The 69,997-nt window shown below is 47.3% G+C and overlaps 2 protein-coding genes across 5 annotated transcripts; both read left to right on the top strand.

Annotated features, from left to right (window-relative positions):
• The first annotated feature begins 10,376 nt into the window (after positions 1–10,376).
• LOC117011333 (zonadhesin-like) lies at positions 10,377–34,015 on the top strand. The gene is made up of 16 exons (XM_033086686.1): positions 10,377–10,466; positions 10,555–10,890; positions 11,571–11,684; positions 16,502–16,737; positions 20,444–20,587; positions 22,915–23,071; positions 24,277–24,566; positions 25,353–25,454; positions 26,089–26,653; positions 27,034–27,562; positions 28,833–29,164; positions 31,678–31,775; positions 32,886–33,084; positions 33,711–33,716; positions 33,796–33,937; positions 33,981–34,015. Exons 9-16 carry the CDS (start codon positions 26,225–26,227, stop codon positions 34,013–34,015), a joined length of 1,770 nt encoding a protein of 589 aa, XP_032942577.1. The 5' UTR covers positions 10,377–10,466; positions 10,555–10,890; positions 11,571–11,684; positions 16,502–16,737; positions 20,444–20,587; positions 22,915–23,071; positions 24,277–24,566; positions 25,353–25,454; positions 26,089–26,224.
• Positions 31,732–44,411, top strand: LOC117011334 (sushi, nidogen and EGF-like domain-containing protein 1). Of its 4 annotated transcripts, XM_033086687.1 has the most exons (8): positions 31,732–31,921; positions 32,492–33,084; positions 33,711–34,201; positions 34,685–34,884; positions 35,842–36,223; positions 36,740–36,990; positions 39,308–39,408; positions 39,780–39,871. In XM_033086687.1, the coding sequence occupies exons 3-7, from the start codon at positions 34,015–34,017 to the stop codon at positions 39,362–39,364; spliced, it is 1,077 nt and encodes a 358-aa protein (XP_032942578.1). In that variant the 5' UTR covers positions 31,732–31,921; positions 32,492–33,084; positions 33,711–34,014; the 3' UTR covers positions 39,365–39,408; positions 39,780–39,871. The 4 variants fall into 4 exon arrangements, with proteins under 4 accessions (XP_032942578.1, XP_032942579.1, XP_032942580.1 ...); XM_033086688.1 differs by lacking the exons at positions 39,308–39,408; positions 39,780–39,871 and adding an exon at positions 37,839–37,940 and having other exon boundaries at positions 32,492–34,201; XM_033086689.2 differs by lacking the exons at positions 31,732–31,921; positions 32,492–33,084; positions 33,711–34,201; positions 34,685–34,884; positions 35,842–36,223 and adding exons at positions 40,407–40,694; positions 40,798–40,935; positions 41,360–44,411 and having other exon boundaries at positions 36,893–36,990; positions 39,780–39,910.
• Positions 44,412–69,997: the final 25,586 nt, after the last annotated feature.

The raw sequence follows: 69,997 nt of genomic DNA, 5'->3' as shown, positions 1-69,997 counted from the left end.
TTTCTTTTGCCATTTCAGAATCCTCACTTAAGGAAAAAGGAGGTATCAGGATCTGCTGGACATGCCCAGATTCCCTCCCTAAACCCTGCAGCAGCTTCCAGGAGAGAACATGGCATGTCTGAGTGAAAATACTTCATTTTTCATAAATATGAGAAATGCTGCTTTTATCTCTAAACCCGCTAAGTCTCGCCTGCCACACCCCATATCACTTCAGAACAGGGGATTTATAAGCCTTAAAATCCTTGAGAAAAATAACATTCAGAGTTTCATTTTATTTTGGTGCAATCAAGACTCTGGTCTTGTGGGATTTGGAGATGGTCAGCAGATGGGAGGGAGTAGCCCAGCAAAGGGAAATTATGAGTAAGGGAAAGGCAAAATCTGCACATGTTGAAGTCTTGAGAGCGAAGTACCTGTCTTGCAGATGCTTGCCGTGTTGCAAGGGAGCCTAAATAACTAGCATCATCATCATCTCTTTATTTATAAAAGATGAAACACTGACCTCCTGCACAAGACAAAATATGGAAAGTAAACCAACATTTTAAAGCAGCAAATCCATGTTCCAGGGAATTCTGTGTTCCTGACACAGGAGTAAATCTGCAATTTATTCTTAAATTCACTTTCTGGTTCAAACCAAACCCACCCAATCTCCCGTTTGAGTTCACCTGACACCAGCTAGAGCTTTGGAAATGTTTCTTGCTCTGCTGATGCCTCCTTTGGTCCCAAGTCCCTTTTGCTGCTCTTGTCCCTCCTCTGTGAGCAGCTCCCCAGGAAAGGAGGTGCTGCAGGTGCCAGAGCAGAGATTCCCCTGCAGCCCTGGAGAAGACCAGAGTGAGGCAGGTGTTGCCTCTGTGCCCCAAGTGCCTCCACCTGAGGGACTCACCCCATGGAAAGGGACCTGGAACAGTTCCTGAGGGACTCATATCTCTCCCAGGAGCTTTTCCATCAGGTTTTCTCTTCCTGTCTCTCCCTGAAGCCTGAGTGATGGAGCAGTCTGGGGGGGCACCTGGGGTCAGCCAAAGTCACCCACCCCCAACCTCCCCCTCTTTCAGAATCCCAGGCTGGTTTGGCTTGGAAGGGACTTCAAAGGTGATCTCAATCCACCCCCTGCCATGGACAGGGACACCTTCCACTATCCCAGGTTTCTCCAAGACCTGTCCAACCTGGCCATGGACACTTGCAGGGATGGAGCAGGTGCAGCTTTTGTGGACAACCTGTGCCAGGGTCTCACCACCCTCACTGGGAGGAATTTCTTCGCAATATCCCATCTCACTCTGCTCTTTGGCAGGTGAAAACCCTCACCATCCATCCTGTCCCCAGACAAAGGCCCTCCCCAGCTCTCCTGGAGGCCTCTTTCTATGCATAATTTAAATCTCCTATATTTATACCTACATACATCTCAGCCCAAAAAGTGGCTCAGGCAGTCCATGAGTAGTTGTGGCCACCTGGGGTAGCCCTTTTTGGGGTGTAGGGGAGTGCTGGGGATTTGGGCAGACCTATGAGTTATTTTAGAGGGCCTCAGGAGGTTTTAGAAGGAGGTTTGGGAAGGTCCTGAGGGTTTACAGGTGGTTTATTGGGGGGTGGGGTGGGGCTATGGAGCATTTTGAGGGGAGTCTAAGGGTATTTGGGATCTACAGGGGAGTCTGTGGGGGTCTCTGTGGTTTTGAGAGGACTACAGGATGTATACTCCTTGTTCCTAAAGTCCTCTCAACCTCTTCTTCACCCAACAGGAATCGATCTCCACCCGTCAGGGAAGCTCACTACAGACTCTGTTCCCAATTCCAGTGAAATTTTTGATATGTGCAACACGCAGGAACGTTTTTCCTGCCCTTTCCCTGGCTCCAAGAGGGACCAGGTGAGCGGCACGAAGAAGTGGGGAGGCTTGTCCATCCCCCACATCAGCAACTGCAGATTTAAATTTTAATTAAATGCTGAACTGTCGCTGATACTGCGATAGGGTCAGGGTCTTTCTCTACACCGTCGTCATCTCGCCAGCTCCCAGAAGACACTTCAGGGGAGCAGTCAGGGGGTGCTTGCGGGATTACGAAAAGGTCTGGAGGGGCACTTAGGGGTCGGGGAGGCAGTTGGAGAGCATTTGGAGGTCGGAGGGAACATATAGGGCGACTTTTTGGAGCAAGTACGGGACGGGGGCGGACGGACTTAGGGATCTTGAAGGGCACATGAGGGCGAGGAGAGGGAAATTGGGAGTACTTATGGGGACCCGGGGGGCACTTACGGCTCAGGGAAGCCCTTTGGGAGCAGCCAGGACGGAACTTACTGGGTAGCGCCGGCTCCGGCCGCGCCCTCAGCGGCCGCGGGGCATGATAGGAACTGTAGTCCCGGCCCTAAAGGCGTTCTACGGGGCCCCGCGGCATTTCGGGAGTTGTAGTCCAGGAAGTGAGTAAACTGGCGCGAGCCGCGGTCAATTGGAGGCGGGAGGGCCTGACGGATTTCTGGGGACTCAGGAGGTGTTTCTGAGGCGCCCCACGATCCCCCACAGCGCTCTCAGGGGCGGGGAGACGCCAGAACACCCCGGCGCCACGTCGGCCGTGAAGGTGAAGAAGACAGGTGAGCCCCGGCCCCACGGGTTTGGGGATTCCCCGCCCCGATACGCCCAATAACTCCCCAGACGTCCCTATAGACTTCCTAGTCCCCACAGAACCCCCATCCCTGTCCTGGGCCCCAAAACATCCCACAGACCCCCCTTAAAGACCCCCCAAAACCCAAGGGTCCCTGCAAACCCCTTCCTGGACGCCCAACATCTTCCACAGACCTCCCCCAACATCCCTAGAGTGCCCTCCCAAATCGCACGGATTTCTTCTGGACCCCCTATAGACACCCAGCCCCACCAAACCACTCCCGATTTCCAGCGGTCCCCGTACACTCCCAAAGTGCTTCTGCAGCCTCAGAGCCCTTCCAAACACCCCAGAGACCCTCACGGACCCCCTAGAGACACCCGGCACCCCAGCAGCACCCTGTTTTGAGCCCCCAGAACCCCCCAAATGCTCTTGGGGCCGTATCGGGAGAGAAGAGATTGGGGGCAATCCCAAAGATAGGGCAAGTAAAGGAGGAGACTCTGGGGGTCTCCCCAGCTGCCTGGTGGAATTTTTGGGTGTCACTGCTGTATTGGCTCCCACCCTTGGTTGGGGACACCCAGGTGGGCATTTCAGGAGGGTCTCGATGGCCCTGGGGAGAGAAGGGAGATCACAGGGGGGATTAGAGAGACCTGGGGGAGGCGCAGTGGCACACCCTTGAAAATTGGGTGTGGGTGTGTCATACCGAAGGTGTCTCGTTATGGCCCGGCAGTGGCATTGCAGCATCCAGAGGAGGGGGTCCCCCAAAAGGCCCTGGGAGGGGGACTGCATGTCACAGGGGGCGGCAGTCCCACAAGTGTTCTCCCAGCCCCACGAGGGACTTCCATAGCCAGAAGTGCCTCCCCAACCCACAAGTGCCCCTTCAGCCCCTGAAGTGATCTCTGACCCACAACTGGCCCTTTTCCCCGCCCACAAATGACCAGTCCTGGCCCATAAGTGACCCCTCTGACCCACAAATGCCCCCCATGCCCCCCCCCCCCCCATGACCCACAAGGACTCCTCTGGTTCCTTACCCAGTGGCTGCTGCAATGGCGCCCCCTGTAGGGCATCATGAGCAGCGCTCCTGAGTGGCTGTGGGGCCTTGCAGGGGTCACGTGACCTCAAGGCCGCTGCTCCCCGGTGCAGGGGCTCAGGATGCACCTCCCTTGCAGGCTGCAGGGCATCCTGGGAGTCATGTGACTTCTGATATGGCGCACATGGAGGCAGTCATGTGACCTCCAAAATGGCTCATGCCGCAAAGGCTCATGGGACTCTTGTTTCCCACAGGGTGGCATTCTCTGGTGTGCAGATGCACAGCATCGTCTGCTGATTTGCCACCGGACCTCGTAGGAGTCACATGACTGTGAGTATCGTGCCCCCTGCAGGGTATCCAGTGAGCTGCTCCTCACTGGCCAGAGGGCCTTGTGGGAGTCATATGACATCCAACATGGCTCCTGCCACAAGGAGAACGCTTGGGGTGAAGATGCCCCCTGGTGCTTACAGAAGCGTTTCCTGATTTGCCGTGGGGCCTCAGAGGGCTCACGTGACCCCCAGGGTACTGCCCCATGCAGGACCCCGGGGGTTCACATAACCTCCCCCGTGGCACTCTCTGCAGGGCACTCTGGGGAGCAGCAGAGCCCAGCAGGACGCTGCCCGCCAGGGGCATGTCCAGGGCTGTCTTCTCCCCTTGGCACCGCCTCGAGCGCCATTGGACGAGGGGGTCATCGAGGATGGAGCTGCAGGAGGCGGAGCCAAGCAGAGACTTCGCCCTCTCAGGCCTGAGCAGGGCCTGGCTATTCTTCCTCCAAATTTCAGATTTTTTGGCCTCATCGTGGCCAGAATTTGGTGTTCCCCGCCCCCCGCTCCTGTTTTGGGGCCAAATAGAGCATTTGGGAGGGCTTGTGTACGGCAAGCTGAGTGAATGGTGTTCCTGCCTATTGAGCCCTATTTTGATCCAAATTTGAGGAATATTGTTTAGAAAAATACGCATTTTGATGAAAACTGGAGTGGGGGTGGTGGGAAAAATTACAGTAATTTCACGAATACAAGCCGCAGCAATTTGACAAAAATTTTGGTGGCAACCCGGAAGTGCGGCAAAAAGTCGGGGGCGGCTAATCTGTGAATAATTTTCTGACATTTACAACCCCAGACGTGCCAGCCAGGGTGCCGAGCCAAGCACCTGCCAGTAAAAGCCGGCATTCTGCGATTGTTACAGTGTTACTGTGTTGCCCTGGCTCCCTGCAGGCAGCACGGGGGGCAGGGAGAGAGGCGGGAGAGCTCTCTTCTTCCCTCCTCTGCCGCAGCCCAGGGGAGGACAGGTGTGGGGCGCGCCGTCATTGCCACGGCCCGGGGAGGCGACGGGGGGGGGGCGCCGCCATTGCCGCGGCCTGGGGAGCCGACGGGGGCCCTGCGCCGCCATTGCCGCGGCCTGGGGAGCCGACGAGGGCCCTGTGTCGCCATTGCCGCGGCCTGGGGAGGATGGGGGGGGGGCGCCGCCATTGCCGCGGCTTGGGGAGCCTACGGGAGCCCCGCGCAGCCATTGCCGCGGCCCGGGGAGCGGGGGGGAAGTGCGCGCCGCCATTGCTGCGGCCCGGGGGGGGGGAAGTGCACACCGCCATTGCTGCGGCTCGGGAGCCGACGGGAGCCCCGCGCAGCCATTGCTGTGGCCCGGGGAGGCGGGTGGAAGTGTGCACCGCCATTACCGCGTCTCGGGGAGCCGACGGGAGCCCCGCGCAGCCATTGCCGCGGCTCAGGGAGGAGGCGGGGTGCTTTGTCCGCGCCCCGCTGCCGGCGTCACGGCGCGGGAAAGCTCCGTCCCCGCCCGCCGCCGCTGCCGTAGGAGCGGGGGAAGCTTCGTCCCTGCCTGCCACCGCGGGGCAGCGCCGACCCGGGGTGACCGAGCCCAGTGGCAGCAGCGGCCGGCCCCGAGCGGCAGCACCGGGCTGGGCCACTTGGCCCCGTCAGCAGCCCCTAGCGGGCCGAGCCTGCACAGCCTTAGCTCAACCAGTAAACCCCGCCCTCCCGCGGTTCTGTTACTAATTGCACGCGGGTCCTCGCTGCGAACGACAGAGCGGCTTATACTCAGGTGCGGCTTATTTGTGGACAAAAACCGAAATATTTGCCAACACCCAGAGATGCGGCTTATACTCAGTGCGGCTTGTATTCGTGAATTTACTGTAATCCTTTCCATAAAGTTGTAGTGTGGATTTAGTGGAAGTGGGGTATGGAATTGGCATGAAGGGGAAGGTTGGTGGGAGGGCTGCGTCAGCATTTTAACCCCATTTTGACATGAATCTGGGTGATTTTGGTTAAAATTCATCTGGGTTTGGAGTGAATCTGATATAAATGGAGACAGATGTGGCCTCAAGCAGCGGGTGGGGTAGAATGAGGGGAGGGATGGTTGCCTCAGCTGTTTAATTCCGGTTGTGAACCAAAGGAGGGGGGGTTTGAGGGGAAAAATATTTTTTACCCAAAATGGACGATTTTGGGAAAAAAACCCATTTTGACACAAATTTGTGGAATTTTGGGCAGAATTCTTAGTGTTTGGAATTCCTAGTGTTTGGGGTGTGATTTGGGGGCAGTGGGGGTCAAAATAAACACCAAGAGGTTTCCATGGGGTAATAAAAGGCATTTTGGGGTAACAAATGGCATTGCTGGGGTAATTTGGGACTTATTTGAGGGTTCTGGAGACACCTCAGAGCTCATATATTTGTATATAAAATAACAATTTTTAGTGTTTTTCGGTGTTTTTCACAGGGATGGCACAAGATGGGATCTGGTGGCTCCTCCTTCCCTTTTGCAGCAAGCAAACCGCTTGCAAACCGTTTTCCACATAAAATCCCCAAATTTCTGGATGTTATACTTATTTCCAGGCTTTTAAGCACAGAAAATGAAATCCTGAATCTATGGGTTTGTTTTTGCCTGAAAATTCCCCTGTTCCCTCCTTTTGCATTTTCTCCAACAACCTCAGCTGCAGATTTATTATTTGTAACCAAAATACACTTTTAAAAATATATATATTTTAAATGCAAAAGTCTTTAGAATATTTTTTTTCATTAATGCCTCATTTATTTTCATGGAAAATTTCCCTTTCTCTTCACTTTTTACAGGGAAAAAAAAAGAGTAGTTTATCCTGATTATTTCGGTTTACTTTTTGGTTGTGGGGTTTGTTTTTTTGAGCTAAATCATTATCCGTTTTAGTGTTTTTTTCCAGGAAAAAACGCCAAAGAACCTAATGTTACTTAATGTACAACTGACTGTAATTGTATTTTTTCCAGAGAAAAAAGATTTATGTTTAAAAGATTTTTTTAAATGAAAAAAACTATTTTTGTTTGCTCCTCTTAAATAAAGCAGTTGGTTCTTAAGGGAAAAAACCTCTTCTATTCCTTATTTTCCTGACTGTTTACTAAGTTTCATTAAAGCTTCTTATCAATCAAATTTTTAAATAGTATTTTAAAGAAAAAGACTTCTTGTTCCTTTTTTTTAAATTTTATTTTTAGAATTTAATCATTAAGAGAAAAAACCCGCTCTTGAACTCTGTTATAGGTTTCAGATATTTTTATATAAAGGAAAAACTTCATTCACTTTGTTTCAATTTTTAAAAATTTCAATTGCTCATTTCTCTGGTGATTTTTCTTCAAAATCCCCCTCTTTAAAAAAAAAAACCTACACTATTTTTATGTATTATTTCAGAAAGTTACCTTTAATTGTATTGTTTTATCCACAGTCAAACCTCATTATTCTCCGTTTTTCCTCCAAAACACTCAAATTCCATTTTTTTCAGGAAAATCACCAGAATTATCTTTTTTATTCAACATCCCCAATTCCATATCTTTTAATTAAAAAAAATCCTTCTCACAGACTTTTATATATAGACTGAATTATATAGACTGAATTTTAATCAATATTTATCTCATTTTCATGGGTTTTTTCCCCCCGACAATCTCAGAAATTCCCTTTTGTTTTTCCTTTTTTACTTAGGAGAAGATACCCACTCTTAATTAATAATATACATACACTGCCGTAGTTATACATGAATGTTTAATATAATCTGTAGTCTAATTATATAAAAAATACAATCCAAAACCATGACGTATTCTGCTCTAATTATGTTGCTCTTATCATTATTCTTAGTTGGCATTTTTTAGTAAAAATTTCTGTGAAAATTCAGTATAAAATTATTTAAAATTTTATATGGATGTATAAAAGATGTGAAACACATAAACATATAAAAACATGTCCTATATTTTATATTAATTAATTTGTGTATTTATTAATATACTATGTATTGCATTTATATATAACTATATCTAGCTATTGGGAGGTAATTATAAAAGATAGAATAGATATAAATTGCTATAATGTCTAAATATAATTACATACAATTCTGGATTATTTTACAAGGTAATATGGCATAAGATTGTATTATATTACATGAATGACATTATGTTATTGTCTTATAATGTTTTATAACTGTATGCAATTATGAGTATTGTATTTTATAACAGGATTCTATATTGTTGTATTTTGTGTTATAATGTAATATCCACTGTTAGAACTGTTATATTAACTACATATAAAGATAGATGTATTGCTATATAGTATAATATACTGCTATAATAGTTCTATTCTGGTCTTTAATATATTTTCTACCATTGTAGTTTTACTCCTTATTCATTATTTTTGCTTGATTTTTGCAATTATTTCCCCCAAACCATTTATATGAAAACAAGAAAGAAAACTATTTAAAATCATTATCTGTATGATTTTATAGAGAAAATATAAATTATCTACTGTTGTCTATAATTATAGAAACAACGTGTAGATTTATTTTCTAGTATGATTAATACTGAAATAAACTGAATAACCATAGCAGTTATTATATAACTTTAATTATTTTTAATTTTTATGGATTTGGATTAATCCTTGCTGATATTTCTATTCAAATTAGGTACAAAATGATAGAAAATATACTGCTACATATTTAAATATAAGTATTCTGTATTACAGTGTTATAATTATTAAAATTGTATAGTAATAACATAGAAAATGATGCAACTAAGTTTTATACTGGATAACAAGTGTAATGATACAATAATAGGCTAAAAAAGTAACTGACATGTTTTCACTGATATGTGAGTCCTATATTATTCATATTTTATCTGTGCCAATAAGTAGTAATATACTAAAGTATATTACATAATACTATTAATATATCGATAACACAGGATATAATAATGTAAATAGTAATATTGTTGTTATTAAGGAGTAGTATTTTATAAAGATAGTATTAGTTAATAATACAATGTTATTTAATAATATTAATACATTTATATATTTTAATAATTTGTTGCTAGAACATATAAATAAGAGTTTATTATTTATATATTATTACTTACAGTTTTATTCAAATGTTGTTTATCAACCTAATAAACTGTAAATATAATTTCTATTATGATTATATATAAAAACAGACTATAAATTGGGTACTGCAGTAATATATTTAATGTAATTTCAGTACAATTCCTAGTATAAAATAGGAAAATTGATATATAAGCACATATAAAATTGATATAAAAATGTCAATATAGAAATATAAAGGTCCCCTTTATATAACCCCCTTGGTTAATTTAAGAATTAACCAAGGTCCCCTTTTTCCCCATATTCCCAGTGTTCTCCAGTGCCACCTACCGAGGCCGGGAGTTCCTGGTCGTGTTCCCACAGAACGACAACGAGTTCCCCAGCGCGTACCTGCAGCTGCTGCTCACCTCCTATGGCCCTGCTGACACCCAGGTGTCGGTGGCGCTCCATGGCAGCTCCATCACCCAGAATGCCCCCCTGAGGCCAGATGTCACTATGCTCCTGCTCCTCCCCACTAGCCTGGAACTCACTGGAAGCTGCACTTCCAATAAAACCTTGGTGGTTCAGGCCAGTGCTGACATCTCCGTGGTGGCCGTCAGCACCAAGGGCTACACGGTGGATGCCACTGCCCTCCTGCCTATGGAGAGCCTGGGCACCAGGTACTGTGTGGTGATGCCTGTTGGGAACAACACTTACGGTCTGACTGAGTTTGTGGTGGCAGCTGGTGTCTCCACCACTGCTATCAGAATCACCACCACTGTCACTTTCTACTATGCTGGGGCCGCCTACGTGCCTGGTGCCGTGCTCCACCTGTTCCTGCAGCGCTGCCACAGCTTGTAGCTCCAGAGCAGCCAGGACTTCACTGGCACAGTCGTGGGGGCCCGCATCCCCGTGGCCATCCTCAGTGGCCACACCTGTGTCAAGGTGTCTGCTGGCTTTGACTTTGTGATGGAGCAGCTCTTCCCGATGATGGCATGGGGGAGGAGCTGCATGGTGCCACCCAACCCTCTGCAGTCGGATGCTGACTTTGTTTATGTGGTGACAGGTGAAAACAACACCATCACCTACAACACCAGCAGCGGGAATGCCATTGTGGCCATGGCAGCAGAGGAGGTGCAGGTGTTTGTGGTGAACCGTAACTCCCACCTGTACATCAGCGCGGTGGTGGCAGTGCAGGTGGTGTTTTCCTTCAGTGGGTCGTCTTGGCAAGATCCCTTCCTCCTTGTTGTCCCACCTGTCACTGCCCACTGCACTGCATTCCACTTCAGCAGCATGCCCAACCAGTATAACCACACCATTGTCATTGCACCCACCAGTGCCACTGCCACCACCACCCTCAACCATCGGCCAGACAACACCATGGCATGGCAGGCCATTCCTGGCGCAGATTTCTTCTGGGCCAGTATCACAATGAACGCAACAATGCAGAGCAGTGAGAACTCGCAGGTGCCCATTGGGCTCCTGGTGTTTGGGTTCCAGAATCACACTGGATACGGCTTCCCCGGGCTCTGTGCCACCAGTGAATACAGTCAGTCAGTGAGTACAGTTGTGTCACTCCAACGGCTGAGTGTTGTCCGGTTGACCATTCATGGGTTTTCCTCCTTTTTTTTCCCCTTTTTTTCAGCCCCTACACGGCTCTCCTGTGAGGATTTGGTATGTGAGGAGAGGTGCGAGATGGTGGATGGACTACCAGAGTGCGTCCAGGAGACTTTCACCGCCTGTTGGCTCACTGGTGGGCCACACTATTGCATTTTTGATGGAAAAACCTTTGATTTCATGGGAACATGTACCTACACTTTGACCACTATCTGCAATCCTGATCCCACCCTTCCTGCCTTCTCTGTTGAGGTCAAAAAGAAGTAAAAGGACAACTCCAAAGTTTCTCCTATCAGCTCCATCACCATCCATGTCAACAACATCACTGTTAACTGCTGTCCAATCAGAGAATAGGATGTTGAGGGTAAGTAAAAACCATCATAATTTCCAAGTTCCGAGTAATTTTATGGAATTGCACTGAAATTATGTATTTAGCAATGATTTTCAGGGTCTTTTCCTAAATAATTCTGGGATTTGCTGGTGTGCAGGCAACCCTTGCATGAAAACGCTTTAAGTCTTCTTAAACTTGTATTGCCCAATTTGGATTGGTTTTGGGAGTTTTGATGGTTGTTGTTGCACTGCAGGTGAGCAACCACCTCTCGCACCTCCCCATCTCCCTCTCCCATGGGAAACTGCATCCATCAGAAGGGTAAATCCTTGTTGATCCAATCAAATTTCAGCCTGAAGGTCCTCTACAACTAACTGGGATGATCATGTTGTGATCAAACTTCCAGCTACTCTTTCTGAAAACATTTGTGGAGTGTGTGGCAACAACAACGGGGACCCCCAAGATGATGCTCTCTCTCCTGATGGAAAGCAGGTGTGGGATATTGTGGAGCTGAGGCGGAGCTGGAAGGTGACCAGCGAGAGTTGCTAGGGCCAAGACACCTGCGATGGTGACTATGGGCGATGCAGATGGGACCAGGTTGTGACATTCAAGGCAGAGACCTGGTGTGGGGTTGTCCCAACGTTCTGGGCCATTCCGGTTGTGTCATGACGCTATCAGTCCCAGTATCTATGTGAAAAACGGTGTCTTTGATACAGTGTGTGCCATTGAGGGGCGTCATGACGTGCTGTGCCACGCCCTCCAGATTTATGCCAATGACTGTCAAGAGGAAGGGATCAACATTTTGGATTGGAGGACAGCAATGGGATGTCGTGAGTAGAGGATGATTGGGTGAAAATATTCCTTGGGGTGGGCAGTTCCTAATTAATGTGGGACTGAAGATCCTTGGGACTGAAGATCCATGGGATCATGGGTTGGGAAAGGTTATGGCTGCAGATCCAAGCAGGAAGTCCATGGAAGTCCAGGGAGATTCTAGAAAGTCCATAAAATCCGTGGAGTCTCTAGAAAGTCTGAGCAGGAAGTCCACAGAGACTCCAGGAATTCCTGGTAAAAGGTCTAGGAAGTCCACGGAGAATCCAAGATACGTGTGTAGATAGTCCAAGAAGTCTGTCCCACCATGTCCCCACCCTGACTGCTGTCTCCTTTCCTGTCCAGCTCTCACCTGCCTGCCCACCATCGCCTACAGCACCTGTGGTCTTGCCTGCCCCACCACCTGCAACATCCCTGCTGTGTCATTCAGCTGTGCCGCTGTCCCCACCTGTGTGGACACCTGTGTGTGAAACACTAATCTTAAAGAAATTCTTAAAGGATTCTAGTTAAAAGTTAGTTATTTACTAGTGTTAATTAAAAGCAGATGGATAGATAGGCCTTGCTGAAAATAATTAAAAGTTAGAAGTTAGAAGAAACCAGGCTTGAGATAGTTATCTCAGATTTAAATAATTAATTGCCTGTCATTTTTATGTTTGCTCAGCTGTGCTTACAATGGGAAAAGAAGAAACTAGTAAACAGCTCCAAAGAAACACAAACAATTGCAACCAGAAACTTATTCCAAGTCACGAAGGGAGGAAATTGGAGTTCTCCCAGAAGTCATTTGTATTGTCATCGATAGAAAAGGTCAAGAGTTCAGGGCAAGGAAGACTTGCCTTACTTCCTCTTTTTTAGACCCCTCCCCACAAAAACGACCCCAGACTTAATTCGGGAAGCCAACCATGCATGCTTAATATCCATTCAAGCTAAATACCATAGGAAGCGAGGAATGGGAGGTGCTGGTGTTATGAATATGTAATAATTTAAAAATTTTGTCAATAAATAGACTCTGTGACCACCTGTAATTTTGCAGTGCATATTAGGGGGTTACCCTACGCAGCTGCCCAGTGCTGAATGAACATACACTTTCTAACTTTAAATTGTTAGAGTCTTTTGTCTGTCACAGTTGGTTATTGGTAATAGACCAATACTCATATTGTAGTAAATCATTTGACGACTATGGCAGGCCTTTGATCTCTGGCTGAGGGACCAACAGGGTTCAGGACCCTGCTTTAGGCAACATCTCAGTTTCTGCTCAACTCTGAAAAGTATTAATTGTGGCTGTTTGTTTTAACTGTGAGAAAATATAGTTAGTTGTTTGTGAGGCTTTAAAATTGCTTGCTTCTAGGGAAACATTCTGACAAAGCATTGTTAGTTTCTAGGTGCTGAGGAGTGAGGCAGTGATGTGAATCCAGAGCTACTCCTCCCCCACCGCAGAGAAATTGTGCCTTGGCCAAAGTCTACCACGTTTTTGGCATGGCTTTGTGAATATTCAACCCAAGGTACAACAAGAGAGGCTTGGTTTGCTAGTGGTCTGTGATTAGCAATTTAAAGGAGGAAAAAATGAATTGTTTTGTTTTGCTATTTAGTGTAAGTGTTGTGAGTGAAGTGTTTGAGAATGTTTGGTTGTGATACACTAATTCCTTTAGAGGTGAATAAAAAGGAGCTTTTCCTCAGTTGTGCAGTGTGTGTGGTGAGCATTTTAAAAGAAATATTGCCAATTTGTGCTGAAAAGTGTTGACCTGTTTTGGTTGGTGAGTTGAGCTTTAGAGTCCGTGTCTTAGGCAATATACTGCCGTCTTGTGTCAACAGTTATAATTGCAAAGCTTAAGTGATTTTCACTGCTTTTCCTGTTAATCTTTTTCCTTCAGCTACTTTTATCTTTTTCCCTTTGTTGGTAAAATTATATGCCTAGGAATAGAAGGTTCAGGGAGGGGGTACCCAGGCCAAAGGAACTTCCCTCTCCAGGTGAGAGCTGTGACTGTAACCTGTGGGTTGTGTTTCATTGTGTAGCTTGTCAAGAATTGTGGGTCTGACAAGTACGCAAGTGGAGGATATCTAGAAGTGGAATTTGTAATCTTTGTCATAGAAAAGAACAAAAGGCTACCCAGATAGTTATATGGGTCTTAATATCAAGTGGTCAGGAGGACCCTGGTAGTAATAGAATATTTGAGCTCTTAGAAAACAGAGTTTCAGGAACCCTATGGAAGCCAGTAGAGTTCCTTCGGGTTGAGTGTACTCAGAATACCTTTGTACCAAATTACTACCAGGTGAAGCTCTGGAGTTGGGATAAGGTTAAAAAGTGTTGGGAAAAAAAGAATTTTCAGCATGGGAGCAAGTGAAAGCAAAGAGATTCCTAGAGGTAGTCCTTTAGAATGTATTTTGACACATTGGAAAGAGCTGGTGTGCCATGGCGGTACAGAAACTAAAAGAGAGCTTGTTAAGTTGTGCACACAGTGGTGGCCGCTCTATAGACTTGAGGAGAGGGTGAAGTGGCCCCCAGCAGGGACACTGGACTATGATACTTTGATACAGCTGATGCTTTTTCTTAGGTGTGAGCAGAAATGGCATGAGGTTACTTATGCTGATATGTTTTTCACCCTTCGGAATCACCCCGAGTAGCAAAGGGACTGTGGAATCAGACCACCCTCTGACCCTTTGGTGTTTGCTTTCGGGAAAGGTAGTAAAGCTAATAAGGGAAAACCCAAGAGATGTTGCAGCACATGCTCAATAAACCAAAGGTGTACACATCCTGGCAAGGTACATTTTATGGAGGTTCAGGTAAAGGAAACAGGAATTGCTTAGACCACCTCCTACGAGGAAGGGTGGTAGAGGAAGTAGATTCAGAATTGCCGTTGACTTCAGTTTTTACCCCTGCTTCATCCCTTGCTTCATTCTCACTTGAGAGAACAGTATTTAAGAGGGGAGTTCCCCCACCAACTCCCGAACCACGAGAGCCAACCCGACTGTATCCATCCTTACCCTCTTGTGATAGTGAGGAGGAAGAACTCTCCCCACAGGGTCCTATAGCATCAAGGACCCAAAGACAAATGAGAGGGGCCATACAAGCTCCTCTAAGGGAAACAGCCACCTCTGAGGGGGCGACAGTGTTAGTCAGAGTCCTCTTTTCTGCCTGGGATTTAGATTCCTGGGAAAAATTGCTAAAAATTACCAGGTTGACCCACTAAGTGTTGCTAAAAGGATGAAATTTATGGTCAAACAACATAGGCCTGATTGAACTGGCATTCAGCTACTGCTTGGTTCTTTAACAGACTCAGAGAGACAATTGGTTTTAAAGGTGGCTAAGGATCTCGCCAAAGATAATTGAAAAATAACACAGGAGGACATTAAGGATGTATTTTCCCTTCAGGATCTAGGCTGGAATGCTAGTAGGCCAGAGGGATTAGCATGGCTAACGAAATACCAGGAACTGATAGTGAAGGGACTGGAAAAAGCAATTCTTAGAATCATAGAGTGGTCAGCCCTGGTCATACTGATCATGTTATTAAACACAGTCCCTCTCAAACACCCTCTGAATTTCTAGACCAGTTGCAAGAGGCAATGCATCGACACACCACCCTGGATCCTGAATCCACTGATGGAATACAGCAGTTGGTAAACTTGTTTCTAGGGCAATCTTCAAGTGATATCAGGCAAAAGCTCCAGAAGATGTGGGGCCCAGCAAGTTGGGACTTAAGACTTTGCTGGACGAGACGTAGAGAGTTTTCAGCAATCGAGAAGAAAGGTGTAAGCCAGGGATGAAGAAATTAGTAGAAATAATACAGGAAGAGGTAAAAGGAAAATGTGAGCAAGGTCCCCCAAAACAAGGACCATCCTGACTAGGAAAAAAACAGTGTGCATTTGGCAAGAAATTTGGGCACTGGAAAAAACAACATCCAGAACTAAGAAGGTCTGATGAACAGAGAAGAGGTGACTGAAAAGAGGAGGGGGTGGTGCCTCAAGTAAAGGGGGATTGAAGGTGATTGGAGGGCCCTACCCTAAAGGGACCCTCTGTTTATTGTTAAACTCAGGAACAATAAGAAAAAAGTGGAATTTTTAGTAGACACAGGGGCAACATATTTTGTGTTAAATAAAGGCCGTGATACCTAAAACAAATGATTATGTTATAGTAAGGGGGGATGACTGGCCAATCTAAAAGAGCATATTTTTGCAAACCACTGAAGTATAAGTTGGGAAAAGAGTGGGGAATTTATCAATTTTTGTACATGCCTAAAGCTCCATCTGCAGTTTTTGGGCAGGGATCTGCGAGAGCAGTTGGAAGCAAAAGTAATATTTAAAGATAAGAAAATTAGTTTGGAGGTAAAAAATCAGTAATGTGTGGAATTGTTAAACCTAATGCTAATAACCAAAGAAATTGAAGCTGAAAATGAAGAGGAAATTATTAAGAAAATAATGGATCAGGTGTTCCCGGGAGCATGGGCCTCTAATATACTGGGGAAAGCAAAGAATGCTCTAACAGTACAAATCAGGTTCTACAAAGGAAAACAATCAGTAAGGGTCAAACAATATCCCTTGACAAGGGAATACAGAGAAAGGATCAGCCCAATCATTGAGAACTTTTTGCAAATAGGACTATTACTAGAGTGTCAATCTGATTTTAATACTCCTATTTTGCCCGTGAAAAAGCTCGATGGATCATACAGGTTAGTAAAAGATCTAAGAGCTCTTAATAAGATAACTGAAGATATGTACCCAGTGGTTGCCAACCCTTACACCTTGTTAGCTTGTTTAACATCTGAACTAACCTGGCTTACTGTTTTAGATTTGAAGGATGCTTTATTTTGCCTTCCTCTCCATGAAGCCAGCCAGAAAATTTTTGCATTTGAATGTGAGACGTAAGACTGAAACTGCACGTAAGACTCCACTCACATGGTGTGTACTACCCCAGAGTTCAAGAACTCCCCCACTGTATCTGGAGAACAGCTGGCAAAGGATTTGGAGTCCTGGGAACTCCCACTAGGAGAAGGACAGCTGCTTCAGTATGTGGATGACCTCTTAAAAGCCACCCGGACCCAGGAGGCTTGTGTGGATCGGACGGTAAGCCTCCTAAACTTTTTGGGCCTGCAGGGGTATCGGGTATCCCAGAAGAAAGCCCAGATGGTGAAACAAAGAGTTATTTACCTGAGCTTTGAAGTGAGTGCTGGACAAAGGACCTTGAGGCAAACCCGCAAGGAAGCAATATGCCAAACCCCAAAACCCCAGACAGTAAGAGAACTGAGGACCTTTCTAGGTATGATGGGGTGGTGGAGACTGTAGATTTATAACTGCAGATTGTTCATTAAACCCCTGTATGCCTTAATCTCGGAAGGGAGCAGGGATCTTCAGTGGACAAAAGAAGTAACATGAGCCTTCAACCAACTAAAAAGGCTCTTACTTCGACTCCAGCCCTGGGACTTCCAGACATGAGTCTGTTTTCTCATGAAAAACAAGGGATTGCCCTGCGAGTACTAGCACAAGACCTGGGGCCATACCGGAGGGCAGTTGCCAGCCTCTCCAAACAGCTGAACATGGCAGCCAAGGGGTGGCCAGGGTGCCTCAGAGCTGTTGTAGCAGTAGCAGTGAGCATCCAAGAGACATGCAAGTTCACCCTAGGCCAGATGACCATGTAGTATCCCACACAATGTCTGCAGTCCTGGAGGTGAAAGGGGGACATTGGCTTTTCCCACAAAGATTTCGAAAGTACCAAGCCATACTGGTAGAGCAAGATGATGTTGAAATTGTGGTAACTAACATTGTGAACCCAGCTTCTTTCCTCAGTGGGAGTATGGGAGAACTAGTGAACTACGACTGTCTGGAGACTATTGAAACCACCTAATCCAGTGGCCCAGATCTGAAGAACACCTCTCTGGTTCACTCATGGAAGCTGCTATGTCATCAGTGGAAAAAGACATGCTGGGTGTGCACTTACCTACAGCAGAGAGGTAGTAGAGTCTGGACCATTACTAACTGTCTTGGGTTGCAATACAGGATGTGACCCAAGCTATCTATTCTATCACCATCTGTTGAAAGCAGGTGGGGCAGTGATCCTTATCTCCGTGGGAGTTATTCTGCTAATGAGCCACCCATTAAAACCAGGTGGGGCAGTCGTCTTTATCTTTTCACAACCCATCCTCCCTCCAGGGAGGTATCTTCTGCTAATGGCCCATTGAGTCCCACTGTGTGACTGATAAAATTACATCATCCCACTGGGAGATGCTCTAGCCAGGGGGAGGAGCCAAGCCTTTCCTACCAAGATAAAAACTGAGATTTGGAACACCAAGGTAGCCCTTTTTTCCACTGGATCCCAGAGGAAAACTGGACCTTTCCACATCATCACTGGACCTTTGGGGGGAAACTGCACCCCACTCCAGGACCACTGCTTCAACTGAATCACATCTGTCACAGCAAGGGGACTGCAGCCACCATTTACTTGGACTGCTACCAACACCCTGACTGACGAGGTGTCAGATTGTATTCTGACTCTGTTAATGTTTTGGTTTTTTCCTAGTAAAAAGCTATTAATCCTATTCTCATATCTTTGCCTGAAAGCCCCGTAATTTCAAAATTATAATAATTTGGAGGGAAGGGATTTACATTCTCCATTTCAAAGTGATGCTCCTGCCTTTCTCAGCAGACACCTGTCCTCCAAAACCAGGACACCAACAAACACCTCTGCGCAAAAAGCTGAAATAATCACCTTAGCCCGGGCCTTAGAGCTGGCAAAAGGAAAAGCAATTAACATTTATACGGACTCAAGCATTTGGGGTGGTTCATGCACATGGAACCATTTGGAAAGAAAGAGGACCGCTGAACTCACAAGGGAAGAACATTAAACATGCACAAGAAATACTAAAATTATTAGATGCAGTTCAATTACCTGAAAAGGTATCTGTTATGCACATCAAGGCACACCAAAAAGTGAGCTCAGAATTAGAAGAAGGAAATATGCTCGCGGACAGAAAGGCAAAAGATGCAGCCAAAGGTGGGATACCCAGTGAAATATTGAGGCAGCATTAATTCCAGATGTAAAGATCTCTATTAAAGGTAAACCAGTATATAATGAAAAAGATAAGAAACTTACTAAGGTGGAAGAAGCAATTTACAATCAGGAGGGGTGGGCTGTAAGAAAAGAAGTAAAAATTGTGGTACCTTCCTATTTGTTGTGTTCATTAGTGCTAAAAGAACATGAGAAAACACATTGGGGAATAGATGCCTTGTATAACTATTTAAAAGATAGGATTCTGGCTAGAAAATTACAGAGAACAGTAACACAAGTAACTCATCAGTGTGGTCTTTGCCTCTGAACTAATCAAAAAAACATTCCAAAGCCTTCAGATGGACAAATTGGGAAGGGTTGTGGACGTGGGCAGCAATAGCAAACTGACTTTATGGAATGACCCAGGAAAGGGAGGTACCATTACCTATTAGTGTTAACGGATACCTTTTCAGGGCGGCCAGACGCCTTCCCTACTAAGACAGCTAAGGCACGAGAAGTGACCAAGGCACTGTTACAAGAAATAAGATCACACTTTGGAGTCCCAGCTACTGTTGGGTTGTGGTTGTTTTCTTTAAGGAGCCGAGTAACTAAAAATTGTTTATTGTAAAGGCATATCAGTCTTGAAAGGCACAAAGTCACAAGCGTTAAAGTCCATCTAAAGTTTTTGGTGTAGAGTCCTAAAGAGAACTAAAGTCCCAATTAGAAGTAGAAACTGCTACTGTTGAAGGTCCCAGGTGAACCGATGTGTCTGTGGCAGCTCCTATCTTCTTTGGGTGATGATGACGGCACTGAAGAGAGAACAGTGAAAGAGAAGGAAAATGCAAGAGTGAGAGCGAATGTCTCCTCAGTGCATAGATTCTTATATACAAATTTCCCAACAAGCTAAAGACATGAACTCAAACCATTTCTTCTTAACCTATTAGAATTCTAGTTCCTTAGCACACCAGGTTACGTATAAACTACTATATGGTCTATCCTGTTCTATCTAAAAAATGTAAGCAGTATTCTTGCTACAGTTTTATTATGTCTAAAACTATGTTCCTGGAGCCTCTACGGAAACACTAGTATCTAGGACTATGTTTTTCAGCCTTCACTAGAACTCATGCTTCTGCACTGGTATCTGAAACCTTTACTCTCTAAAAGCACTTAAAACTTATTCTTACTTGCTTATTCTGAAACTTAAACTTACACCTCTACTTCATGTGTGAGTGGCTTGACATATTTCAGTCCATCCATTTAATTCAATCCCTGCACTCTGATTTCTCTCTGAAGAATTCAGAGAGGCTCTTGATTTACAGACTCCAACAAGCTGCTATATCTTCAGAAAGAAGGCCACATTTTATCTCAAGAATTGTACAGCAAATTAGTCACCACCTTGGAATAGATTGGGAATTGCATACCCCATATCACTCTCAATCCAGTGGCTAAGTAGAGAAGATGAACCATTTGATCAAACAACAAATTGTTAGACTGGGGCAAGAGGAAAATTTGCCTTGGCCCCAGGCTCTTCCATTGGCATTAGTATGAATTAGAACAAAACCAAAAGCCAAAAGGAAATTAAGCCCTTTTGAAATAATAAATGGGAGACCATATGCAGTCCAAGAAGGAACAACTCCCATTCAAGTAGAGGAAGAAACTCTACACAAATACATGGTGGCCCTAAATAAACAACTTAGAGAAACTGGAAAATATGTGACTGGGGCCCAAAGCAAAGAATTATATGGGTCAGTACATGATGTACAACCTGGGGATTATGTATATGTTAAGTCTTTTGCAGAGAAGACTTTGGAACCACAGTGGGAAGGACCATGCCAGGCACTCCTCCCTACCTTCACAGCAGTCAAGATCAAAGAACAGAGGGCTTGGATCCATCACTCCCAAGTGAAGAAGGCTTCTGAAGAAATTTAGAAGGTAATGGAGACCTGAAGCTGAAATTCACCAGGAACAACGAGTAATGGACTTACAGTTATCATAGATATAATGTGAACAGGTGTGACCCTTGTGGTCATTGCCACAACTATAATAAGAGTCAAAGTAGCACTACACCAGTACAATGTAACCAGGATTTACCAATTCCAAGGGACAGCTTATTATCACTACACTTGTAGGGCTTTGAACAGAATGTTAAGAGTCACAAATTCAATTATGTGGGAAGGGAGAAATGTTTGGGGATGCGAATATGCATTTGTACAAGATGGGTTCCATGAGGCTCACCACCCACCTATGGAACTCATCCAAGTTGGTCCTGGATGCTGTGACAAATGCTTGACCATGTGTCCTGAATTCAGATTTAGAATTGAAGGGTGCGCAGCAAAAGAGTTTGATCTTGACTTTAACATCGCTCAGTACTGTACTGACTTTCACAAAATCAAGGCCAAAACAACCCCACCAGTGTCAAAGAGGGCTGTAACAATTCAGACTCCAGTTATTTTAGAGGAATAAGAACAACCTATAATTCCTACAATTACTAAAATTGGTCCATATGCTATGAAGAAAACAGGAATTCATAGACTACTAACTAACCCGGAATGGTCTCTGAATTGAGTAGAAATGGGAATGCAGATAAAATACTTCTGCCATTCAACCAGAATGTTCCCCCCTTTCTCAAAACTCCTTTTATGGTTTGGACTACTTGCCTTCAAAACCGTATGCCCTCTAGGTGTAGGAAAAAGAGAGATTTCACTGGGTTATTAGGAATAGGACTAGGAGTCTTAAATACAATAGATTCAGAAGTATTGATGAACATATTGACTACAATAGGAAGTGATTTAGTTAAATTGCAGCAACCTTTGCAATCTTCTTTGTTAGCATTGGGTAACAATCATTGGAAACTGACCAAAAATTACCAGAATGGGAAAATACAGAAGAGTGAGACCATGAGGTAATAATTAAAGCACTAGGCACAGCTAGTGCAAACATTTCTCTGGCTCTTGGATGTACTCAAGCTCAAATGTGGATGCAGTCAGTGGCTGCCGCAGTTGTCAGGGAAAGTGAAAAAGGAACATTCCCTGATGAAATTTACAAAATTGTTTGGGATAATGCCTCTGAAATGGAAAGAGAACTTCAATCTTGCTGGGTCTTGGTCAATTTTTCCTATCACCCTGTGACAAATACGGTGACAGCTTTTGTTTTAACTATACACAATGCATATCTTGATACATCCAACAGTCGCCTTAGGACTAAATCATTAAGGGACTGTATTGTATCCTTCTGAACATAAAATGTGGGCATGAGAAATTGAAGGAAAATGGCAGACCATTAACCTAGAGCGGTATTCTATGAGGAAACAATTGGGATATATATTTGAGGGAACTTTGGAAGATGACAAAGATACTTGCCTGGACACGGACCAAAGCATTTGCCACTTTGAAATGCATCTAATCAACCACAAAACTTCACTTGTATATATAGGACAAGGTTGTGTGTGCCTCAGGACAGCATGTCCCACCATAATGATAGACAACCAAATTGCAAATGAAACTCAATTCAATTGATATGTTTGTAATTTTTCTGAAATCAAAGGATGCGACTGTTCCTATTGGGCACCTGTAATATCACATCAGTACATAAAGGCAAACCTGGTTACTGTGCAGAAAATATTGCCTGTGTCTATAAGAATGAATTTAACCCTAGTTGAAACATCATGAATTAAGAAGAATTTTAAAAGATATTCAAGATAGAGGGGAAAGACTTTGATCATGATATACCACGCCACACAAACCATAAAAAATGGTTTTTGAACGGTTTGAAGAACACCTGTCTCATCATTGGTGGGATGTGCTATTTGGATAGTTACCAACCGCAACTGATTTGCTTAATGCCTTAATTCATCCAATCACTGTGCTGCTTATTTCAGTTAGAATAAGTTTGATTCTGTCTGTTGTAGTACTTGCTTGGAATTGGAGGACATTACAAGTGGCCACCTTAGCATCGCTATCAAAGGCATATAGCTTGGTCTTGAGAGATCGCTGTCTTGTGTCTTGGATAGATGAGGAAAAATCTCCATATTGAATAAAAGAATTTACTAATTTCAAAGGAGAAGTGGGGAATGAAACATTAATCTTAAAGAAATTAGGGTTCTAGTTATTAGAGGATTACTAGAGTTAATTAGAAGCAGACGGATAGATAGGCCTTGCTGAAAATAATTAAAAGTTAGAAGCTAGTTAGAAGAAACCGGGCTTGAGATAGTTATCTCAGATTTAAATAATTAATTACCTGTCATTTTTATGTTTGCTTAGTTGTGCTTGCAATGGGAAAAGAAGAAACTAGTAAATAGCTCCAAAGAAACACAAACAATTGCAACCAGAAACTTATTCCAAGTCACGAAGGGAGGAAATTGGAGTTCTCCCAGAAGTCATTTGTATTGTCATCGATAGAAAAGGTCAAAAGATCAGGGTAAGGAAGACTCGCCTTATTTCCACTTTTTTAGACTCCTCCCCACAAAAACGACCCCAGACTTAATTCAAGAAGTCAACCATGCTTGCTTAATATCCATTCAAGCTAATTACCATAGGAAGCAGGGAATGGGAGGTGCTGGTGTTACGAATATGTAATAATTTTAAAATTTTGTCAATAAATACACTTTGTGATCACCTGTGATTTTGCAGTGCATGTTAGGGGGTTACCCTACGCAGCTGCCCAGTGCTGAATGAACATACACTTTCTAACTTTAAATTGTTAGAGAGTCTTTTGTCTGTCACAGTTGGTTATTGGTAATAGACCAATACTCGTATTTTAGTAAATCGTGTGTGTCACAAGAACCTTGGCCTTGATGCTAGCACCAGCATCCCCCCCTGAATGTGGCTGTGTCTTTTGGGGTCTCTTCCATGACCTTGGTGAGGAATTTTGGGGTTACTTGACCCGCACTCAATGCTGTGTATGTGATGTGGAGCAGCGGCAGGCGCTGTGCCAGAATTCTGGTTGTGGTACTGAGGAGGAATGCAGGGTGGAGAAGGGGATCCAGTATTATCCCAAAAATTTGATGGTCTGTACTGCGGTTGGAGCCACCCCTACCAGATCTTTGATGGCAGGAGGTTCATCTTCCAGGGGACGTGTGTCTACCTGTTGGTTGGGTTGTGTGAGGACACACAAAATTTGGTGGGATTCCAGGTGTTGGTGCAGAATGGCTACTGGAGTGACAACCTCATGTTGTCCATTGCCATGGAGACAGTCAAAGTGTTAAACAAAACCATCAGCATCAGCAGGGAACACCCTGGAAAAGTCATGGTGAGTTTAGGAAATGATCCATTACCTTTCCACCACATTCTCCACCTCATCCCAAACCTCATCCCATTAACGAGTGATTAAAACTGAAGTGTAATTAAATCAACATCATTTGGGTGTTCCAGCTGTTAAAAGCAGAATTGGAATTTGTCATCAGACCCAAATTTTATCAATTTTTATGGTTTTCTCCCCAGATCAATGAGTGGTTGATCAACTTCCTCTTGGGACTTGGACTTTCTCATCCTCTTAAATCTTAAATCTGAAATTTAATTCAATTCAAAATGGAATTAAATCTATGCTCTTTGGTTGCTCTGACTGTTGAAAATAATTTACCATCAGACCACAAATTTGATCAATTTTTATGGTTTTCTCCCCAGATTGATGAGCAGTTGGTCAATCTCCCGTATCACTACAGTGAAAGAAAGATTGTTGTCTATAATAATGGGCAGGACGCAGTGGTAGAGACCAATTTTGGCCTCGTTGTCACCTATGACTGGCACAACTGCGTTACCACCATGGTGCCCAGTGGCTTCGCCAACGCCCTGTGTGGACTCTGTGAGAACTACAATGGTGCTGCCAGCGACGACATGATGATGAGGAACAACCATGTGACATCAGACCCAGATGCCTTGGAGCAGCTGGAAAGTCATGGATGTCCCAGGATGTGGTGAGAGGTCAACAGTGAAATGTTTCAGCCCTGTCGCACCTTCCCGGCTGCAGCAGGAAGTATCTGGGATGGGGTGTGAAATGATTTTGGAAGTAGATGGACCCTTTAGAGCATGTCATGGTCATGTTGATGCCCACCACTACTTCCATACCTGCATCCATGACTCCTGCCTGTTCGCTGATCAGGAAGAAGGTGATTTACCAAAATATGAGTATTGGTCTAATGCCGATACTCAACTGTGACGGACAAAAGACTCTCTAACCATTTAAAGTTAGAAAAGGTATGTTTATTCAGTGCTGGGCAGCAGCATGAAGTAGCTTCCTAATGCGCACTGCAAAATTACAGGTGGTCACAGAGTTTATTGACAAAAGGTTTAAACAAATACATATTCATAATATCAGCTTTTTCCATCTCTTACTTTTTATGGTAATTAGCTTGAATAGCTATTAAGCATGCATGGTTGGCTTCTTGAATTAAGTTTGGGGTCGTTTTTGTGGGGAGGGGTCTTAAAAGGAGGAAGTAAGGCGAGTCTTCTTCGCCTTGACCTTTTCTATTAATGACAATACAAATGGCTTTTGGGGCAACTTCAGTTTTGCAAAGAATGAGTTTCTGGTTGTAATTGTTCGTGTTCTTTGGACCTAACTACTAGTTTCATCCTTTCTTATTGCAAGCACAGCTAAGCAAATATAAATTGACAGGCAATCAATTATTTAACTTTTAGGTAACTATCTCAAGCCTAGTTTCTATTAACTTTTAACTTTTAACTAAAATCTTAATTTCTTTAAGATTAGTGTTTCAAAGGGATGTGTCCAATCATTGCCTCCTATGCCACCACATGCCAGGCTGCTGGTGTGTCCATCGGAAGGTGGAAGACAGATAATTTCTGCTGTAAGTTGGGATAATGGTAGGGTTTTTCTTTGAGCAATATCCAGAAGATCCTCAAGTCTGCTCCAAATCCATGTATGAATAACCCAGAGGTGGGTGGGAATCCAGTGGGAATTCCACCCAAAGTCTTGGTTTGATCCCATAATCCACCCAAAATAAACCCTTCCTAGGGAAGAAATTGTCTCATCTGGAATGATTTATCCCCTCAAAATCTCCAGTATACTGGTGTTAGCTACAAAATGAATAATTTAGAGGGAGAACCACCAAAAAAATGAACCAAAAGTAGTGGAATTGGATTAAAGGGATCCAGCCTAGAGGTTAGTTGAGAACTCAATGTGGAGCGATCCCATTCTTTGAGGGAGTGTTACACTTTTCTTGGTGAAAATGTGGGAAACTGGCTGGTTTAGCAGCAAGAATTCCTATTGTAAAGGGCTGGGATATTTGTTATGGATAATCACTGGATCATCATTTGATGATGCCCCCCTTATCATGTCTGCAGGGAGGAAAATTGAGGGTTTGCCATGAAACTGAGCTAAAACCTGTGTAGTTGGTGAAGTTTGCACCGGAATTCCAGGAAACTTCCAGGATTTTGCTTGGAATTTCCTGGTTCCTCATGAATCCCATTGTCTCCTGGCAGATATTCCCTGTCCTTCCAAGGACTCCTATGAGCTCTGCTCCCACACCTGCCAGCACACCTGTGGTGCTGACTCTGCCACATGCCCAGGGCGGTGCCGCAAGGACGGCTTCATGCTCAGTGGTGATGAGTGCGACCCATGTCCCACTGTGGCTGCAGTCACCATGGAGTCTACTACAAAGAGGGGGAGACTTTCTACCCCACAGAGCAGGAGATGTGCCAGTGCCCCTCTGGTGGCACTGTGGAGTGCCAAAATACTTCCTGTCCTGATGGTGGCCCAGGGAAGGTCATTGATGGTGTCTTCCAATGTCCCTTGGAGATGTCCAGCACCTGTGTGGCCACAGGTGACCGCACCTATGTCACCTTTGATGGGATGGCCTTCAACATGACTGGTACTTGCTCCTATGTCATCACCCAGACCTGCACAGGTGACAGCATGACATCATTTATTGTCACAATCCAGAAGGAGGCATGGCAGAAGAGGAAGGTCTCCAGGATCCAAGCATTGTCTGTGGAAGTATATGGGGTCACCTTGACCTTGAAACAAGGAAAAAGGATAGATGTCATGGTAAGGTGGCACTTGATGTTCCATGTCTCATAGGATCCACTCCAGATTGGGTTTTCTTGATAGAAGGGACACACCTCAGCCCATCTCCAAGCCCAGTCTATACTCCTCCCAACTTTTCTTTCTAACCAAGATCTGTAAATGCATAAAACCTTTGGTCGGAAGGTGTTTTCCCTAAATTTTTCGTTCTACCTCAGTCAACCCCAAAACTGTGTTTCCTTGATGAGGGGAGCCCTCACCACATCCCCAAGACGAATCCATTCTCATCTTAACTTTTCTTTTCAAGTGGGATCCACAAATCTGTCAGAATACTGTTTGGAAGGTGTTTTCTCCAAAGTTTTGATCCCACCTCCTCATGGAGGACTCTTCCTTCTCTATCCCAGGTGGATTCCATCTCCCACCACCTCCCCACCATCGTGAGCGAGGGACAGGTCCAGGTCTACCCACATGGGACAGGTGTCCTGCTCCGCCCTGACTTAAGCCTCATTGTCCACTATGATCTCGTCCAGCTTGTGATGGTCACAGTCCCCCAGACTTACATGGGGCACCTGTGTGACCTCTGTGGCAGCTACAATGGCCAACATAATGATGATTTCCAGCTCTCCAGTGGCCAACTGGCTCCAGATGCAACAGCCTTTGGATCCGCATGGAAAACAACACCTGCACTTGTCCCACCTGCACAGAGGAGAAAGTGGCAGTCCTCCAAAAACCCCACTACTGTAGAGTCCGAAGGTCCCTTTGGCTCCGGCCATCGCATCATTGAACCCATCCCGTATTCCCAATCCTGCATCCATGACCTCTGTATGATGGGAGGAGACAGGCATGTCCCATGTCAGAGTATGCAGAGCTATGTCACTGCATGCCAAGATGCTGGAGTCACCGTGGGGGCTTGGAGGACACCATCCTTCTGCTGTGAGTTTGGGAGGGCACAAGGGCAAATGTCCCCTGTTTGGGGTTGGGAAGATCTCCAGGTGTTACTGGAGTTTGGGGGGGCACAGGTGGGGAATGTTCCCTGTTTGGGTGTAGGTGACAGTGGAGACATGCAGGACTTGGGATGATGGTGATGGGATGAGCTTTAAGGTCCCTTCCAATACAACTCAGTCAATGATTCCCTGAAAATTCCAGCACTCACCTGCCCAGCCAACAGCACCTACTCCCTTTTTACCAACACCTGTACTGGAAATGCCACCACCTGTCCCCAATCATGTACTGAGGGCTGCCAGTGCCACCAGGGCTCTGTCTTTGATGGACACAGATGCATTCCCGAAGAGTACTGCACATGCTTTAAGGATGGGGAATACTATAAAGTAGTTTCTCTAGCGTTTTTCTTAGTTTTAGGAAAATTTATGTCTTTTTTCCCTTCATTTTTCCCTGTTTTTATACATTTACTTCCTTTTTCCTTCTCTTCCTTCTTTCTTTCACTTTTATGTCCTTACCTATATTTTTCCTGAATTTGTTTTCCTTTGTCTCATATTGTTGTGCATTTACCGTAATTTCATGATTATAAACCGCACTGAGTATAAGCCGCACTTCCGGGTGTCAGCAACTTGTCGTTCTTTGTCCGTATATAAGCCGCACCTGATTATAAGCCGCATTTCGGGTTTGGACCAAAATTTTTGTCAAAATGATGCGGCTTATAATCGTGAAATTACTGTACCTCTGTTTTCATATTTGTTTGGTTTTTTTTTTCCTGGCTTAATGTATTTACATTTAAAAAATTAATTTCCCCTCTTTTTCCCTATTTTTATGCATGTACAGCTTTATTTCTTGCATTTTTCCGTGTTTTTCTGTCTCGTTTTCCCCTTTCTATTCCCTTATTTTTATGTCATATTTCCCTGCACTTCCTTTCTTTTTCCTTATTTTTAGGCAGTCACATCTTTTTCTTGCCTGCATTTTTTCACATCCCATGATTTTTCCCAGGGTTCCTCCAATCGTTTCTCCCATCCCATGACTTCTTCCATGGTCTTTCCCATGGTGTTTCTCAGTTTTTCCCATGTTCTTTTCCAGGGTTTTCCATCCCATGATTTCTCCTATTCCGTCGTCCTTCCCATCTCATAGTTTTCTCTCTCATGTGACTTCCTCCCACTTTTTCCCATTCTTTTCCCCAGCCCATGGCTTCCCCCAGTGTTTATCTCCTATTTCATCCAGCCCATGGCTCATCCCGCTCTCCCTCCCCTCCCAGACTCCTGCAAGTCCCTGCACTGTCGCCCCAAGGAGCGCTGCTGGCCCCACAATGCCCAATCCCACTGCATCCCGACCCTTGTTGCCATGTGCTGGACATGGGGTGACCCACACTTCCGCACCTTCTATGGCCTTAACTTTGACTTCCAAAGAACCTGCACCTACACCATAGCCGAATCCCACAGGAATGGCCCTGGGCTGGTGCCCTTCAGGATTGAGGCCAAGAACGACATCCGTGGTGGGATCCAATCTGTGTCCTATGTCTCCTTGGTCCGTGTTGACGTCTATGGACAACGCATCTCCTTTCGCCAGAATGAAGACAGAAGAGTCTGGGTAAGTTGCATGGAAATGTGAGAATTTGGGCCTTTTCCCAACATTTTGCTACATCCAGCTCTTCCCTACCTGCTTCTTCATCCAGCCAGTGCCAATGTTATTTGGAATGAATCAGTCAGATGTGGGAGGCAGATTGTTGAAATGTTGGGATACTTTGGGAATAAAATGTTGGCATATGTCAGGAATCAAAAGTTGAGAAATGGTGGGAACAAAATACGGGAGATAGACTATTTGGATATATTCAGAACAGGATGTTGTGATAAGATTGGAATAAGATACTGGGATGTGTAGGGAATAAAATGTTTGGATATGTCAGCAATAAAACAGGATGTGCCAGGAATAAGATGTTGGGATGAACTGGGATAAAATGTTGGTGTGTCTAGGGAATAAAATATTAGGATATTTCAGGAATAAAATGTTGGCATGCAGCAGGAATAAAATACTGTGAGATGTTTGAATATTTTGGGAATAAAATCCTGGGTCATTGTCGGAATAGAATGTTGGGGTATGTCAGTAATACAATATGGCAGGAATAAAATGTTTGGATATGAAGGATGTAAAATGTTGGGATATGATGGGATTTAGTGTTGGAATAGGCTGGGGATAAAGAATTTGGATATGCAGGGAATAGAATATTTAGATACATTTGGAATAAAATATTGGTGTATGTTGAGAATGAAACATTGAGATAACTGGGAATGTTGGGCAGGTGAATGGGGAGGTTACCCTGCTCCCAGTGCTCCTGGCAGGCAGGAAGGTGCAGGTCCATTCCAGTGGTCTCAGTGTTGCTCTGGAGACAGATTTTGGTCTCCGAGTTTCCTACAACTGGAACTGGCACCTCCTGATTGACCTCCCCAGCAGCTACTTCCACCATGTCCGCGGCCTCTGTGGGAATTTCAACTTCATGCCCCTTGACAACATCCCTGAGGCTGGTGACAACATCATTGCCATCCTGACATGGGCCAAAAGCTGGAAAAGTGCTGACTCTGAGGTCGATGACCCAATTTGTTGGGATTATTGTGATGGAGCATGCCCAGTGTGTGATATGGAGAAGAAGGAGCTTTATGACAGGAACCACTACTGTGAGATTAGCAAAAAATCCTTCCAGGGGTCCTTCAGAGCATGTCACAACATTGTGAAGCCTCACAACTTCTATTGCAACTGCCTTTCCGACCTGTGCCTGAGCAATGGGGCGAGGTCAATCCTCTGCCAGGTGCTGGACACGTACGTGGCAATGTGTCAGAAGCGTGGGGCCATGGTCCATGACTGGAGGATGCCATCAGGGTGCCGTAAGGGCTGGGGTTTTCTTTGGGAAGGGAAGGAGCCAGAGTGGGGCAGAAGGGGCATGGAGTGGGATCCATCCTGGGTTGAAGCCCTCAAATCCCTCAGGTGATTCTTAGAAGTTCTCCAGAACTTTCTCCTGGTGTTCCAGCTGTTTCTTGTGTTTCAGAACTCACCCCTTCTTTGCAAGAATCCATCCCACATGAGCCAGACCTTTATCCTTGTGTCCCAGACATCTCCCAGACCCCATCCTGCATTTTTGAGACATCCCCAGACCCCTTCCTTGCCACATGCTGAAGGCCTTTATCCTCATGTCCCAGACCTCATCCTGTGCATTTCAGACCCCATCCCACATGGTCCAGACTCTTGCCACACGGCTCAGACCTCATCCCACTTGTCCCAGTCTCTTCCCACATTTCCCAGACTGTCCTCCTTGCATTCCAGACCCTTCTTGTTTTCCAGACCCTTCCCCATGTTTGAGACCCTTTCCCAATCTTCACTCACTCTGTTGAATGGTGAAGGGCGTGCAGCAGTGTGTGGCCAACAACCGCTCCATTTGTGTGGCCACTGGTGACCCCCACTATGCTTTGATGGGCACCATTACAACTTCATGGGTACCTGTGTTTATCTCTTGGCTGGGATCTGCTCTGCTGACCCCACGCTCATCCCCTTTGCTGTCACTGTGGAGAATAATCACTGCGGCAGCCACCTGGTCTCCTTCTCCAAGGTGGTCACCATGGAGGTGTACAACATGACCCTCCGCCTCAGTCAGGAACATTCCCAGAAGGTCAAGGTAGAGATGAAGGAGATGATGGGGGTGGTTCAGAGTCATTGCAGGACATCTGGGGATGGCTCAAGGTCATGGTATGGTCTTCAGGTGCGCATCAAGGTCATCAGGTGACACCTGGCTGAAGTTTCAAGGTCCTTGTAAGATGTTTAGATGGATCTCAAAGTCGTTGGGGTGACATCTGGATGGGCTACAGAGTCACCTTGGTGGGCTTTAAAGTCATTGCATGGTGTCTTGGTGGACTACAAAGCCTTTGTGTGGTATCTGGGTGGGTTTCAGGGTAATTCTATGGCATTGGGTTAGGTTTCAAGGTCATTGTGTGGTATTCAAGTGGGTTTCTAGGTTATCATGGGGCATCCAGGTGGTCTTCAAGATCACTCTATGACAACTGGGTAGGTTTCAACTTCATCATGTGACCTCGTGCCACCCACGACTCTCTTTCCAGGTAAATGGTGGATCTTCCCTTCACCCACAACCAGCAGCTCCAGGTGTCCCTCCATGGCTTCATCACCCTGACATGGGTGTCACTGTCACATTTGACTGGTGCAGCCCGTGTCATCATCTCCAACACCTACGCCAGTGCCATTTGTGTCCTCTGCGGCAACACCAATGGTGACCCCCACGATGACTTTGTCACCTGTGATGGCCATCGTGCTGACAACGAGACCCCGCTGGGGGACAGCTGGAAGGTCAGAGATGTCCCTGGGTGCTCACCTGGGTGTAGTGAGGGCGACCATGATGCAAGGCTGCCTTCCGCATTATGGGGGGAACCTTGGGGGGCTTTGGGAGAGTACAGGGGTGTTTTGGAGGGCAGAGAGGGACACAGGGCTTAGGCAAGGAGGTTTGGGCTGTCCAAGGAGGAGTTTGCAGTGCCTGGCAGGGGAAGGGAAGAGGGGTTGGGGCTATCTGTGGGAGATTTGGGGTGTCCATGGCAGGTATGTGGTGTTCCCAGAGGTTTTCAGTCTCCATGGGAAGATTTACAGCGTCAGTGGGGGTTTTGGGGTCTATCCAGGGAGTTTTGGAGTGTCCATGGGGGATTTGGGGTCTGCAAAAGGGAGGCCTGGATGAGGAGTTCTGGGCTTCAGACAAGGGAGTTTTGGGATGTCTAAGGGTGAGATTTGGGAATTTGGGACCTGCATGGGGAGTTTTGGGGCATCCATGGGAATCTGGGGTGTCCATTAGAGTTTTGAGGGTTTGCAGGGAGATTTTTTGTATCCGTGAGTGTTTTGGTTTTTCCAACTCTTCTTCCTTCCTGACAGGCCCTGTGTGCCCCCCAAACCAGTGCTATGAGCTCTGCGGCTCCCCCTGTCCCCCCTCCCGCCAAGGCGAAGCCAGACCTCAGGACTGCTCTGATGTCTCCACATGCTCTGAAGGCTGTTTCTGCGATCCTGGATTTTTTGGGAGCGGGGATCATTGCGTGCCTCTCCCCCAGTGTGGCTGTCTTTTGGAGAGCTGCTACTACCCATGGGGGATGCAGTTTTACCCTGAGTCCCGCCGCACTCATCGCTGCATCTGCTCCGAAAATGGGAGGCTGGAGTGTCACCCTGCTCCAGGCTGCTCCAGTGATGAAAAATGCACAGCGCAGGATGGGGTGCTGGGGTGCCACCCTCGCACATGCAGACAGTGCCAGGTTTTGGGGGCAGGGGCTTACAGCACCTTCGATGGGCACCTGGGGAATTCTGGGGAGTCCTGCACCCTCCTGCTGCTGGAATTGGAGAGGGGTGAGCCTGAAGAAGAGCTGGAGCCTATTACGGTGGCTTTGGAGCAGGAGGACACAAAGGTGCAGTGGGTGATGGTGATGGCACAAGGGGTGACCATGGTGATGGACAGGGGACAGCAGTGGGAGGTGACGGTGAGTGGAGGGCCTGGGGGCTTGGGAGCGTAAGCCCTGGGTTTGGGGGCAAAAAGATAATTGGCGGGCAAGAAAAGGGGATGAAAATGGGGTTATGGGAGGTGCAGCAGTGAGGAAACACCTGGTTTAGGGTGAAAGCTCTGACTTTGGGGTGCATGCCCCAAAGTACCTTGTTTTGTGGGTGCAAGCCATGTTTTGGAGGCAATGCTTTTGGGGGTGCAAGCCTGGTATGGCAGGTACAAATCCTGCTTTTGGGGGTAAAAAGGGGTTCAGTGAAAAAGAAGAGGGTGTAAAAGGGGTTTTGAGGGACACAGCAGTGGGGAAGGGGCTATTTGGGGGTTGAAGAGATGCTTTTGGGGTACACACCCCGATTTGGTGTGCACTCTGGGGTGTACAGACCCTTTCTAGCATGTTAATTCTAGGTTTGGGGCACAAACCATGATTTTAGGGTTGAAACCTCTCTTTTTGGAGTGTAATGACCATCCTATTTTGGGATGTAAACCAAGGGTTTGAGGTGTGCAGAAGGAAGTCCAGATCCTGGTTTTGGGGATGCAAATTTTGAGGGGTTAACACCACTTTTGGTAGTCCAACTTCCCTTTTGGGTTCCTCACCCTTGTCTCCCCCAGTGGATGGTGAGTGCCACTTGCTGCCACTGTGGCTGTGTGGAGGCGCAGTGGGGGTGGCGCAGGTGGGGTCCCACCGCTTCTCCAGGTCCAGGGGGCCCCCAAAATCCTCTACGACGGCAACACATATGTGGTGCTGACGCTGCCCCCTGCATCCTACCGCCCCCGGGGCCTCTGCGGCAACTTCAACGGGGACCCCAATGATGACGACCCCGACGGGGAGGCTCTAGGCAGCCTCCCCCCAACCTGCATCTACCTGGCACCCACCCCCAGCTGCTCCCCGGCTCAGGAGCAGCATTGCGCGGTGATGGAAGACTCCGAGGGACCTTTTGCAGGGTATCATGGGGTGGTGCCGCCCTGCATATACCTGGTGACCTGCGAGGGCCAGGCATGCGAGGGCATGGGCGACCCCTGCCCCAGCTTTCAGGGCTACGCAACTGCATGCCAGGCAGCCGGAAGCACGCTCTGGGAGCGGCGGGAGGCCATGGGTTGCCGTGAGTACATAGAGGGGTTGGGAATTTTTTGGGGATCAGGAATCTGAGATTACAGGAAGTTTGGAGTTGGGAATTTGGGGTGGTGAAGTTTGGGAGGATGGTAATCTAGGGGTCAGAATTTTTGCGGGGTCAGGAATTCTGCAGGTAGTGGAAGTTTTGGTGGGGGTGGGAATTTGGAGGGCTGGGGGAGCGGAATGGAGCAGGGTCTCATTCCTGTATGGAAAAAAGGGTATATGTCCACTCTGCTAAGCCCTCTTCTGGGGAATGCCGAAATCACACCTCCAAAGGGTGTCCTCCCCCAAAACAGAAAGCCTGTGTCCCCTGGTGGAATCCTCTGCAACCGGTGGAGTGCCCCCGATGTCCCCAAATGGGAACCCCAATGGACCCCCACCCCAAAGATGGGATGGCACTGATCCCAGATGATCCCCCAGTAGTGCCACTGCCCTCCATTGACCCCCTCTGTTTCTTCTCTCCCTCTCCCAGCTCTCACCTGCCCTGCCAAGAGCCACTACCAGCTGTGTGCCCACACCTGTGAGCACACCTGCGCAGGTTTGTCAGCTCTGCCCCTGTTCAGCGAGTGCTGCTTTGAGGGGTGTCAGTGCGCCGAGGGGCTGCTGTTTGACAGGGTGCGCTACCTCCTCCCGGGGACCTGTGGCTGCCTCCACCAGGGCCGCTACTTCCAGGTGGGTGTGGCCCCAGTGCATTCCAGTACAGCCCAGTTGCAGCCCTAGCTCCTTGCAGGCTCCCCGTGTTGATCCCGGTCGCTTCAGTGTGCCTCCCACAGTGTTCCCACTCCTTCCCAATACACCCCAGTTCTCCACCAGTCCTTTCTACTTGCCTCCTGAGTACCCCCCAGTGTCTCCAGTCCCTCCCAGTACCTCCCATTTCCTTGCAGTGTGCCCTCCCCAGTGTTCCCAGTCGGCCCAGTCCCTTCCAGTATGCCTCGCAGTATCCTCAGTCCCTCCAAGTGCGACACAGTTCCTATTCATCCTTTCCAGTCTGTCCCAGTTGATCCCAGGCCCCTTCAATGCGTCTCCCACAGTATCCCCAGTCCCTCCTAGTATACCCCAGCATCCCCCATGTTGCCATTTCTCCCCAGCATGTCCCACTTCTCCCAAACACATCCCCCAGTGGATCCCTCTTTACCCAAGATCTCTCCAGACCCCTCCAGTCTCCCCTGGTATTCACTGTATTGTCCACAGTCTCTCCCAGGGTATTCAAGTCCTCCCCCACTTTCCCCCACACTTTTCCCAATCCCTACCAGTTTTTCTCTGTTCCCCCCACGGTACCTCCCAATGCATCCCAGTTTCTTTAGTGGAGGACTTGGTGTCCTTCCCAGTGTCTCCCAGCATGTCCCAGTGTCTCCTTGAGTTTCTACCAGTGCTCCCAGTTTCCCCCAGCAGGTCCCAGTCCCCTCAGTGTGCCCCCATGGGGGACATGAGGATGTATTGGGACACTGGGGACATGCTGGTGGTCCCCATGGGTGCCCATTGGGGATATGAAGACACATAGGGGATATGGGAGACATGGGCCCCCTTCCTCCTTCCCCCCCACACCATCTCACAGCATCATAATTCCCATTTTTTGGGCCATTTTTGGCCACTTTTCCTCACTTTCCACATTTTATTCATGGAAAACAGATTGCTGAGACCATGATGACACCTGACTGCTCCCAGTCCTGCTCCTGCTGGGGGCCTGGGGGCCTCCAGTGCCACCCCTTCACTTGTCCCTTTGGCCACACCTGTGGCCTCCATGATGGCACCTGCACCTGCACCTGCATTGCACACCCAGGGTGCTGCATCCTGTCCCCTGCCACATGCTTCGTCACCTTTGACGGCATTACTGGGCCCACCCTGGCCACTGGCACTGATGTGGTGGCCAGAATGTGTGACCCCTGGGACCCCGCATGGTTCCAGCTTCGGAGGGGACATCAGGGACACTGGGGAGCAGCTGGCAGTGATGGCACTTCACCTCTTCACCCCCCACAGCTTCATTGCTGTGTGGAGGGACAGGAGGGTCTGGGTAAGTTATCACCACCCTGAGTGGCATCCAAAAGTCTTGTCACCACTGTGCGTTGTCACCCTAAACATCCTCCTGATCTTCATTCTAGTAAAAAATCAATATTTTTTCCCTAATTTCACCAGGTTAGAGTCCACATGGGGTTGTTCAATTCCATCAGTACCACAGGATGGACCTTAATTTTGCCCCAAATTGCTCTTTTTTCCTCCCCAGTTTGCTACCAGTGAAGCACCTCTGTGGGTGATGGTCACTAAGACACATCCATAGATTGATGCACCCCGTAATTTTGACCAAAACTGCTCTTTTTCCCCCCAGTTTAAAGTCAGAGAAGCACCTACATGGGTGTTCCCTCATCCTACCTCCACCATGCCTTGACACATCCCTTCATTTTTCCACAAACTCCTTCTTTTCCACCCAGATTCCTCCAAGTACCCTTCAGTCTTTGTAGCTCCAAATCCCCTTTTTTCTCCTAATTGGGTGTTTTCCAGATCAATGGGGTCCCCACCCCCCTGCCTGTAGAGCTCCCAGGACCATTGACCATCACAGAGACGCACACGACCCTCCAGATGAGCCGAATCCCGGGATTTCTGGTGGAACTGGGCGCCACGGGGGTGACAGTGGAGGTGCCTAGGGAAGCGCAGGTGACGCTCTGCGGCCTCTGCGGTGACTACAACGGTGCCACCAGCAATGACCTGCGAGGGCCTGATGGGACAGTGACAAGTGATGTGAGGGCACTGGCCGAGGCCTGGCGCGCACATGACTTCACCCAGGTGGGTGACACCAGGGGGACACTGGGGCAGGGGGGTTGGGGGGATTTGGGTGTCTTGGGGATGTCACTAGGTGGAAGAGTGCCAAAAAAGGGGGTTAAATAACCTAAAAAAGAGGGGAAGAATCCCCCCAAAAGGGGAAAGAAGCTCCAGAAGATGGAAAAGAGACTAAAAAGGGGAAAAAGAGTTCCCCAAAAGGGAGAAGAGAGGTCCAAAAGGATGGGAAAGGAGACCAAAAAGAGGGGAAAGAGTGAAAACTGGGGAAAGGACACCAAAATGCAGGTAAACAGACCCAAAAAGGAGCAAGAGTACAGAGGGGAGGAAATAGCTGCAAGAGATGGATAAAGAGATCCATAAATAAGGGAAGGAGCCAAAAGAAGAAAAGACTGAAACAAGTGGAAAGAGATCAAAAAAAGGAGAAAAGAGGGGAAAGAAAAGGTGGAAAGAACCTCCTCAAATGACAATAGAAGCTCAAAGAGATGGAAAAAGACACCAAAAATGGGTGAAGGACCCAAAAATGAGGGAAAGGAATATTAAGAAGGGAGCAAGAGCACAAAATGCAGGGGAAAGAGGCCAAAAAAGAGGGACAGCAGAAACAGGGGAAAGAACCCTCCACAAAGGGGGGAAGGGCAGTGGCAGAGAAGCACAAGAAAAGAGGGGAAAATAGCCCAAACCAGGGGAAAAGTGAATAAAAAAGGGGGAAAGAGTCTCTCAAAGTGGGGAAAGATCCCAGCAGCAGAGGGGAAAGAGCTCAAGGATGGGCATAACAAGTCCAGAAAAGGGGGAAAAGACCTTGAGCTGGGGGAAACTGCCACGAAATCCCCCTCGATTTTGCCTTTCTTCCCACCCAGTGATGTGGAAAATTGACATTTCACCTGGCTTGCCGCGCCCCATGGCTGACGTCATCCTCAAACTGCCTCAGATCCGGAAAACCCGGATTTTTATAAGCCCCGAAAATGTACTTTCACCCCTGAAATAAAACCTTGAGAAAATGCCATTTACGGGGGATCTGGGGATAAAACGCTGTGAATTTCGAGAAAACAGGAGCGTGGGAATGTGCTGGGGGCAGTTGGGGGGCGGGGAGGGCTGTTCCCACCCTGTCCTGCCGCGGGCGGTTCCGTGTCCCCCCCGTCGGTCAATATTTCCCAACGCCTGAGTCCCACGGGGGGAAAGGGCGGGGGGGACCCGGATGTTTGGCGCCGGGGAGGGGGAGGTGAGAGGGTTCCCGGACATCCGAGTCCACCAGGGTAGGTGTGTGCTACGGCACACCTGGAGGGGACCCCTCACCAGTATCCCCAGTTCCTCCCAGTACATGCCAGTACCCACCCCCCAGTCCCCTCCAGTTTGGCCCCCGGTATCCTCAGTCTCTCCCAGTACAACACCCCGCTACCCCCCAGTCTCTTCCAGCCTCCCTCAACTGCCCCAGTATACTCCACTGTCCCCAAGTCCCTCCCAGTGCATTCCAGTCCTCCCCCATTATTCCCCATGGTGTTCCCCAATCCCTCCCAGTTTGTCCCTGTCCTCCCCAGTACCTCCTACTGCATCCCAGTGTGACTCAGTGTCCCCCCAGTGCCCGTTTAAGCCTTGTCCCAGCATCCCCCAGTGCCTGCCAATGCATCCCTGTCCCTCGCAATGTCCCTCCCCAGTGCCCCTCCAACATTCCCAGTGTCTTCCAGTATGTTCCAATAACCCCCAGTGCCTCCCAATGCATCCTAGCCACAGTCAGTGCCCCCTCCAGCCTCCCTAGTGTCCCCCAGTAGATCCCAGCCCCCCGCCCAGTGTCCCCCCTGCCCAGTCGTCCATCCCAGTCCATTCCAGTCCCCCATCCCCCCCCCCCCAGTTGCAGTCTGGGCAGAGACGGAACTGCCTGGGGCCCTGGGAGGTGCCACCTGGGGGTGTCCCATGTCATCCCCCCCCCCAGCCTGTCCCCTCCCTGGGGATAAAGTAGCTCCAGTCAGAGCACTGGGACAGACTAGGACCATGGGAGTGCAGTGAGTGGGGACAGTGGTGGGCATGGGGGTCATGGGACATATGGGACATGAGGGCACCTGTGGGACATGGTGGACACTGGAGAATATGGGCACCAGTGAGGGCACATGGGGCACTGGGGGGCATGGGGATGTAGAGAGGGAACATGAGGGACATGGGGGGACATAGGGAGGACAAGGGGCCATGGGAGGGTCTTTGGGGACATGTGGGACATTGGAGGAGGCATGGAGGGGCATGGGGGTATATGAGGACACTGGGGACATTAGGAATATGGAGAGGTCGCACAGGACATGGGGGCGTACTTGATGGTGATCCCCTTACATTCCTGCAGGCCTGGACACATGAAGGTCCCCTCCATCCTCCTCCTCTTCCTCTTCAGCCACACTGAGTGGGGACCCCTGAGGACATCGGCGACCCCTGTAGGACCCCTGGGTGAGTTTGGGGTCCCAGGCTTATACTGGGGAGGGGGGGTGCCAGGTTCATACTGGGAAGTTCTGGAGTGATACTGGAGGTCCTAGGCCCACAGTGGGAGGTTCCAGTCCCACAGCAGGAGGTCTCAGGCCCATACCAGGAGATCCCAATTCTATACTAGGACATCTCAGTCCCCTACCAGCAGGCTCCATGCCCACACTGGGAGTTTCTGTAGTGACACGGGGGGTCCCTGACTCATTTGGGAAGGCTCATACTGGAAAGTCCCAACTACATACTGGGAGGTCCCAGGTGTCACTGGGTGTGTCCTTCAGGTGGGGTCCTGTTTGCCACTGGGTGTATGTCCCAGCTGTGTGACAGATGTGTGTCCCCAGGTGGTGTCCTGTACCCCTTTGGACCTGGGGAGGGGGATGAGGCCACCGACCACGAGGACGACGGGACGAGCCCTGAGATCTTCCTGCAGGAAAACTTCTCCTTCTATGGGCATGCCTACCGCTCGCTCTATGTGGGTCATGTTACTGGGGAGACATGGGGGAGGTGGCATTTGGTGGGTGACACAGGTGGAGGGTGACACCAAGAGGAGGTTGACAAGTTGGATGCAGCCACCAAAGTTAATGTTACCTCTTCCTCCTCCTCCTCCCCCCCCCCCCCCTCCTCCTCCTCCTCCTCCTCTGTTGGTGAGTGGAGACCCCTGGGGATATCAGGGATACCCATGGGGGTCCCTGAGGACATTGGGGACACTTGTGGGACCCTCAGGTGGTCTTGGGGTTCCAGGCCCATACTGGTAGATTCTGGGATGACACCGGGGCTTCCAGTCCCATACGGACTGGAGGTGACTGTGGTGACTAACTGGTGGTTGGGGGTCATCACAGTTGAGGCCACCATGACAGAGGTCACTATAGTTGGTGACATGACTGGAGACACTGTACCTGGGACCACCATGGAGGGTCACTGTGGTTGATGCCATCCAGGTGTGTCCCATTGGTGACCTTTGCCTGCAGGTGAACAACAACGGTGTGGTGTCCTTCGGGACAATGGTCCCGGAGTTCACCCCCCAGCCCTTCCCACTGCCAGGCCACCGCCCCTTTGTGGCACCATACTGGGCTGATGTGGACACCCGTCTGGGAGGGAACGTCTTCTACCGGCAGAGTCAGGACCCCCAACTGCTGGCACGCCTGGCCCAGGATCTGGCACCTGCTGTGCCACCTGGGGACCCGTCCCCACAGCCTACCTGGGCATTTGTGGCCACCTGGGACCGTGTGGCCTATTTTGGGGCTGCTTCACACAAGGTGGGATATGGGAAAAAGTGGGGGCAGCTCAAATACCTTGATCTTCAACCGTGATGTCCCTAAGAGACATCATGGTGACATGGTGACAATGTCCTCCCTGCAGGTGAACACCTTCCAGGCTGTGCTAGCCTCCGATGGTGTGACCTGCTTTGTCCTGCTCAACTACGGGGACTTGCAGTGGACAACTGGCATCGCTAACCAGGGGGATCTCCACACTGGCCTGGGGGGCATCCCTGCACAGGTGGAGACACAGAGAGGGACAGGGGGCACTGGGCATGGGGATATCCCTGTGATGATGAGGACAGTCCAAGGGATGGGGGACACTGGGCTAGGAGGGATTCTGGGCTTGAATGGGATAAAACATTTTGGGGTGGAATTAAGAGGATTTGGGTGGAATTAAAGAGATGTGGGCTGAAATAAGGGGGGTTTTAAGTAGGATTTGAGGGAATTTGGGGTAGAATTAAGGGGATTTGTGATGAAATTAGGGAGATTTGGTCTGAAATCAGGGGGATTTTAGGTGGAATGAAGGGGATTTGGGGTGAAATGAAGCTCATTCTGGGTAAAATTCAGTGTGAATTTGGGCAGAATTTACCCCCCACCTTCTCCTGTTCCCCTGTTCCCTTCCCTTCATGTCCCCCCCTGTTCCCCCACCTTCCCCCCTGCAGGCTGGGTTCGACAGTGGGGACGATGTCCACTACTACAATATACCAGGGTCACGCACGCCTGCAGTGCAGAGCCTCAGCCGCCGCAGCAACATAGGGGTCCCAGGGCGCTGGGCTTTCCGTGTTGACCACTTCAAGGCCACTGAGGGACCTCCCGAGACCCCTGGCACCGTGTCAAAAACCCCTGAGGACCCCTGGAATCCCTTGGCGTCCCCCTCAGTATCCCCCAACCCCCCCAGGACCACAGAGGAGCGGGTGTATGTCTGCAGGTCCTGAGCAGGTGACACCTGGGACATTTGGGGTAGGGGGGTTGCCTAACAGCCCTCACCCCACTCCCACAGAAGGATGTGCCACCATGGAGGCTGCATTATGATGGAAATAGCAATAAACACCCGCTGAGCAACACCTGTGTCAGGTGTGTGTACACAGATGCATGTAGGCAGCAACACAGGTGTCGTGTGAAATGTGTACCCATCCCCGCCTGTTCCCAAGAAGGTGACGGAGTCAATTGAAGAGGGAAATTGTCAGTGAGGGGTGACATCTGGGTTGTACATAGGTGTGACACAGATATACCTGGACAACATCTGTTGTCAGATGCACTATACCTGGACAGCACCCAGCTCACACACTCCTACAGTGGTGGTACACCTGGACAACACCTGAGTTCCACACAGGTGGATCCACTTGGGTAACACCTGCTGCAATGCAATACTCTACACAGACAACACCTGGGTTGCACAGAGGTGTACCATCACCTGGACACCATCAGCCCAGCTGAGGGCCCCAACACTGAAACCAAGGGCAGAGTAGAGACAAGGGTTTGGGTTACAGTTAGGGTTAGAGGTTACAGTTTGGGGTTAGTGGTTAGGGTTAGGACTGTGGTTTGGTTAGGAGCAGGGCTAGGACTTACAATTTGAGTGGGTTAGTGTTACATTAGGGATTATTGTTAGGGTCAGATGTTAGGGATGCTTTTATTATATAGCTGTAAGCTTTTATTTAATATTGGAGCGGCATAATTTTTCATATCTGTAGTTATCCTTTTGGGGTCAGGATGTCATAGATACTGATGTAGTGCTAGATTTTTAGTGAGAAATATTTTTCAGTCCAGGGCGCAGGTATGGTGCAGAGGAACTTCTAAAGTGAGCCAATATTAAGCCCCGTTTTGCTTTACACCAACACTGTCCTTTCTTACAGGTCTTTAGTGATGACAAAGGGGCCAGGGTTTATTTTCTAAATTAGTTACCCTTTCAAAGATCTGTTTATTAACTGACACCAAGATCACTTAGTAGCAGCTTATTGTTGATGTGGGGAGGAGCCTGGAAGAGAAGGGGTTGATGGAGATGTCTCAAATACCAAGAGCCATCCAAGGACTGTTGGTGAAGAAGCAAGAATGATGTGATTGTGGAAGGGGCCATGCACAGATAGGGCACCATTTTCCTGGCACAAACGTCCTTGTTCCAGTCCCTAGAGACACAACAGACAAAAGACAGCATCAGCACAGGAAAGGGCAGGGTCTGTCGACCAAAGATTGATCTAGCAGGGGTGAGAACTGACCACTCAAGACTCCCAAAGCTTCCAACCCACTTCAAGACAGATCTGAAAGAATGGACTGAGCATGAGAATTAATGTCCAGAGATAGTCACAGCTATCTGTCTGTAAAATGGTATCACCACCAAGCCCAAGCACTGCCTCCAGGACTGTGACTATCATATCACTTTCCTTCCTGCCTACCTTTTGCTTCCCTCCCTCACTTCCTCCCTTCCCTGGCAGCTTTGGACAAGAGTTCTGTATCTGAAACTTGCCTGTGGCCTTGTGGCTCACGAGATGGCTAGGGTAGCCTTCACCAAGATGTCTGCAGAGGAATCCACATGGATCAGTCTCTTTTCCATCCCTGTGAGAGGCACCCGCTCCTAATGGTGGGATCCCCAGTGCCCAACTTGGAGGACTGCAATGGGAGCTGCAGGTGGGCTGGGAAATGACCAGAGCCCCTGGCAAGGGGCTACTAATCGACTTGCCGGAATTTCTGGTTCTGGGCACTGGTAGTGCCTCAAAACATGAGATCTGGGTGGTGCCTGTGCCAGCAATGGGAAATTGCTGGATTTTGACTTTCTATGCCAGCAAATTGCTGGACTTGGGCTGTGCTGGCACCAGGAAATTTCCAGATCTGTACACTGGTGGTGACTGCAAACACCAGATCTGGGTGGTGCCTGTGCCGACAATGGGAAATTGCCAGTTTTGGCTTTTTCTGCCAGCAAATTGCTGGACTTGGGGTCTGCCGGCACTGGGAAATTTCCGGATCAGGGCACTGGTGGTGTCAGCATGTTACGTGGAGTCATGGGTCAGAGACAGAAACAGCATGAACTCTCAGAGATCCATATGACAAAAACCTGTCTTATTATTCAGACCTTTCTTATATAAGGGGTTGGAATCCCTCCGGCTCAAGACAGCTGATTGGTTGGGACTTAAGACTGCCCAGCTCTCTGACCATTGAGGTGTCTGTGGCTTAGGATGGAACATCATTGGGTGTAGTCCCTGTTTGGGTTTGAATATATCCTATCATTGTTCACATAGGGGGTTGTTTCTTGAACCATGCTAACTGGACTGGATTTCTTATCTATGGTTGAATTAATTGTCCAACTACAAGCCAGCTTTTGCTGTGACAATTTCCTGTTTCCTTTTTTATTAAAAATATGCAACTTGTTTTCTGTCATTTTACCTACAAGGGTTCTTTGCAAGCAAGATGACACAGCATGAGTCTAATTTGAATGACGTTTTCAACCTAATTTAACAAATTTAGGTCCCCCAGCTGGCAATGTGTTCCATGTATCACTGGAGCTGCGGCATTCATGTTCAGGAGCTGTCAGGCAAAACCACTAACCTTGGGGCTAGCGTGTCACAGTTTAACTACTTAAAGTTATAAATTACAACTTCACTCTATAAACAAGAAAATATTTAACCTTTTAAACTGAAATTATAACTTAACTCTATAAATAGAAACATTCAACTTTAGAACTGTCAGAAAAAAAACTATTTAACAGAGCAAACAATTTGTAAACAGGAAAAAAATTGTAAACAAATGAATCTTAAAGTACAGTAAATTCACGAATACAAGCCGCACTGAGTATAAGCCGCATCTCTGGGTGTTGGCAAATATTTCGGTTTTTGTCCATAGATAAGCCGCACACGAATATAAGCCGCTCTGTCGTTCGCAGCGAGGACCCGCGTGCAATTAGTAACAGAACCGCGGGAGGGCGGGGTTTACTGGCTGAGCTAAGGCTGTGCAGGCTCGGCCCGCTAGGGGCCGCTAACGGGGCCAGGTGGCCCAGCCCGGTGCTGCCGCTCGGGGCCGGCCGCCGCTGCCACTGGGCTTGGTCACCCCGGGTCGGCGCTGCCCCGCGGTGCCAGGCAGGGACGGAGCTTCCCCCGCTCCTACGGCAGCGGCGGCGGGCGGGGACGGAGCTTTCCCGCGCCCGTGGCGCCGGCGGCGGGCGCGGACAAAGCACCCCGCCTCCTCCCCGAGCCGCGGCAATGGCGGCGCGCACTTCCCCCCCCTTCCCCGGGCCGCGGCAATGGCGGCGCAGGGCTCCCGTCGGCTCCCGGAGCCGCGGTAATGGCGGCGCCCCCCCCCCCCCCGTCGGCTCCCCGGGCCGCGGCAATGGCGGCGCGGCCCCCCCGCGTCCTCCCCGAGCCGCGGCAATGGCGGCGCAGCCCCCCCGCGTCCTCCCCGAGCCGCGGCAATGGCGGCGCCCCCCCCCCGTCGGCTCCCGGGGCCGCGGCAATGGCGGCGCCCCCCCCCCGTCGGCTCCCCGGGCCGCGGCAATGGCGGCGCACCCCCCCGTCGGCTCCCCGAACCGCTGCAATGGCGGCGCCCCCCCCCGTCGGCTCCCGGGGCCGCGGCAATGGCGGCGCCCCCCCCCCGTCGGCTCCCCGAGCCGCGGCAATGGCGGCGCCCCCCCCCCCGTCGGCTCCCCGAGCCGCGGCAATGGCGGCGCCCCCCCCCCCGTCGGCTCCCCGAGCCGCGGCAATGGCGGCGCCCCCCCCCGTCGGTTCCCGGGGCCGCGGCAATGGCGGCGCCCCCCCCCCCCCCCCTCCTCCCCTGGGCTGCGGCAGAGGAGGAAAGAGAGCTCTCCCGCCTCTCTCCCCGCCCCCCGTGCTGCCTGCAGGGAGCCAGGGCAACACGGTAACACTGTAACAATTGCGAAATGCCGGCTTTTACTGGCCGGTGCTTGGCTCGGCACTCTGACTGGCACGTCTGGGGTTGTAAATGTCAGAAAATTATTAATATATTAGCCGCACCCGACTATTAGCCGCACTTCCGGGTTTCCACCAAAATTTTTGTCAAATTGCTGCGGCTTGTATTCGTGAAATTACTGTAAACTGTTATTTTAAAAGTCCTGGAATTCTATGACGTGGGTGAACAAATTGTTCTGGTCACGACTCTGTACACAACTCTGTGATGTCTGTTGAGGGGTCATCAGGAGGATGCTGCTTGTAGTCCCAGCAGGACGTAGTACAGGCTAGATACATCTGGCAGGTATCCAACGTGTTCCAGTGTCTGTGGAAACACAGGCATATTCTCTTCCCTAGGAAATAAGAATGCAAGGACCTCCCTATGAGGTCCTTGGTGGGGAAGTGTCCTACCATCACCCTGGGCTTGAGCAGCTGAACATCACAAGATGATTGTAGTAATAGAAGGTGATTTAAAATGACTGAGTTCTGGGATTTTTCTAATACTATTAAATGATTTAGTGTATATATAGCTTTAGCTACCCTGCTCTGTGGGTACTACATATTCCTCCCTTTTATTTATTAAGTATACCTTTTAAAGTATCATTTGCCCTTTCCATGATAACCTGTCCTGTTGCTGATCAGGGAATACCAGTGTGGTGTGATACACCCCAGAGCTGTAGGAAACGTCTTGCTTTCTGTGAGATGTATGCAGGGCCATTGCCTGTTTTGATGATGAGAGGGATGCCCAAAGCTGCAAAAGCTGATCACCAACATGTGATGGAATATGTCTTCTGTGTGTACTGTAGTCCATACTGCTGATGAAAATGTATCAACTGAGACATTTTAGACAGCCAAATTCAGGGATGTGTATGACATCAGTTTGCCAGATTTGCAAAGGTTGACTCCCATCTGCAGTGGAGCAGTGTGGCCTTGGCAGCCAGCATAGCTGTTAACTATATTATGAGCCTCTGTGTTTGACAGCTGGAATTGCCACTGTAAGGTTCAAACACCTTCGTGGAAAAAGTCATGTGATGCTTTTGCTTGTGCTAGTGTATCTGCTTGTGTTGTGTCCAAGCACGGCCAGCTGGCATATCTGCTCTGGTGTTGCCCTCTGTGATGAAACCTGAAAAATTTGTGTGACTCCTAATGTACAAGATATAATAATGCTGGGATAGTAAGGCATAGAGTTTTTAGTAAGTTAAATAGTTGTGCACTATCCATTTCCTTTAATAGTGCTTCCCCTAATCTCTGTGTGATGTTAGCTATGTATGCAGAACCAGTTACCACATTTAGAGGAGTCTGGGGAAAGTGTTGTAAAGCTGTAACTACAGCCCACAGCTCTTCTACTTGAGGTGATCCACTCTCATATCCCTCCAATGTTTGCCACTCACCTTCCTCTTTCCATGTTACAATGACCTTTCCTGTTTTCCCAGAACCATCAGTAAACATTGTAACACCCGTTAAGGCTATGTAGTGGTTTCAGAGACAGTGCACTTCACTTAACTCCAGCAATCTATGGCTTGGTAAATGAAAAGTGATTTGTCCAGAAAAAAATTTCAAGGCACTTTGCAATGCTGTGCAATTAGCAAAACACTATTCAAGCTGTTCTTGAACATAATAATGATTTTTGAAGGAATAATGATGTTTGAAGGATCCCTAACATTCTAACAATTATAAACACCTGCGATGACATTTGATAATTAATTGTGTGAATAGCTCAAACACTGTGGGTGTCGTCTTTTTTGGCTGATGAAGTAAAAACATCCACTCTGTAATGTGCAAAGGGTCTGGCTTTTATTTGCCACTGTCCAACAATACCAGCAGGATGAAAATTAACAATGAAAATGAACAGTGCTGCACACCTCTGGATGAACTTGTCTGTTTGTGCTGGCTTGCTCTTAGAGAGCAACTTTTACCTCTGGGGTTAATTTTCTGGGAGAAGTTAACTCAGGATCACCTTTTAGGAGGTCAAATAAAGGTGTTAATTGTGAGTTGGTTAATCCTAGATATGGTCTGATGCAGTTGATAGTATCCATAAGTTTCTGTGCATCATTTAGAGTTTGAATCTTAGTTGAAAATTGAATAGTTTGCGACTGTACAGTCTCATTCATTATTTTGAGTCCCAAATATTTCCATGGTGCCTACTGCTGCACTTTCTCCAGTGCTACCTGCAGCCCAATTGTTTGTAATGCTTGCAACAGGCTTGACTGGATCTGTGAGAGTTCTTATTTTGTTTGGGTTGCTATCAAAATATTCTCCATATAACGGTAACAGTATGCCCCTGGAAATGGCTCTCTCACAGCTGAAAGTGCCTGTGCAACATACCAATGACAAATTGCGGAGCTGATTTTCATGCCTTGGGGAAGAGCACACCATTGATAATGTTGCAGTCATGCAGGTTATTAATGGAAAGCACTGTAATAGCAAACTTTTGGGTATCATCTGGGTGTAAAGGAAAAGTGAAAAAACAATCTTTCAAGTCCACAATCAGAATGTCTCATTAGGCAGGTATCATTGTAGGAGATGGCATACCAGGTTGCAAAATGCCCATGCTCTCCATTATGGAATTAATTTTAATCAGGTCATGGAGTACCCTTCATTTACCAGATTTCTTTTTTTATGACAAATACCAGAGTGTTCCAAGGGCTCATAGATGGCTCTATGTGTCCTTGAACCAATTGTTCCTGTACCAGGGTTTTGAGGGCATCTAGTTTCTCTTTCTCAAGGGAGCACTTTGGTACGGAGGCGGAATAGTGAACCATTTCAGAGCTAGTGTGGGATATTTTACACCCCTTTAATACAGTGGCCCCTATTAAATGTCTGGTGGAGTGTGTGAAACAGAGGCCTCTCTGAATTCTTCAAGGAGAGATCAGAGTGCAGGAATAGAATTAAAACCTTTGGATAGATTAAAGTATATTAAGCCACTTGTACATGAAATAGAGGTGTAAGCTAAAGTTTTAAGTAAGTAAGTAAGAAGTTAGTTTAAGTAAGTAAGAGTATGTTTTAAGTTCCTTAAAAACTAAAAACCTTATAATTTAGTGTGAAAAACAAGCTGTAGAGAGAACTCATAAACATACTTTTGGACATAATAAAAACAAGAATATTGTTTACATTCTTCAGATACAACAGGCTATATGCGCAAATTCTACATAAACTTTTGTATTACAAAACTAGGATTCTAATAGGTTTAGAAGAAGTGCTTCAGATTCATGTTTTTAGCTTGTTGGGTAATTTTTAAATAAGAATCTGTGCACTGGGGAGAGACTCTGTCTCTTCTCTCTCCTCATTGCCATCATCATTTCCCGGAAGTAAATCAGAGCTGCGGATGCAACTTCAGCTGTCTCCGGCCTTGCACTGGAGAGCTGCTTCTACTTCTAATTGAGACTTTACTCCTATTTGGGACTCTATGCCAAAAGTTAGTGTGGACTTTAACACTCTTTGCCTTTTGAGACTGATGTGCCTTTACAATAAACAACTTTATCACAACTAACAAATGCTCTGCTCTTTGAAGACCTAAACCCAAAACCATCCCGACAAAAATCTGTCCCTACCTAGACCCATGCAGGTAGAATATCCCTCCCCTATGTAACAGAATGTGCTTTGTTATCAAATCTTGTTCAGTAAGTGCTTACAGACGCTGAGTGCAAAGGGTTACTTGTTAGTACCTCTTCCTGTTGAGTAAACAGAGGAGCCCCCATAAGGCTACAGGGACAGAACAATACCTGAGGACGTGCTGAGAAAGACGACCACACCAGACCCTTATCAACTCCCACCAGGAGGTGGAAGTGACCCCCTAGCAACTCCTCTCCCCTGCTTGCTAAAATCACAGAGTACAGCAGCAAATCAGAACGAGCAACCACAAGAACCGGAAAAGAGACTGTATAAAAACGAACTAAAACTGCTTTTTGGTGCGAGCCACTGGTGGAGCAATGACTCCCTGGCTGCCCAGTGCTGTTTTGCTCAGTTTATTGCTTGCTAAATTCGCTTGCTAATAAATTTTCTATGATTAATCTAAACTGGCTCCTCTGATTTGTCATGAGTGTCTATAACACCCCACAGGTTCAGTAGTGCATGGTGATGTATGACTGACTTGTAGCTGTTTGGCCTTCAGGATTTTTGATCAACACAGGATTGCTGCACAAGTAAGTCTGTGTGGTCCATCCAATGCCAGGAACTGCAGATCCTGTTGCTGTGGTAAGCCATGATGAAGATCATATGTTGGTAGAGATGATGGTGATGTTGCCCTGTGTCAATCATCCCACTGACTTTTATCTGTGAAGGCTCTGCTGTAGGCACTGTAACAGTACAAACCATATTAGGTATTCGATCACCCATAACCTGAGTCCAGTACACGTGGGGCTATCCTATTGATCCAAAACCTTGGTCTCCTCACTCCCTAGAATCTGCTTTGGAGACACAAAAGGAGTAAGTTGTGCAATTCGAGTTTTTGCAGGGATAGTCGTGGGTGGAGTAGGGGTTGACATCATGGCTTGTATTTGTCCTGTAAAATTGGCATCTATGACACCAGGGTACACATACATAGATGCCTTGTAAAGGGGCACTAGATCTCCCTATAAGGAGAACACTCATTCCTTTCCCTGTGGACCTCGAGAGGGACTTTATGTACCTATAATGAGTTTATGGTTATTGGGATTAAGGTGGAAACATCCATGCCAGTTGACCTTCTTGTCCTTGGTGTGAGCTGCTCACACAGGCTTGTACTGGAGGGTTGGAAAACACTTGTGTTGTCACACATTTCCCCTTTGCATTCAGTTTCTCTTCCTTAAGAAATTGTCCATTAATATATTTTGATTTGCATACCTTGGTTGCATGTCCGGACCTGCCACATCGACTGCAGTTCAAATTTGCATTTCTCTGTCATTGAAACTTCCCTGATGAGGCAGATTTGTGAGGACAGTTCATCTCCATGTGGCCTTGTTGTCCGCACCTGTAGCACTGAGGTGTTACTTTAACAGTGTTAACTTTTTTTAGTGTTAGCTAATATATCCATGTTATGTGAACCACTCTCAACCTTAGTGCACACTTTAATAATTCCTCTTGGGATGGATTTTCATTAGGCAATGCATCCCTAATTTTTCTACAATCCTTTTTTGGGTTATCTCTTGCTAATTGTAGTATTAATTGGCCTCTTGCTTTGCTGTTTATGATTTGTTTTTCCATAGCATCCTGCAAATATTCTATGAACTGCATATATAATTCATTGGGGTTTTGTCTTATACTTGAATATCTTTGGGTTGGCACAGGTAGATTTGTGATCTTATTTAGGGTTCACATCCCTAATTCTTTTACTTGGGCTACTATTGAAGAGTTCAGGTGAGCTTGGGTTTGTGGATCTTCCATGGCTAGTAGTTCCATGAGTTGCAAGATCCCTCCCCCAAAACTGTGAAATTCTTGAATTTTTCAATCCCTGGTTCTCTGAATATGACCTCCAGGCTGATTCAAACATCATATATTGCAATGGAGTACAGAATAATGTTGCAATTTGCTTTATGTCATAGGTTAATTCAGCAGCAGTTATAAATTGAAGCACATTTGCAACAGCGGGGAACCCCAACTCTGATGTTGTTCCATTACATCTGGGAATTCCCAGTACAACTGAGAATGCTAAAATTTTTCACCTCCCCAAAAATTGTTCCTTTTTGGCAGTCCTCTTGTGATGGTGAAAACATGGGCACAGAAATTAGTTCAGCTTCCTCTATATGCCCACTTTCCATTGCTTTTTGTTTTACCTCCATCCAGAAGATAACGTGGTTGTGAGGATGATATCCAATCAAAACATCGATAGGGCTGGAGCTAATGCCGGCACTACTGCCGGTGCTTCCTCTTGGGGAGTCACAGCAGAGTAGAGGCTTGTGTTCCCTCCATGGGTGTCCATCAGCAATGTCCTTGGGGCTGTTCCAGTCTTGGCTGCTGATGTGACGAGGATGCAGGGACTGTGGCAACAGCAGGAGCAGGGTCAAAGTCGCCAGCAGGAGTGGGGTCCAGCGCCCTGGTATTGCTATTTCTTGATTCTGGTGCGTTTCTGGGAGTGACGTAGGCTGAGCATCCAGAAACCTATTTACAGGAAGAGAGCAACGTGTACCAAGATCAGGAAAAGAGGGGCCCTGCCTCTAGCCAGGTGGAGGAGAGGGACAATAGGATCTATTGGACTGTGGGGATCCAATGGCCTGGCACATCTGACCCACGAAAATATGAGGCTTTGGTTGACACCGGTGCCCAATGTACCTTGATGCCATCAAGGTATGTGGGAGCAGAATCCATTCCTATTTCTGGAGTAACAGGAGGATCCCAGCAGCTGACTGTATTGGATGCCAAAGTGAGTTTAAGTGGGAACAGGCAGCAGAAACACCCCATTGTGACTGGCCCAGAGGCCCCGTGCATCCTCAGCATGGACATCTCAGAAATGGATATTTCAAAGACCCAAAAGGATATCGTTGGGCTTTTGAGATAGCTGCTGTAGAGACAGAAGAAATTAGAAAACTGAGTACCTCGCCTGATCTTCTCAGATGACCCCTCTACTGTGGGACTGCTGAGAGTTGAAGAACAACAGGCACCAATTGCCACAGCAACAGTACATCATCGGCAATATCATACTGACAGAGACTCTGTGATTCCCATCCATAAGATGATTCGTAAACTGGAGGGCCAAGGGGTGGTCAGCAAGGCTTGTTCACCTTTCAACAGCCCTATATGGCCAGTGAGCTAGCTCAGTGGAGAATGGAGACTGACAGTGGATTACTGTTGCCTGAATGAGGTCACACCACCACTGAGCGCTGCACTGCCAGACATGTTAGAACTTCAGTACAAGCTGGAGTCCAAAGCAGCAAAATAGTACGCGACTATCAATATTGCCAGTGCCGCCTTCTCCATTCCTTTGGCAGCAGAGTGCAGGCTCCAGTTTGCCTTCACTTGGAGGGGAGTGCAGTACACCTGGAACCGACTGCCCCAGAGGTTGATGCACAGTCCCACCATCTGCCATGAACTGATCCATAGAAAAGGGCACTGGAAAAGGGCGAGGTGCCCAAAAATCTACAGAATATCGATGACATCATTGTATGGGGGAGCACAGCAGGGGAAATCTTCGAGAAACATTATCCAGATTCCGCTGAAAGCTGGTTTTATCATTAAACAAAATAAGGTTTCAGTTTCTAGGAGTCAAGTGGCACGATGGACGTTGTCAGATCCCAGTACAGGTAATCAACAAGATTACCACGATGTCTCCATTGTCCAGTAAGAAGGAAACACAAGATTTTCTAGGTGCCACAGGCTTTTGGAGAATGCACATTCCTGAGTACTGCCAGATCATGAGCCCTCTCTACCTGGTCACTCGCAAGAAGAATGATTTCCACTGGGGTGCTGAGCAGCAGCAAGCCTTTGCCCAGATCAAGCAGGAGATCGCTCATGTGGTCTCCCTTGGCCCAGTCAGGATGGGACCAGAGGTGAAGAACGTGTTTTACACTGCAGTCAGGAACCATGGCCTGTCCTGGAGCCTTTGGCAGAAGGTGCCTGGGGAGTCTCAAGGCTGACCTCTGGGATTCTGGAGCTGAAGCTACAAAACAGTCTGAAGCCAACTACACTCCCACAGAGAAGGAAATCTTGGCTGCCTGTGAAGGAGTTCAAGTGGTCTCAGAAGTAATTGGCACCGAAATGCAGCTGTTTCTGGCACCCTGACTACTGGTACTGGGATGGATGTTCGAGGGTAAGGTTCCTTCCATACATCATGCCACTGACACCACACGGAACAAGTGGATTGCCCTCATCACTCAGCATGCCCGTACTGGAAATCTGAATTGCCCTTGGATTCTGGAAATAATTACAAACTTACCTGAAGGGGAGACTTTTGGATTATCTTCTGAAGGAGAAGAGGAGCAAATGGCATGTGCCAAGGAAGCCCCACCATATAACAAACTACTGGCAACAGAAAGATGATATGCCCTCTTGACTGATGGCTCCTGCCGAATTGTAGGCGCTAACTGAAAATGGAAAGCTGCAGTAAGGAGCCCTACACGACAACTTGCACAAGCTACCGAGGGACAAGGTGGATCGAGTCAGGTCATAGAGTTTAAAACCATCCAGCTGGTTTTGGATATTGCCAAACGAGAGAAGCGGTCAAAGCTCTATCTCTACACTAACTCGCGGATCGTAGCTAATGCTCTCTGGGGGATAGCTGGATTACTGGAAAAAGGCCAACTGGCAGCTCAGAGGGAAACCCATCTGGGCTGCTGAGATTTGGCAGGACATTGCCACCTGAGTAGAGGTGCTGACTGGGAAGGTTCAACACGTGGATGCACATATACCCAAGAGCTGGTCTAATGAAGAGTGTCACAACAATAAGCAGGTGGACCAAGGTGCCAAGGTGGAAGTATCACAGGTGGATCTAGACTGACAGCACAAGGGACAATCATTCCTAGCTCATTGGGCCCATGATTCCTCTGGTCATTGGAGAGAGAAGCAACATATTGATGGACCCATGACCAAAAGGTAGACCTTACCATGGACAACATCTAACAGGTCATCCACAACTGTGACACCTGTGCTGCAATCAAACAGGCTGAGTGGGTGAAGCCTCAGCAGTACAGTGGACGATGGTCGAAGCACAGGTATGGGGAAGCCTGGCAAACTGACTACGTCACCCTTCTCCAAACCTGGCAAGGCAAGCACTATGTGCTGACCATGGTGGAAGCCACCACTGGATGGAGACCTACCTTGTGCCTTATGCTACTGCCTGGAACATCATCCTGGGCCTGGAAAAACAGGTCCTTTGGAGGCATGGTACCCCTGAGAGAATTGAGTCAGACAACAGAACCCATTTCAAGAATGACCTTATAAACACCTGAGCCAGAGAATATGGCATTGAATGGATAGATCATATCCCTTACCATGCACCAGCTACCAGGAGAGTTGAACAGTGCAATGGGCTGCTTAAGACTACCCTGAAGGCGCTTGGTGGGGGAACCTTCAGAAAGTGGGAAAGGAACTTAGCAAAAGCCACCTGGATGGTCAACACCCGAGGGTCCATCAATCGAGCTGGTCCTGTCCAGTTTGAACCCTTGCACACAGTGGATGGAGATAAAGTCCCTGTAGTACGCATGAAAGGTATTTTAGGAAAGACTGTTTAGATTAATCCCACCGTGGGCAAAGGCAAACCCATCTATGGGATTGTTTTTGCTCAAGGACCTGGTTACACATGGTGGGTAATGCAGAAAGATGGAGAAACCCCAGAACCCTCAGATACAGAACTGCAATTAGAGCTAAGCGGAAAGCATAAGGCATGTCAGCAGAAAAGTTATATGAGATGTAGAAAGCAAGGACAAATAGAACAATGGTCTGTGTATTAACACTTGGCTAGAATAACTCTCTAAGCTGCAGAAAAGTATATCTAGCAAGATATTAGGAAGGTCTAAGCTTAATAATGGAGCTCTGTGCATTGTATTTTAAGGCTTCCAAGCAGGTATTGTATTCGAAGTAAGCAAGCATTGTTTTAACCAAAGGTACGCGTACTTATAGCGGTTGGATAGAACGACTGTCAATATGTTTTTTCTTTTTGTGATTGGTCAAAAAACTTTCAAAGTGCATTGTAATATCATGTTCTCTGGCCGTTGCTGAGGTCATGAGCTGCTGGCATCTTCCCGCTGTCCCAACCTTGTAATGAGACTGATGCTTGGGAGGAAAGAAAAATTAATAATAAAGCAGCTTGAGACATGTTCCACAGCAGTCCCATCCCATTTGTGATTCTGTGCATATAAACCCGTTGTCGGCATTATATGGTCCCCCTCCCATGTGAGGACTTACAGACTAGAAGATTATAAAAAATAAAAAACAAAGAGGAAACCGTGGACAGTTCCAGGGCTACGGCCCCAGGCTTTTAAAAGGAGGAATGGACTATCCACTCGTCGTCTGTAGCTGATACAATTGTAAGTAGCAAATCAGGGGCTCCTGGGTAACGAGAGGGGATATAATTTATCTAAAGCAGAATGGGATGTCTTTTATTGGCTTGAAACAATTTGAAGGGATAAAGGTCGTTCAGACATCTCAAAACATGAACTAAAAGACTTATTAATCTGGGTGAAAGCAAATTGTCAAAATGTAGACTTGAAGTCTGCTTTTACCTTTGATTTCTGGGACCAGATAAGCTGGAAAATTTACATTCTACTCTCTATTAGAGAGGAAAAGACTTTGGTCATATTTATCCCTATCTCCAGAGCTTTAATGGAGAGTTTTAAACGGATTGTTAGCAACGCAGACTTTCTCGGACAGCGAAACAAAGTATCAAGTCCTGTAACTTTAATTCCGGATGGTGCTGAGCCTTCGTCCTTCTCCGAGGAGTGCTTCGGTCTGGATCGGGGTTCCTTCCCTTCTCCTGATGTGTCCATGGTTTCCCCAGGTGTCAAATATAAAGCTTCGGTCCCCAGAAAAAGGGAGTCAAATCAGCCTTCATCTTCGGTCGCGTCCCCGGTCCTTTCCGGGGTCCCCTGCGTCACTGGCTCCTCCTCCCCTTCCTCCGCGGGCTCCGGGAGAGCAGTCGGGGCTTTGGTTGCGTTCCGAGACTTTGAGGGGTCAGCGGTCGTGTTCTGGGGCAGTTGGGGGTCGGATGGGTTCGGGAGATGGGAGTTTGGAAAAGTTTCTGAAAACAGAGGCTGCTGTTCCTGTGTCATGCTCTGTTGATGATGTGACTGGATCTTATTTTGTGGCTGCTCTGCCTTGCCGCGGGCTGTGGGAGTCACCCCTGTCGCTGTTTCTCCCTCCCGGGAAGACACCCCTTCTAAGCAGACTCAGACTGACAGCTTGCTTTGCAGTTCTGGGGACCTTTTCGTATAATTTCCTCTGTCGAACCTCTTCGGGGATTTTCGTTGCTTTTGGCCCCTCAGTCGCAGGTTACAACTAGTAAGGGCGCTTTGGTTTTGACTCTGCCTATGGGAAAGCAGGCAGGGGGGCAGACGGAGGCGGCAGGCGGCAGCCAGGGATCCGGGACAGTGTCTGTGGAAACTCAAACAATTGATTCAGGAGCTTTGAAGCCTGTCTCATTTGCTGTTGGGGCGGAAAAAAGCATGCCGAAATCGCAGTTTGGGACTGAGAGTTTTCCAGCTGAGTCCCGGCGGGCGGGGGCACGGCAGAAAACTCGTAACAGCTCATTGGAAGGTGCTGCAGATTCAGGATTTGCAGCGCGCGAGTAGCGCGATTCCTGCAGTTAGCAAATGGAAAAAGTTGATTCTAAAAAGTTTAGCAGTGTTTTGCAAGAGTTTGCAGCTTCTGGCTTTCCCCCTGTTGCCAAAGCAACACATTCCTCGGCTACTCCCTCCAGCAAGGACGGGGCTGTGGGCGATGTGGAGCTCGGCTCTCCCGCCCTTCTTGGCAAGGCTCCCGGGACAGCTGGCTGCTGTCACAACCCTCCCTGCTCTGTGTCAGATACCACGGCAGCGGTGAGAGAGAAAGCTAGATCAGAGTTTAACACAGAGGTAAATCCTCCATTTCCACTAGTTGATTGGTCTAATATTGGTCAAAATTTAGAAAATAATTTGGATTCGAAAGAACAATTTCTTGCCTTACCTGTAAGATATGGTCGTAATGATGTAAATCCACAATATGAAACTCTTTCTCCCTATGATATCAAAGAACTTAGACAAGCCTTGAAAGACAGTGGGTTGACTTCTTATTTTAATAATGTTTTTGAAAGTATTTTTAACTCTTATGACTTAGTCCCTGCCCATTGTTGAAATGTGGTTTCCCTGATCTTAACTGAGAGGAACACTGGATTTGTCTTTACAAACAAACTGTGGGTCTGCTGGTAGATAAGGCTAGCACTGAGAGATAGAAGAAACAATGGGATTGATTGCACTGATTGATGAATGGAAAAAGACATTTGCCTTTGCAAACAAACTGTAGAAATGAAACCGGGTATTGGAAGATGAAAGAAACAATGCGGGGCAGGGGGAACTATGAATTCTGTAAGAATTAAAAATTAAAAGGGACAGTTATACATTGGAGGGGAATCTCAGGTATCAGGCGTTCCGGGAAGTCTGTGACTCTCAAGTACCTCAGCCAATGGGGAAAGAGAGAGGGAAATGTGGCCGGGAAAACAGGATCAAAAGGAGGCTGCATACTCCAAAAATCTGAGAGATCCCAGGGGAATGCCCCATGGCCTCTCCCTTTATTCAAATAAAGCAAAGGGGACTCTGTCTCCTTTTTGGATATAAACCTCTAGTGTTTGTGCATTAATTTTCCTGACATAACCAATTCACAGTATCTTTTATGGGAATTGCAATGGAAAAAACTTCTTGAAAAATGAGTTAAGAAATATGAAAATACTCCTTATGCAAATGTAGAAGTTGCTCAATTAGCAGGTGATCCACCTTTTCATAGACCAGAAAATCAAGCAGTGGAATTGCCTAGGCCTATACTCACAGATATTAAAAATGCTGCTAGAAAAGCCTTTCTTTCTGCTGAGTCAGCTAGTACCCATGTAAATGCTCATACTACTATGAGACAAAGTGAATTAGAACCCTTCAGTTCTTTCCTAGACTGGTTAACACAAGCTGTGGGAAGACAATGTCCAGATGAACGGGCACATTCTTGTATTGTTCAAAACCTTGCTTTTGTTAATGCTAATGAAGAAGGTAAAAAAATTATTTTGACTTTGCCTGATCAGCCTCCAACTGTAACACAGATGCTAACAGCTTGCAGTAAGCTCACCTCTCCACAGCTTCTTGCTAATGTGCAAGTCAACGCTTTTGGGAAGCAGATTGTAGAATCTCAAGAAAAGTTGGGAAAAACATTAGGAGAAAATTTGGGAAAAGCTTTGGAAGAAAATTTGGGACAAACTTTGGGGGAAAAGCTTGAAAAAGCCCTTGAATTACAAGCAAAGATTTTTGAAAAATCTGTTGTGCCTGTACAGTTGGACTCTGATAAAAAGGCTTGTTTTTTGTTTGTGGTAAACCAGGACACATGAAAAGGGATTGTCCTACAACAGCAATTCAACCTAAACAACCTTCTATTTGCCCTTGATGTCGGAAAGGGAAGCATCTTGCTAAATACTGTTATTCTCAATTTAACATCGATGGCAAATCTTTGTCGATAAACTCGAAAAAGAGCGTGGGCCACCATGCCTCGATGAAGTACTGGTACCCAATCAAGTAGTACTGGTACCTCAGTCACTTATCCCTCAGTCAACCATTCCTCAAATGGTTCCAGCCCAATCTTCTCAGGTGCAAGGTTTGAATTGGCCTCCTCAAAACTGATACACCTTTCAAATAATTTTTTTAATGAAAGTATTCCTATGGGAATTACTAGTTTTTTTCAACAAAGACAAGATTTTTTGATTATAGGCAAGGCCAGCAACAAAATTTTTGGACTTTCAGTCCTTCCAGCTGTTGTTTCAGTTAATTGTAATGAAGAGCTAATGATTTTAGCTCTCGCATTTAATGTTCCTATGATAATTCCATCAAAAACACCTATAGCTATTGCATTTCTTTTACCCATGAATACACCCAAGCAAAACAACTTTCCAGGGAATTGAATTATGTCTGTACCATTTGGAACCTCAGGCCCTGAGGTCTTTTGGGTGCAATATTCAGACCACAACTGACCACAACTGACTTGTAGTCTGACTCACTGTGGTAAAACAATTTTCATTACAGGCATGCCAGATACTGGTGCAGATGTCACTGTAATTTTGGCCCAGCAACTGGGCTTTGGTAGGTCCTGCAGGTTCCCTCACAGGGATTAGAGGTGCTACTGTGTGTTTGTAAAGTGCATCCATGATTAACATTGCAGGTCCTGAAGGAAAGGCAGTGACAGTATGTCCTTCTGTTGTTCTGAGGCCTTTCACAGTCTGGGGGAGAGATGTCCTGTCCCGATGGGGAGCAAGACTGGAAGTAGGTGTCCTGGTTTAGGGCAAATTTGGGAGGAAACCTCTGAATGGGGCCCTCAACTACTTTGGGAAAAATATTTCCTCAGAGAGAAGTGGAAAAAAACTGTTTATTTAACTGACAAAGCACTTCCCAGCACAAAAAAATTGAACAATACCAAACAGCAAAACCTCTCACTACTCTGAAGAGATGACAAATTCAGAAGAGTCCCTTTTGTGAGTGCAGCCTGGCTCACATAGTCCGTTCTCAGTCCTCAGTCCTCCGGTGCTGGGAAATGCCGCAGCCCAGACCAGGCCTGGTGGGACACACGTGTGAGATCTCAGTGCTCCTCTGGGTTTTCAGTCCAGAGCAGACTCAAACAGTTACAAGAAAAAGGGAAAAGGAAAAAAAAATCGGAAACAGTCCAGGAGACCCCCTTTTTGCCTCAGCTAGCCAGAAAAAAACTAACTAAAAGCAAAGAGCAGTTCTCTCCCGCCATCCACTGTAGACAAAACAGTCTGTGAGAGCATGCAGGGGAGCAGATGCAGTCTCTGATAGCAGCTTTGCACCTCTTCCCTCTCCGTTTCACTCCTGGAAGCAGTCTTAAAGCTACAGATTTCAATATTCAACACTAACAGATGATTTGGGGATACAGGCATCTTAATGTCCTCTTGTCCTGTCACTGTTCCCTGGAAAAAGACCCCAACCCCCACCTGGCTGCATCCTCCTTTCAGGGAGTTGTAGAGAGTGATGAGGTCTAACCTGAGCCTCCTGTTCTCCAGGATAAACATCCCCAGCTCCTCACAGGACTTGTGTTCCAGATCCCTCACCAGCCTTGTTGCCCTTCTCTGGATACACTCCAGGCCCTCCATGTCCTGGAGACCCAGAACTGGACACAACACTCGAGGTGCGGCCTCACCAACACTGAGCACAGGGGAAGAATCACTGCCCTGGTCGTGCTGGCCACACTATTCCAGATACATTGAAGTCCCAGGGGTTGGATGAGGGAAATGGTGGGGACGGAGTGGGGACAAAGTCTGACTGATTGTCAGCCATGAAGGGTCTCGATTTTCATATCTATTCAGACTGCATTAGAAGGTGTTGGGAATTAATATCAGTTGGACATTGCTGATATCAATCTATAATCAGGAAAATACATTCTCTCTGCATTGTTTTCAGCCCTGTCTGCTCAGCCCAGGTTTGCCCTGGGCTTGAGTTTGGCTGTGACCCAGCTCCGTGCTCCTGTTCAGCTCAGGGCCTGTTCCCAGCCATGGCCAGCCCTGACCAGCCTTTCTGCTGGCCCAGAGCCCGGTAGAGTCCAGGACAGGGCTGTCAGTGCAGGCCCACAGGTGTCACGGGCTGTGCAAGAGCTGTCAGAGGCTGCCTAGCAGGGAGGAGGCTATGGGGACAGAGCTCCAGGGCTGCTGTGGGCACCATCACTGCATCTCCAGGTCCAGAGGAGGTGTTGAGATAGGGAATTGAGGAGTAAGGAATAATTCATCAAAAACCAAGACAATGAAGAACGCCTGATCTTTACTATGTTGGAAAAATCCGGAGGAGACAGACTGGCTTGTGATAAACGGAGCCAGAACTTGCAAACAAGGTGAGAGGTGCAAGGATACCAGTAATAAGTGATAAATCCAAAATCCAAAACCAGTAAGAACAAATCTCAAGGTCTGGAATGTGCCTAAAGGGCTGAGATGCATACTTCGGAGACAAAGTTGAAAACTTTAAGTGTAATGAAGAGTTTGTAAGCCTTCATCAGAGACCCCCGACGACCCCTGAATTGGGGAGGCCCAAGCGCGAAAGGACTTTTGGTTCATTTTAATACGAAACGTGGGTAGGCGGGACTAGGCAGGGTTAGGACATGAATATGTATGAGGCGTATTGTGTAATCCTAGGCTTTTAGGGAGTAAATAGAGCAGTAGTTTGAAGTTTCCGTGTGCATGCTTTGGGAGGAATTATTCCCATGCACCTCAGCGTTGAATAAATGCATAACTACTTTATAACTCTCATTTCTCATGAGTTACAGAGTCTTTTCCGCCTATCAGTTGGCGAGCGCCAGGCAAGAGTCCTCTGTCCAGCTGCGAGAGCGGGGCAGGGGGCGGACTCCCTGTGGCACGCCCTGGGATTTCCCTGGAGGGACTCTGTGAGTCGGCTCGCTCTAACGGGGGCAGACAACGAGCTGCTGGCCCGCGGATAAAAGGTATGTATCGGATTTAAAAAGCCTGTACGTCATACGCTTGGCTTGGTTGGGGCAGCCAGTAAGTTGCATTGAGACGTCTTTGTGCATGGGCATAGACCCTGCGTGAGTAAGGTCTGAGCTTGGAAGCGGCTACCGGCCCTGCTAGGGGGCCAGCAGAGGGATACCAGCCCGGGGGGGGTGCCGACGGGATGGATTCGCTGACTGATAGAGCGGCTGCCAGTGACCCTGGGGGTGTATCGAGTGAATCTCTGTTTTATTACTGTTATTTTGGCGAGGTCCGGACGTGCTGTGTTTTCGCGCTGTGTTTGAATTGTGTGAGTGAAAACGTTTCACCCGTTTTCCTGGGCAAATGGAGTGGCTGGAGTGAGTGCGGTGCGCAGTGAGTGCTGATTACCTGGGGCGTGAGGGACGCTGCGTGTGTGTGTGTGTGTGTGTGTGTATATTTTGCCTAGATGAACTAAAGGCGTCCTTCTCCTTGAGTGGCTTGGGCTCGACTCCTGGGAATTTAGGGTGCCGCATTATGGAGGAGGCTATCCTCATATTCACTGTGTTAGAAAAACCTCCAGAAATAACTAGGACTGAGTGTGCCCGATCTATTTGGATCCTGGGACATCCCTAGATAAGGGCAGAAAAGGGGTTTAAGGAAAGAAAAAGAGAAAATATTGGAAGTCTCAATATGGGGACGAGAAACACTAAAGAGATATCTAAGGCTAGTCCACTAGGGTGTGTTTTAACCCATTGGGGAGAGATAACAGGTGTAAGAAGTACGGAGGACAAGAAAATGCTTTTGAAGTACTGTGGCCAGAGGTGGCAGCTATATAAATTAGATGATGGGGTAAGGTGGCCACCTACTGGAACTTTGGATTATAATACCTTGTTACAGTTAATGTTTTTGAAAAGAGAAGGGAAGTGGGACGAGATTTCCTATGCGGATATGTCTTTACTCTTAGGGATCACCCTGAATGGCAGAGAGACTGTGGTGTTAGACCCCCCCACCTCTGATCCTCTGGTACTAGCCCTTGAGAAGGATTATAAGGTGGCTAATAAAGGTAAACTGAAGTGGTGCTGCTCTACCTGCAGCATCAGCCAGAGATGCATAAAATCTGATAAAGTGTATCACACAGCCACACAAGAACAAGATCTAACAGATCTATTTAAACCTCTCCCTAGGAGACAGGAGGAGGATGGGAGCTTGGAAGGAACACCCCCTAAAACCCCTAGTAGCCCAATATCATCCAGAACTAGAAGACAAGCAGCAAGCACCTCTGCAGCAGGCAGTAGGGACAGAAGGGGAAAGAATTCTGGTTAAGGTACCCTTCTCAACTATCAATCTGGAGGCATGGGAAAAGGTTGCTAAGAATTATTGCAGTGATCCAATAAACACTGCCAAACGTTTACAATACATGATAAAACAGCATAACCCTCATTGGAGTGATAGGCAGTTACTGCTGGATGCTCTAATTGAAACAGAGAAACAACTAGTTTTGAAAAAGACTGGAGATTTGGCAGAGGAGTTCTATAGGGACCAACAAGAAGATGTAAAAGAGTACTTTCCACTCCAAGATTCAAAATGGAACCCAGATAGAACAGCAGAAATGAAGAAACTAGAAAGCTACCAGGAGTAGATAGTATGAGGAATGGAGAGAGCTATTCCTAAAACAATAAATTGGTCAGCTTTATATGCAATCAAACAGGGTCCTTCTGTCTCCATCCAAATTCCTGGATTGCTTAAGGGACGCGATGCATCGCCATACATGATTGGACCCTGGGTCTGAGGTAGGAATACAGTAGCTGGTCAATTTGTTTTTAGGACAGTCTACAGGAGACACCAGACATAAACTTCAAAAGCTCTGGGGACCAGATGGGAGGAATTTAGAAGCTCTCTTAGATGAGGTATGGAGAGTTTTTAGTAACCGAGAAGAGGGATATAAACAAGGAGTGAGGAAACTAGTAGCAGCTGCAAAAGAGGAGAAAGGAAGGGGCCAACAAGGAACATGCAGGGAGGGATTGCCCCAGCTGGACAGAGACTAGTGTGCAATTTGCAAAAAATGTGGTCACTGGAAAAATCAGTGCCCAGAATGAAGGTGTCAGGGAAAGGGGAACCAAGGAAAGAAGGGGGTGATAGGCGCACATGTGAAAGACTGAAGAAGACTGGTGAATCTTTCCCCAGCAGATCCACTGGTTATAAAAGTGAAACTGGGGGAGGAAGAGAAAGAGGTGGAATTTTTGGTTGACACGGGGGCAATATATTCAGTTTTAAATGAAGCTTTAATGCCTGTGGAGGATAAGTGTGTAGTGGTAAAAGGGGCAACTGACCAAACTGAAAAAAACATATTTCTGTATACCTTTAAAATATGAATATGGAAAATAGTGGGGCATTCATAAGTTTCTGTATATGCCCAACTGCCCAGATCTGCTCCTGTGGAGGGATTTATTGTCACAATTACAAGTAACCATTGCATTTAAAGAAAATGGGGAGATTACTGTGGAGGTAGATGATCAAAAATATGTAGAAGTGTTAAGTTTAATACTAACAATGATTGAAACCGAAGGAGAAATTAGTGAAAAAATAATGAGTCAAGTATTTCCTGGAGTATGGGCCTCTGATATTCCAGGGAGGGCAAAAAATGCACCTCCTATATTAATCAAACTAAAGGAAGGAAAACAGCCAGTCAGACAGTACCCCTAGAAAAAGGAAGATAGTGAAGGAATTGGGCCAATAATTGAGAACTTTCTGCAATTAGGATTGTTAAAAGAGTGTCAATCTGATTTTAACACTCCCATTCTACTTGTTTGAAAACCTGACGGCTCATATCAAGTAGTACAAGATCTACAAGCTATCAATAAGATAACTGAAGATCTTAACTCTGTAGTGGCCAAACCGTATACAGTAATTTCACGATTATAAGCCGCACCATTTTGACTAAAATTTTAGTCCAAACCCAGAAGTGTGGCTTATAATCAGGTGCGGCTTATATATGGACAAAGAACGAAAAGTTGCTGTTTTAGTTTGGAGGACAGGTGTCTGCTGAGAAAGGCAGGAACTTCTCTTTGAAATGGAGAATGTAAACCCCCTCTCTCCAAATTATTATAATTTGGAAATCAAGGGGCTTTCAGGAAAAAATATGGAAATTAGGAATAACATTTCTTTTCTAGGGAAATCAAAATAGAAATACAGTACTACAAAGAAACAAACTCCAAACCCTGACAAAGTCAGAGTACAACCTGACATCCCACCAGGCAGGGTGTTGGTAGCAGTCCCATTAAATGGTGGCTGCATCCTCCTGCAGTGACAGATGTGGCTCAGTTGAAGCAGTGCTCCTGCAGAAGGTGCAGTTTCCCTCTGGAGGTCCAGTGGTGATGTGGAGAAATCCAGTTTTCCACTGGAGTCCAGTGGAGAAAGGGGCTCCCTTAGTGTCCCAAAACCTCTGTTTTTATCTTGGTAAGAAATGTTGGGCTCTTCCCCATGGCTGGAGCAACTTCCAATGGGATGCAGTAATTTTATCAGTCACACAGTGGGACTCAATGGCCATTAGCAGAAAATGACTCGCTGGAGGAAGGATGGGTTATGAAAAGATAAAGAACAATGCCCCACCTGGTTTCAACGGATGGCCCATTATCAGATTATCTGCCATTGAGATAAGGATCACTGTCCCCACCCTCAACAGATGGTGATAGAACAGATACCTTTTATCACACTCTGTATTGTAACTTGCGGCTTATAATCAGGTGCGGCTTATGTATGGACAAAAAAACAAAAAGTTGCTGAAACCCAGAAGTGCAGCTTATACTCAGTGCGGCTTATAATCGTGAAATTACTGTACTCTATTAACATGCCTGACACCCGAGCTAACCTGGTTTATTGTTTTAGATTTGCAAAATGCCTTCTTTTGCCTCCCTCTCCATGAAGCCATCCAGAAAATTTTTGCCTTTGAATGGCAAAGCCCTAAGAGCAGGTGCAAAACACAGCTTATTTGGACACGGTTGCCTCAACATTTTAAGAACTCACACACCTTGTTCGGAGGAAATGACTTGCAAAGGACCTGGAGGCTTGGGAAGCCCCACCAGGAGAAGAAAGGCTATTGCAGCATGTAGATGACCTCCTAATAGTCACCCAGATAGAAGAAACATGTGTGGCCTGGACGGGAAGCCTCCTAAATTTTCTAGGACTCCAGGGGTACAGGGTATCAAAGAAGAAAGCTCAGGTAGTGAATCAGAAAGTGATCTATTTGGGATATGAGATCACTGCTGGACAACAGACCTTGGGGCAAAGTCGTAAAGAAGCGATATGCCAAACCCCAAAACCTGAGACAATCAAAGAACTACACACTTTTTTAGGAATGACAGGGTGGTGCAGATTGTGGATTTATAATTATGGACTACTTGTAAAACCATTGTATGCTCTCATTGCAGCCGGAAACAGGGACCTTCAATGGACAAAAGAGGCCACACGAGCCTTCGACCAACTTAAGAAGGCTCTTATGTTGGCCCCAGCTCTGCCAGATGTAAGTGTAACTAACTTTGTGAAGCCAGATTCTTTTCTTAGTGGAAATCAAAGGGAACCAATACACCATGACTGCCTGGAAACCATTGAAGCCTCCTACTCCAGCTGCCCAGATCTGAAGGACACCCACCCCGATGATGCAGAAACCTGGTTCACTGATGGGAGCAGCTATGTCATCAGTGGAAAGCGACGTGCTGGGTATGCAGTTACCACCTGCAAACAGGTAAGAGAATCAGGACCTTTACCAATAGGCACCTCTGCACAAAAGGCGGAGATAGTACTCTAACCCATGCCTTGGAAATGGCAAAAGGAAAGAAAATAAACATTTATACAGACTCAAGATATGCATTTGGGGTTGCACAAGCACATGGAGCCATTTGGAAGGAAAAGAGGACTGTTGAATTCACAAGGGAAAAACATCAAACATGCAAAGGAAATAATGCAACTCTTAGAAGCAGTTCAGCTACCTGAGAAGGTAGCTATCATGCATATTAAGGCACACCAGAAGGTGAGCTCAGAATTGGAGGAAGGAAACGAGCTGGCGGACAGAGAGGCAAAAGAAGCAGCAAAAGGTGAGGTAGCAACGGAGGGAGCCTTGATGCAGATTTCCCTTGAAGGTAAGCCAGTATATAATAAAGAAGATAGGCAACTAATTAAAACTCATAGTAGAAAAAATAACTGAGAGGGATAGGCTGTTACTAAAAAAAGAAAAGGGAGGCGAGTCATCCCCTCTAATTTATTGTGGTCACTGGTAAAGGAAGAACACCAGAAAACGCACTGGGGACTAGAGGCCTTGTATAAGTACAGTAATTTCACGACTATAAGGCACACCCTTTTGACTAAAATTTTCCCCAGAACCCGGAAGTGCGCCTTATAGTCCGGTGCGCCTTATCTGATGGACAAAGTTCAAAAAATTTCCCTACCCGGAAGTGAGAGCTGCGAGCCATGGGGGGAGCCGGCAGGGCCATGGCTGCCAGGTGGAGGCGGGGCGGAGCAGCGGCGGGCACGCCCCGGTCCCGTGGAGGTGGAGCCGCCCCTCCAGAGGCACGCCCTGGCCCCATGGAGGCAGAGCCGCCCCTACACAGGCACCCCCCGGCCCCATGCAGGCGGCATGGAGGGGCGGCGCCCATGCCCCGGCCCTGCTGGATACAGGCGGGCCTGGGGGCCCGCGGCACCGCCCCTGCTGGGTACAGGCGGGCCCCGGGGCCAATGACTGCCAGCTTGAGGCGGGGCCTCGGCCAGCAACCACGTGGAGGGAGCTGGGGGGCGGAGCCTCGCTGCAAAAAAAAAGTGCGCCCTATAGTCCGCTGCGCCTTATCTGATCTACAAAGTTGCGAATTTTGCTGACTCCTGGGGGGTGCGCCTTATAGTCCGGTGCGCCTTGTGGTCGTGAAATTACTGTACTTAATTGTTGTTAGGATGTTATATGCCACTGTCACTCAAATAACTCAGCAGTGTGATCTTTGCCTCCAGACTAAACCCAAAAACACCCCCAAAACAAAACTTGGCAAAATTTGAAAAGGCCAGGGGCCTGGGCAACAATGAACTTCCAAGAAAAGGGGGGTATCAATATTTGTTGGTGCTAACTGATACCTTTTCAGGATGGCCGAAGCTATTCCCACTAAGACTGCAAAAGCTGGAGAGGTAACTGTCTTGAGTTACAAAACAGGGTGTGATAAAAGGTATCTATTCTATCATCATCTGTTGAGGGTGAGGACAGGCAGTGATCCTTATCTCCGTGGGAGACCTTTTGCTAATGGGCCATCCATTGAAACCAGGTGGGGCATTGTTCTTTATCTTTTCACAACCCATCTTTCCTCTAGCGAGTCATTTTCTGCTAATGGCCCATTGAATCCCACTGTGTGACTGATAAAATTATTTCATCCCATTGGAAGTTGCTCCAGCCAAGGAGAAGAGCCCAACATTTCTTACCAAGTTAAAACAGAAGTTTTGAGACACTAAAGTAGCCCCTTTTTCCACTGGACTCCAGAGGGAAACAGGACTCCTCCACATCACCGCTGGACCTCCGGAGGGAAACTGCACCTTCTACAAGACCACTGTTTTAACTAAACCACATCTGTCACTACGAGAGAGCTGCAGCCATCATTTCATTGAACTACTACCAACACCCTGCCTGACAGGCTGTCAGGTTGTACTCTGACTTTGTCAGGGTTTGGGGTTTGTTCCTTTGTAGTACTGTATTTCTATTTTGATTTCCCTAGTAAAGAACTGTTATTCCTAATTTCCGTATCTTTGCCTGAGAGCCACTTGATTTCAAAATTATAATAATTTGGAGGGAGGGGATTTACATTCTCCATTTCAAAGAGAAGCTCCTGCCTTTCTCAGCAGACACCTGTCCTCCAAACTAAAACAGCAACTTTTCGTTCTTTGTCCATATATAAGCCGCACCTGATTATAAGCTGCACTTCGGGTTCAGACCAAAATTTTAGTCAAAATGGTGCGGATTATAATTGTGAAATTACTGTAACTAGAAGAATCAAAGGTGACATTTATTAGAAATTATTTGCAGAAACAGGAAATCAGTTTAATGTTTGCGAAATCCTCCAGTCATCAGTGTCCACACTTCAGCCTTGAGCTCCTGGTTCCTCAGGCTAGAGATGAGGGGATTCAGTGCTGGAGGCACAACTGAGTACAGAACTGACAGTGCCAGATCCAGGGATGGGGAGGAGATGGACAAAGGCTTCAGGTAGGCAAATGCTGCTGTGGTGAAGAACAGGGAGACCACAGACAGGTGAGGGAGGTAAGTGGAAAAGGCTTTGTGCCATCCCTGGTCAGAGGGGATCCTCAGCACAACTCTGAAGATCTGCACATAAGAGAATACAATGAACACAAAACAGCCAAATGATAAACAGCCACTAACAGCAAGAAGCACAAGTTCCCTGAGGTAGGATTTGGAGCAGGAGAGCTTGAGGATGTGTGGGATTTCACAGAAGAACTGGCCCAGGGCATTGCCCTGGCACTGAGTCAGGGAAAATGTATTGGCTGTGTGCAGCACAGGAGTGAGAAAGCCACTGGTCCAGGCAGCTGCTGCCATGTGGGCACAAGCTCTGCTGCCCAGGAGGGACCCGTAGTGCAGGGGTTTGCAGATGGACACGTAGTGGTCGTAGAACATGACAGTGAGAAATGCAAATTCTGATGCAATGAAAAAGGCAATAAAAACACCTGTGCAGCACATCCTGAGTAGGAGATGTTCCTGGTGTCCCAGAGGGAATTGTGCATTGCTTTGGGGACAGTGGTGCAAATGGAGCCCAGGTCAGTGAGGGCCAGGTTGAGCAGGAAGAAGAACATGGGGGTGTGCAGGTGGTGGCCGCAGGCTACGGTGCTGATGATGAGGCCGTTGCCCAGGAGGGCCGCCAGGGAGATGCCCAGGAAGAGCAGAAGAGCTGCTGTGTGTCTGCCAATGGCAGCAGGAGGAAGTGGCTGATGGAGCTGCTGTTGGACATTTCTTCACTTTGGGCATGGTGGGCTGTTTAAAGAAAACATTGACATGCTGGGACAGATGTTTTTGAGAAAATCCTACCCAATTATGTTATGAATCCACTCAAAATTACTACTCTTCCTCTGGGAGAACTTCATTAAAAACTATTATTTTTGTGTTCAGGATTGTGCTGCTGAGTCACTGTCTCATCTTCAGCATTTCTCTCAGCCTGAACACTGGGGAGCCCACAGGGAAAAGAGAGTCCCCTGTGTCCCAGTGCAGTCAGAGCTGCTGGTGCCACACAGCTACCCTTTGCTCATTGCACATCTCTCTAATTCAGGTTGATTACACTTAAAATGTGTGGGAAAACTAAAGTGGACTTTTTGAAGGTCCCAAT

This window comes from Catharus ustulatus, unplaced genomic scaffold, assembly GCF_009819885.2.
Source record: "Catharus ustulatus isolate bCatUst1 unplaced genomic scaffold, bCatUst1.pri.v2 scaffold_113_arrow_ctg1, whole genome shotgun sequence".
NCBI classification, from domain to species: Eukaryota; Metazoa; Chordata; class Aves; order Passeriformes; family Turdidae; genus Catharus; species Catharus ustulatus.
The sequence above is the reverse complement of the archived record's forward strand: the minus strand, read 5'-3'. Positions and strand labels throughout refer to the sequence as shown.

Bases quoted from the DNA above. Each gene is read 5' to 3' on its own strand.
- LOC117011333 (XM_033086686.1), top strand. From the start codon at position 26,225: ATGTCCCACTGTGGCTGCAGTCACCATGGAGTCTACTACAAAGAGGGG. The intron at 26,654-27,033 runs GTAAGGTGGCAC...TCTCTATCCCAG, and splicing joins GAAAAAGGATAGATGTCATG to GTGGATTCCATCTCCCACCA. The intron at 27,563-28,832 runs GTGAGTTTGGGA...CTCCCCTCCCAG, and splicing joins GAGGACACCATCCTTCTGCT to ACTCCTGCAAGTCCCTGCAC.
- LOC117011334 (XM_033086687.1), top strand. From the start codon at position 34,015: ATGGAAGACTCCGAGGGACCTTTTGCAGGGTATCATGGGGTGGTGCCG. The intron at 34,885-35,841 runs GTGGGTGTGGCC...CATGGAAAACAG, and splicing joins ACCAGGGCCGCTACTTCCAG to ATTGCTGAGACCATGATGAC. The intron at 36,224-36,739 runs GTAAGTTATCAC...CCCTGCCTGTAG, and splicing joins GGAGGGACAGGAGGGTCTGG to AGCTCCCAGGACCATTGACC.